This window comes from Blastomyces dermatitidis (genome assembly GCF_000003525.1).
Source record: "Blastomyces dermatitidis ER-3 genomic scaffold supercont1.1, whole genome shotgun sequence".
Taxonomy (NCBI): Eukaryota; Fungi; Ascomycota; class Eurotiomycetes; order Onygenales; family Ajellomycetaceae; genus Blastomyces; species Blastomyces dermatitidis.
Window position 1 is genome coordinate 5,675,332 of NW_025544774.1, and position 72,089 is coordinate 5,747,420.

General features: G+C 30.4%; 2 protein-coding genes across 2 annotated transcripts; both read right to left on the reverse strand.

Annotated features, from left to right (window-relative positions):
* Window positions 1-42,702: 42,702 nt before the first annotated feature.
* On the reverse strand, window positions 42,703-46,279 carry BDCG_00726 (potassium transporter). The gene is made up of 10 exons (XM_045416231.1): window positions 45,711-46,279; window positions 45,516-45,636; window positions 45,283-45,419; window positions 45,097-45,211; window positions 44,880-45,031; window positions 44,452-44,817; window positions 44,275-44,389; window positions 43,499-44,213; window positions 43,336-43,379; window positions 42,703-43,234 (listed from the first exon to the last, which is right to left on the reverse strand). Exons 1-10 carry the CDS (start codon window positions 45,745-45,747, stop codon window positions 42,994-42,996), a joined length of 2,043 nt encoding a protein of 680 aa, XP_045272008.1. The 5' UTR covers window positions 45,748-46,279; the 3' UTR covers window positions 42,703-42,993.
* Window positions 46,280-46,314: 35 nt separating this feature from the next.
* BDCG_00727 (nuclear localization protein NPL6) lies at window positions 46,315-48,936 on the reverse strand. Its single transcript, XM_045416232.1, has 4 exons — window positions 48,810-48,936; window positions 47,682-48,729; window positions 46,549-47,609; window positions 46,315-46,484 (listed from the first exon to the last, which is right to left on the reverse strand). The coding sequence occupies exons 1-3, from the start codon at window positions 48,856-48,858 to the stop codon at window positions 46,979-46,981; spliced, it is 1,728 nt and encodes a 575-aa protein (XP_045272009.1). The 5' UTR covers window positions 48,859-48,936; the 3' UTR covers window positions 46,315-46,484; window positions 46,549-46,978.
* Window positions 48,937-72,089: the final 23,153 nt, after the last annotated feature.

The window sequence follows — 72,089 nt, forward strand, 5'->3', positions numbered from 1 at the left end:
GTTTTATATAACAAAGAGAAAAACACTAAAGAAGGAAAGGAAAGAGAAAGTATAAGAATCAGTGATTGAAGTGAATATTTATACATATATATGATGATGTATATGGTGGAGCTTCAAGACGGAAGAATATACGCGCATTTGTAGTGATCAAGAATTGATGATCAGAACATACATGTTTATAGCAGCTGAGAATCAGTGATCAGAAATGAAGTAATAGAAATCTATGAAGTGTATAAAATAGTCTATATAATTGATCAAGTGCAGCTCATCACATTAGCTTCTCTCTTTCAGAAGCAGTTTTCATCAGTCAAGAACTGCTGTTTTGAATAATATAAAACTCAGAGTTCAGATCAGTTGATTATAGCTGACTCATTTCATAAGATATTATCAGTCACAGTTATGTGATCTCTCATTGAGAATATCTTCAATCTCTCACTCAAGCTTATTATCTTCTTCTATGATCTCTGACGGCTGTCAGTTGAAAGTTAGTTAAGAAGGAAACAGATTAGTGACAGTGTGATAAAGCAAGCTTGTATGAAAGATATTATGAATCTCTGATAATATATTAAGATAATAGTTATAACTATCTAGAACTTCTATCACTTTATACTTAATATAATGATAATTCAGTGTATAAGATGAACATGTGATCTGTATATTCTTAAGATTCAATCACACTAAGTCTTCTATCTTATACTGCTCAGCAGAATCTCAGTGAACATTGATTTGATTCTCTTAGTCTTGTTATACAGCTGTTATGAAGGCTTCTGCTCAGTTACAGATGTCTTAAAGCTTTATTACTATAGTATCAGTGATCTGAGTTGAACTGCAGAGATTAAGTGTGAACTGTATAATCTCTAGAAGATCTAACATCTTTATGTAATAACTATATATAAGAAAGAACAGGCTTATATCTGTTAAAACAGCATCTCAATCATTGATAGTAATCTCTACATGTAGAAGAAGATTATATCAATTATCTTATAAGTAATTGCAGAACTTACAGAGATAATTCTTCATAATCTGAATTGTCTGTTCTGATGTATTATCAGTCTCAGAGTGATAGACAGTTGACAGACAGTGTATAATCTTGAGAACTTGACAGATTCTTATTCAGAGAGTACTCATGAATTGACAGCTCTGATCTGATACTATAGATCTCAGTAATTCATGCATCTGATAAAACAGACTCTGTAGAAAAGCTTCAGTGACTTGTTCAGTATTTATCTTATTACAAGATTTTAATATTATATCTTTGCTTAATCAGTTCATAATAGTCAGAATGTTTCTACAATTCTTACTCTTAGATAGATTAACAGTGAAGTCAATCACTACATCTCATCAGATTCTATCAGAGATATTAAGTAATTTCAATAGATCTTTTATACAGTTCTTTCATAAGATAATAGAAGAACAGTGATTACAGTTTCAGATAAAGCATCTGATACTGTTTAATATCTCAGATCAGTAGAACTCTCAAGAGATCATTCTATACAGTTATTCACATTCTGAATAATCAGTTATATATAAATCATGCATCTCTTGCATTATCTGAGTGTGTAAGAGTTTGAAGTGAGAAACTCAGTGTTATTCACAGAATTGTAGAATATTATTATTATTAATTGAACACTCTGAGATATCAGTTCTTATATATAGTTCTGAAGAAAATCAGAGTGCTTCTTGATATACTGCTTTAGTAAGAATCTGAAGAAGTTTATCAGTCTGAGCTGCTGTATATCACAGTTTATTCAGTGTAGAGAAAGTGAAGATATCAATATCAGTGTTAGTTCAGAGAGAAGATGTTCTAATTGAAGAAGTGTGTATAGTATTATGAGTTATTCTATCTTAGTTAATCAATATCTTCAGATCTAAGAGCTGATGTTCTCAGTTCATTCAGTGCATATCTGTTATATCAGACAGTATATCTTATTCTCATTATAAGAGAGCATCTGTTATCAAGTTCTGACTGCTGAAGTGATAGTGTATTATAAAATAAAAGCAGCTTAGAAATTCAGATCATTGTATCTATCATTCAGTGAGTTTACAGATGATTGTGAAGTACTTGAGATTCTTATAATCTGTGATTATCTTAAATTCAGAGACACTTTAGAGTTCAGAGTCTCATTCTTTTAGATAGTGTATAATTGTGAGAAGTTTCTTATCATAGATCTCATAATTGCATTCAGTGAGACTTAGTTTCTTAAATATGAAGATATGTAATTATAGAATATCTTCATTATTATATTATAATATCACTTCTTCTATTACATAGTCAAAGAAATCAGCTTCAACAACTGTTTTATAATCAGAGTTAAATATCATTAGCAGAGAGATATTAATGAATATCTTCTTTATCTATATGAATACAGCTTCAGCATTCACTGATTACTGAAATACTGAGTTCTTCTTGATAAGTTCTATAAGTGATCTCATAATATCTGACAAGTTTTGTATAAATCACTGATAGAAGTTAGTAAATCTGATAAAGCTTTATATATCTTTCACAGTATACAGAGCTTCTCATTCAAGAATAGCAGAGACTTTCTCAGAATTCATTTGAATTCTCTTGTCAGCTTCTATAATAAAACCCAGATATTTAATACTCTTGACTTTAAAATCATACTTATCAATATCTATCAGTAGTTCTGCTTCTTATAGCTGCTGTAATATCTTTCATACATATTCTTGATATTCTTTTCTGAATTCATCAGTGAAGATGAGAATATCATTAAGATATGTAGATATGAATTTATTAAGAAAATCTTGAAGTGCTCAGTTAATATACTTCTGAAATGTACTGAAAGCATTAGTCAGTTCAAAGAATATAACTATTCATTTAAAGAGATCATATCATGTTCAGAATGCTGTAAGTTACTCATCTTCTTCAGTGATGCAGATCTTATAAAACACAGTGATGACATCTAACTTTGTAAATCATTGAGCTTGTTCAATACAAGCTAGAGTTTCATTGATAAGAGATAAAGAATAATAGTTCTTCTTCATTAATCTATTCAATTCTTGATAATTCATACAGAATCAGAGTTCTTCACCTGATTTCTTTGTAAAGAGAATAGAGACTGTGACAGAAGAGTTACTAACATGTATAAATTCTTTATTCAACAGATTATTGAGTGTCTTTTAAAGAAGAAGAAGTTCATCTCAGAATATGATATAAAGAGAATCACATAATAATTCAGAGTTCTTACTATTCTTCTTTTTTAACTTGATACTGTGATTCACTTCTGAACCTCATAAGAAAGATAGATTTGTAGTATTATTATCTTGTCAGAAGACATCTAGATATTCATGATATTATTAAAAGAGTTTGATACAAGAATCTGTTATTATAATACAGAATAACTTTTCTAGAGTCTTTTTAATATTAGTCAGACTGATGAAATAGATTAATATATGATTTTGCTATCAGTAATTCTTTCAGTGACTTCTTTTTCTGAGTATTTTATAGGTGTTGACAGAGATCTGTGTCAGATTCATAGTCTTATGAATGTCATTCTTGTAGATTCTATTATTGTTAGAGAATATTAAACTTCTATTTTAAGCATTTAATAAGATATCTTATTCAGATAGTCAGATAAGTTCTAATATAAGATTATAATCAAGATTATTAACTTTATATACATAGATATCTTCACACTAATGTTCTCTGATATCTATGTTTAGTTTTATTATGTAATAGATGCAAACATCTTTTGAATCATTGAATTCTGCAAGAAGTCAGAGTTTTAATAAGAAGATATACTGAAGATTTAATCATTGTATAGTAATATAGACTGCTGTCTATTATGACTTTCATATTATATATATTATTAATCACAGTAGATACAAGAATTGCATTCATTATTATTTTCTTTTTAAATTATTATTGTTCAATCTCTTCAAGCTTCTGTTTATAAATTTGAATAGAAGCAAATCTTTTCTCTGTTTCACTGAGATATTCTTATAGTTATCTTCTGAAACTTTCTTCACTGCAATATGATTGATATAAACAGACACTGATTCATTCTTTAAATAAGAAGACACTGATCTTTCTCTTGATTAAGAAGATACATAGGTTAATTGACAGTTGAAAGTGATGTGTTCTGATTAGTTACAGTTAATGCATACTTTATATTGATATTGATTGATAACTTCTTTGAGAGTGATCTCAGAAACTCAGAAGCCTATTCAAACAGTGAAAACTCTTGCTTATATATAGACATTTGAATCTATTCAGTTCATAGCATCTACATCATTACTGTTACTTCTCTTCAGTATAAGTGTATAAGTGACTGAGATATAACATCTTCTGTCACTGTTCTATATACTCTTGAGCTTGATATGATAATCATTCAATATTCAGAGCTGTGTGCAGAAGTCTTTATAAGTTAAGTCTTTGTTTACACTTATGAGAGTCTGTAAGAGTTCAAAAGTTAATATCTTCTTAAGCATGCTAATCTTTATTTAATTCTCTTAAGATTGATTATCTTCTTCTAAGATCTTGATGTCAAAGTTAGAGATAAATGTTATAAGAGAAATATTTCTCTATCAGATACTCTGTAATCAATCTAATACTTTCTATTGCATGACAGTGTCTCAGAACAGAATATCAAGATATTTGATAATATTATCAGATATTCATAACACTGATTTACATGCTTTTATTCATGAATAAAACTTCTGTTTCACATGATTCTTCAATCATTCATTAATATACTAATCTTAATTAATTAATAAACTGATGACATCTTTATCTATACTTAGTTTTATAAGCATTTTTATTCTTCATAATAAGTAGAGAGTGAGATCAGAAGTATTAAAATATATAAAAGTATCTAGGTATTCTTTCAGTGCTTTTATATTTGATTCTGTAGATATTGAAATTACATGAGTTAATTATTGAATCTCTTTATATTGAAGTTATTAAGTTGTGTGTATATCTGCTATCTATTACTGTTGTAATTTCAACATTGCTCAGAGTCACTGTGATATTATCTCTATACTTACACTTAAGAGTTCTCTTATCTTATCATTAGACATGATTATATTATTTTATCAGATATATAATATCTGTGAAATCTGAAGAAGTGTAATTATATTCTTATATATCTGAGTATCAGAACTCTCAGATCTTTCACTGATATTCTCTTATAAGATCTTAGTCTCTTCATAAAATCTTATTACAGAGTCAGAATAACTGATGAGTAAGCTTCTATCTGAGAACTCAGTGTTTACTTAACTGTTTAACTGTTTCTCTATTTCTTATATGTTGTTACATGTTCAGATATCTCTCAATGAATAATTATTTTTAATGAGAAGATAATGCATGAATAATCATTTCTAATAAGAAGACAATGAATGTTTTTCTAATATAAAAGATCTATGCTGAATAGATTGATATAATATATATAGATCTTATATAATAAAGAGAAAAATGTTAAAGAAGAAAAAGAAAGAGAAAGTACAAGAATCAGTGATTGAAGTGAATATTTATACACATATGTAATGGTGTACACAGTGAAGCTTCAGGGTGGAAGAATATACATGTGTTTGTAGCGGCTGAGGATCGGCGATCGGATCATACATGTTGGTGGCGGCCGAGGATCAGCGATCGGGAATGAGGCGGTAGGAATCTATGAAGTGTACGGAATAGTCTATATGATTGATCAGGCGCAGCCCGCCACAACTTAATCTCTTTGACATTCTTTGTCTCAAATCTCTTTGCAATTTCTCTTAATACTCAGTCTAATTACTGTTCTTGAGATTCTGTTATCTGATAATTATTAACATACAATATCAGATAGATCTTATAAACAGAGTGATATAGAAATTCACTGTTATAAGATGATATCTTGAATCTCAATATAGTCAGATACTTTGTTATTAGAAAATACTATACTCTTATACCTTGCTTCATTTCATATAGACTCTGGCAGAGTAGTCTTATTAAGTCTCTTCTGCTGTGCTTAACATCTGTAAGTAGTTGTATATAGATTATCTCATTCTGTGATAGTATATTATTTAAAAACACAGATACATAGTCAATTGATTTAATCTTTCATTCTTTGATAGTTGATATTATCACGCCTCTGGCCGCGCCAAGGCTCTGCTACGGTTTCACACAGCTCATTACTTCTCTGTGAATGATTTTATTCATTCTGCAGACTATTTGAACCAGTTTTCAATCACTCTGTAACATCATTCAGATATATTATAAAAAGATCTGATTGATAAATATAAGAACTCTACTTCTATACAAGATCAGCAGATTACTTCTTCATAGTAGTAAGACACTGCTGAGATATCACTTCAGCTATTCTTACTCATAGAATAGAAGAAGAGTATTCACTCATTATCTATATAAAATAGATAGATGCTGACTTCTGATAAAAGAAGTCAGTAATTCATTTTTTCTTCTACAGAAATATATATATAAGTTACTGTATTTCTTATACAATCTGCTTAGTATACTAAGTATCATATCTGTGATATTCTTATAATAACTCTGTAGCTCACAAGCTCACTATTTAAGTAAGATAGTTAAACTCACTTATACAGCTTCTTAAACAACTATCTCTATATAATACTGCTAACTAGTTACTGCTTCAGTTTTATTATATTATAATTTACATCACTTAATCTGATTATAAGTTTAAATCAGTTGAGCTCTATTAATAGACTGATATAATCTTATATATCTATACTGAGACTGACCTGATCTTATTCTCTGAGAAAAACTTCACATCATCTTCTAGAGTGTGTATATCTTTATCTTAGCAGAAATCTGAGATTTCTGAACTTACTACACACTATAGTATAAGCTCTTTAATTACTCTACTATTATTATGACCTCTATACATCTAGATCTATTATAAAGATAGAGAGATTAAGATCAGAGATTCTTTAAATTATAAGAGAAATATATTATCTGAATTTTACAACTTTATCTATATTCTTGAACAGAAATTTCATCTTAATCTAAGCCAGTTTAATTCTCATAAGATATAAGTAATATATATTATGAACCTTCTTGAAGACAACTCTGTAACTACTTAAGTTATTAAGAAGAAAAAGCTTGAGTGTATTAACACTAAAATATCTTAATACACACGAGTCTCTGTGTGCAAAGACATTGCAGAGCTAAGCTCAAAACAGAAGATCTTACAAGATTGATTTTACAGCTTATTATTAATAATAATAGAAGAGATAAAACTGTAAAAACATGTAGAGATTTATTTTTCAGTGCAAAAGAATTATCTAACTAAGCAAGGAAAAAAACAAAAAATACTCTGCTCTGCTCTGCCCTGCCGGCTCATATGTCATTCTTAAGAACAGTTTGAGTGATCTGAAGAAGGCTTATAATAGTTCTGAATTTAGTCTTCAGAGCTGCATTCTTATTACACAGAGTCTCATTTTCAATACAAAGAGTTAAAATCTTAATATCATAATCATCAACTGACTCAACACTTGCTGTCTGTTTTTTCAAGACTCTAGTCTCTGTATTCTCAGCTGCAGAGTGCTTCTTGAATGAGCTCTTCTTCTTAACTTTCTTTCTCTTATCATTCTTCTGCTTCTTTTCTTTCACTTTATCATTCTTCTTACTGTGATTCAAAGGTTGCTTGAGCCAGCGTACAATTACAGGCGTACGCCGGCTTCTTATATATTATACGCTAAATTAATTGATAGCCGCTATGGCCTCTTTACATTCATAAGCAAGTTCAGAAGCGGCTGCATTATTATCTGATAATTGTACATTCTTCTGAATCACATTCTCTCTCATCAGATTCAGTCACACTTATATAATCATGTCATATATTCTAGCTTCATGCGGATTATCATGTCACTAATTTTCACAATTATGTGATTATTTCTGATTCAGCTAGTATTCTGTGTATGTTCTTATCAAGAAACTTTCACTATATTATACTACTTATTCACTAACTTTTTTCATTCTTCAATTATCTTCTTCATCATCATCATCATGAATATTATTATCTTATTCAAGATTTCTGTCTCTTCTTCTGTTCAATACCTTTTATCTGTTATTTATCTATCATATTATATATATTTCTGATGATGACTTCTCATTCTCATAACAAGTATTCTCATAGTGCTCATATTAGACAGTTTATTAGCAGTAAGTGTAATATGTTGTGAAATGTGATCAGAACTTGTTTATCTTCTAATGATTATCAGAATGTACTATTATGAATAGCATATCTTCTTTATTCTCTTATACACTCTCAATCATTTTTCTTCTCAGTGAGCTTCTGATCATGTCTTCTGACATAATTTTATATAAATGCAGATGCTGATATATTTGTTTTTATTTATATAGAATCTTCATGTGTTGACAGATCTGTATTCACTGATAATAGTGAACTCAATATTGAATCATTGATCAAGAACTTGAAGAATATAATAATAAAGAAATTGTCTGTGCTATATATAATCAGATCTTCTGTGTCTCTCTCTGCCTCTTCTATTGCTGTTTCTCTCTCTGCTGTTCTCTCTTAATCTTCTACTCTTATCTCTGTTTCTGATTCTTCTGCTTCTGCTACCTCTGTTTCTGCAATCTCTACTCTCACTACTTCTGCTCTCACTGCTGCCTTTATTACTAGCTCTTCCTGTTGCAAGAAGATGTTGTATAGACTCAGTGAGTTATATTTCTCAGTATGTACACTTCTACTCATCTTACCAATCTCTAGAATAATTTATTGTATAAAAATAATGTATGACATAACTATCTGAAGCTCAGTTATGAATACTGATTATTATATTTATTTTAAATATTTATGATGAGATAATTATTCATTTATATCAGAGAATTATCTCTTTCTTCAACAGTGTTAAAATTATAAGTCTTTTTCTTTTTCATCTGTTCTTTCTGATACTGATTTTTCTGTTCTTAGAGAAAATTATTATGAGTTTTATTATATATAAAGTCATAGCATTCACAGATATTAAGAAACTTTTTACAACTATAAAGTTCAATATTACAGAAATATTCACTCTGATGAATTTCTTCAGAATAATAGATTTGTATCAGTCTATTCTCTGATATCTATTATCTGACTTTGTGATGCAGGTAAAAGATATTCATATTTTCAGAAACAGAAATATGAATATTGTACTCTTTTACATCTGTAAGTGTGAGACTTATACATCTTATCTGAGATATTATTATGAAAATGAGCTGTTTACACACTGTATTCTGCTTTCTGTATTCTCTTATGTCTCTCTCTCTCTTTCTGAGAAGCCTTGTGCATGTTGTAATTACATGTATAACTCTAAGATCAGTGAGTGTTTATTCAGTAACTATGCTTATCTCTGATTTTGTAGTTTTTATATACTAATAATGATTCTTAGTTGCTTCAGTGTCAGAGATCATTCTAATTGAAGATGATTACACTGCTGAGACTACTCTCTCTTACTCTTAAACTTCTCTTATCACTTTCTCTTTCTTCTCTGTGAAGAAGGTTATGCATATACTGAGTTGTAAGTATTCAGCTCTGAATAACTCTTACTATCATTTATTCAGTTCTATATCTTCTTCTTCTTCTGTTTCTTTCATCTCTGTGTTTTCTGTCTTAGCTTCTAGTTCTGCAGATCTCATACTCTTTTTCAATTTTTCTACATGCATGCATATACATTTCTATATTAATATTCCAGTCAATCTTGTGATAAATGACATTAATGTCATATACAGAGTGGTAGAGAAATCAGAGACATATATAACATTGTTATAAGAGCAGCTTGCAGCTCTTAAATCTCTTACAGATCTTGAGTTTTGAGATTTTCTTTGTTTTTTAGTGTTTTTTCAGGTGGCATGGCATTAGAAATAGATTAAATATGTGATATATGAAAATGAATAAGATATGTATAATAACATTTGTCTTTTACAGTCAATTCTTACAGTTGATAATCAATTCATTATCTCTTTTCTTTTCTTACACTTTTTCTTTATCTGCTAGTCACTATTCTTATGTGATCTCTATATAATACAGTATTCAGTGACTAGATTTAGCAGCTTTCATCTTTCATGATTCTATCTTGTATATTATACTGTCTCTCTTTACCTGCTTAGATTACTACAGTGAACAGCTCATTGAAACTAATCTCATTTGAGCTCTGAGTGTCTTCAGAGATTGAGATGACTTAGTTTCATATATTCATGAATGTTTCAGATGATTCATTCTCTGTAATCTCTGTGATTAAACTGATGTAAACAGTTGAATTCAACTCTGAATCTTTTTTTCTTCTGTGATCTGACTCATATACAAGTCTGCTGCTTTAAAACTACTCTTTACTATATTGCATCTGCTGTCTGTGATATATTATTATATAACTGACTACAGTCTTATCACTTATTAAAGTATGATATTCATCTGATTTCTTCACTTTTTCTCATTCTTTTCTTATAATTGTGAAAAGATCAGAATAAGTGAGATTATCTGATTCATAAGTGTCTATAATTTCTCTTACTTTGTGAGACTTTTCAATTATAAGTTTCTTCTTCTTCAACACTGATAAAAGTGCTGTGAATAATTATAATCTGCTCAGATCTTGTATCTTTATCTTTATAAGATGTGAATTATTTATTAAATTGTATAAGACTTATTCCTCTGATTCTTTCAATGTGTATATTCTCAGAGAATGTGATTTGAGTATTTTCTAGAGTTTAAATCATCTAGATTGAAACTTCTCAGAACTCTCATTTTATATAAGAACTCATATTCTTATCTTGAGACTTGATTTCTTAACTAGTGAGTCTTGTATTCTTTTCAATTGAATTGCTTAATTCAGAAGTAACTTATTAACTTTTGCACATGTGTGACTGATCTCTTTCAATCTTGATTTCATGTCTGCAACTGTTATGTCTGCAACTGTTGTGTCTGTGACTGCTGTGTCTGTAACTGATATATCTACAACTGCTATTCTCTTCCTCATCTTTTCTGAAGCATTCTCCAGGATGTGTGAATGCAATTCATACAACAGATAGAATGATGAATGCTTGAAAACTGCATGCTGTTGAATCTGTGTGACTAATAGCATCTGTCTGAGATATTCATCTCATAATCTCATAGACTTACTCACTAGATATTTTATCAGCATGTTATTCAAGATTTCATTCAAGTGTTTCATCTTTCTATTTGTCTGTGAATGATATAACATTGTTCTACAATATCTTGTTTATAACTGACTTATGAAATGCCTCATCACTTCTTCTATGAGATTCACACTGTTATCAGTTAGAATCTCATATAGTATTTCATAGTTAATATAGATCTTATTATATAGAAACTTCATCATCATCTTCTCTATCATCTCTGAAACTGCTTTCATGACTTATTAGTCAGTAGTGTAATCAATAGCAGTGATTATTCATCAATTTTCATTTGATATTTACAGTAGTATGTCTATGAGATTCATCTCTCATTGTTTAAATAATTTTATCATACACTTTATCTGATATTATAGTTTCTTATGTTCTAACTCTTTCTTAGATTCTTTTACAACCTGATAATTCAGACACTCATGAGTGTATATCTGAATGTTCTCAGTCATACTTGATCAGTATACTCTTGATTTAAGTATATTTATGAGTTCAGAGCTTTCTAAGTGACTGAATTTCTTATGTATATGAGTTATTAAGTTGTATCTAAATAAATGTTCTAGATAGAGAGCTTTTACATATTCTAGATTGCAGTAAAGCATAATATTGTTTTTCAATTTTCTCAGCTTGAAGTTCAGAAGCATCTCTTCTACTACTTTTATAAGATACTTATTATCTGATATCTTATCATTCTTCAAGTGAGAGATCATTGTATTCACTCATTCTGATTTCTTATACTTTCTCAGTATATTTAACATGAACTTCTCTTATATCTGATTTATAGAATTCTTATTCATGAAATCAGATCTGTGACTGATTGTATCAGATATTACAGTATTCAATCTCTTTCAGTATTTAATATAAAGATTATAGACTTAAAACTCTGAGATTCAACATACTAAGTGTTTGAAAGGTTTTATTATTAATTATAGATAGATAAGACTTTTATAATTTATAATCACTGTTATTATATATCTGTTATTAATATATCTATTTTATAACACTAGTACATACTTAATCACTAGCAATTTCTTTTCATACACTGAGTAATTAAGCTCAATATCTGATAGTTTCCTATCATTGTATGTTATCAGATGCAGCTTGTCATTCTTATTCATCTGTAGAAGAGTGTCTCTGATAGCTCATTCAGATATATCTGTCTCAATGTAGAAAGATTTATTATAATCTGATTAAATAAGTACTGAGAATGTTATTACATATTCTCTCAGTGTGAGAAAAGTCTTCTCATACACAGAATTTCAGATAATTGAATGAAACTTCTTCTTTCACAGATTTGTATCTGTTTCTCTTAAGAGATCTGAGAGTGATAAAGATATTTATACAAAATTCTTAATAAATCTGTAGTAATATGTAGACTGGCCGCCAGGATTATGAATTTCACATTTGATCCCATTTGATCTGATTCTATACATTTCTTGGCGTGAATCCCGCTGGGACTGCCTATCAAAAAAACATGTAAAGTGACTATATATCAAATCTTAAAATGAAACCATGACTTGAAAAAAATGAGAAAGTGATCTCATTTGGTCTCATTTAGTCCCATTCTTGGCATAAAGTTACTATTTTTAGACATTTTAAGGTTTTTTTTAGACTATTTTTAATTTTTTAAAAAGTAATGCTTTTTGGTAACACTCAAATGAGATTTAAAGTCATTTAAAGCAATAAAAATAATTTAAATTGAGAAGTGGAAATCATGGTCTCATTTGAAAAATGTGACAAGAGTAGATAGACTGACCGTGTGACCGTGTCTGACACAGGACCAGAATTTTTGGAAGTCTCATTAGCCAATTCGGCTGATCCCCATGACACCGGTCTTAACATTAGATAGTAGTTTCATACTGTCCCAGTGGAACTTACTGTCTACTCTTGTCACATTTTTCAAATGGGACCATGATTTCCACTTCTCAATTTAAATTATTTTTATTGCTTTAAATGACTTTAAATCTCATTTGAGTGTTACCAAAAAGCGTTACTTTTTAAAAAATTAAAAATAGTCTAAAAAAAACCTTAAAATGTCTAAAAATAGTAACTTTATGTCAAGAATGGGACTAAATGGGACCAAATGGGACCACTTTCTCATTTTTTTCAAGTCATGGTTCCATTTTAAGATCTGATATATAGTCACTTTACCTGTTTTTTTGATAGCCAGTCCCAGCGGGATTCACGCCAAGAAATGTATGAGACCAGATCAAATGGGACCAAACGTGAAATTCATGGTCCCGGCGGCCAGTCTAAGAGTAGACAGTAAGTCTCACTGAGACAGTATGAAACTACTATCTAATGTTAAAACCGTGTAATGGGATCAGTCAAATTGATAATGAGACTATCAAAAAATCTGGTCCTGGTTTCAGACACGGTCGCACGGTCAGTCTAGTAATATGAGATTAGCTCAAGAAACAGTTATATATAATATATGTTTCTCAGCTGCAGTTAATTCACTATAATATTCAATTTCTCTGAGATGAGATGTATACAGTCATCACTTACTATATATTCTACAAACTTCAACTCTTCTGTTTTAAACACATACTTTATTAATTTAATATAGAGCTTATATTCTGTCAGAGTTATAAGCACTTTATTAAGATACTTCAGATATTTATTATATGAGTTTGAAAAGACTAGAATGTTATTAAAATATATAAGATATAAGATTTTATTCTGTTTATAAAGAATTATATTTATCATTGTTTAGAAGATAACAGACACATTTATCAGACTGAATAATATTATCAGAAATTCAAACTTTTCTCATTATATATTAAACATAGTTCACAGAACTGATAGTTTATCTACACAGATCTATCAGTATTCTGAGAGAAGATTAATCTTTGATAGATATCAGATATTTATAACTGTATTCAACTGTTATTGAATCTATAACAGTGAATATTCATTCTTGATTATAAGCTTATTAAGTGCTTGATAATTAATACATATTCATCACTTCTCATCTGTCTTTTTCATGAATAGAACTGAAAAGTCTCACATACTTGATAAGAATTATATAAGATCATGTTCTAGAAGATCTGTGATCTGATACTTCTATTCTTTAAAATGTATTTATGACAGAGAGTATGCATTCTGATTGACTGATTTTGTGTCTCTTATATCAATCTCATGTATGAATTCTTGTTTCAGTGATAATTTCAGTGAAAGATCTGTTTAAAAGATCTTTTTATACTTCTTCAGAAGCTTCTTTATATACTTGTTCTTCTGTATATTCTTTATCTTGATTTTCTTCACTTCTGAGTCCTGTATGATATACAGAATACTTTTAAATAAGATCTTATAAATTGTTCTTTTTACTTATTAATGTATAAGCAGATTTAATTCTTCTATATCAGAGATGTAAAATGTTCTTCTTATATTAGTTAATAGAATTGTATGAACTGTTTTCTTTCTATTAATCAACTGTATATAACATGTATATCATTGAATCTGTGAATTGAATCTTTGAAATTAATTAAGTCTGAGAATAAGATTGTATTTTATGTTCTGCAGCTCTCATACTCAAATATAGCAAGATCATTCTTCAAAGTACAAGAGAACTCTTACTCTTACAGATAATATTAAATATTAATTATTAGATAATCTTATATATCAGAGATTCTTCACTCAGCAGATCTCTTTCAGTCTTTGAATTATATAATTATTAATATATTGTGTAGAAGCTTCTATATCTGTTAACACTTTTACAGTCATCTCTCAATTCTTATTCAAGTGCTCTTTATACATTAACATTTCAGATTTTAAAATATTAAGATAAGTATCTGCTTTATTCTCATCTATATCATATTCAGAAGCCTGCTTCCTCTTAATATTTATAAAATTCAGAGAGTTATCTAATACAGACATCTCTTTCACTTTGAAGATTTTTCATAGAATATCAGTGAGTGTCTCTCAGCTCACTGATTCTATTAGTTTTTTAACTCTCTTACTTTTCTTAACTGTATACACTGTGTGTATTTCTTTGTATTATAATTCTGATATTCACAGTTAAAGCAAGCTTGATACTTATAATATTAAGATTTTCACTCAGAGAATTTCTTTTTCAGAGAATTCAGTGCTTTAGTAATAATATTCATATCTAGATTCATTGCATTCAGATGTATAACTTGTGTTATAGAAGTCTGATTATCTATTCTCTACTGAGATATACTTAATTACAGTATTTTCTATTATAATTAACTCACTTATTTCTGTATAATAAGAATATTGTATACTTCTTTCACTGTGTCTGATTATAAGATTAAGTATTTTTATTTCACTCTTAACTCAGATATAAGATCATGAATAAAGATCTATAAATAGAAAGATGTTAAAAGCTCTTCATTTAATATAAGATAGTGTAAACTAAAGTGTGTAAAGTATGATATAAGATTACTTACTTATCTACACTCAGTGAAGTATTTATAACACTTATCTTATACATTCAGTTTCTCAAAGTTGTGCAAGATTCATTTGAAAAACTCATTTTATATTTATAAGAATGAATATTATTCTGAGTCTGTAAGATTTATCTTTTCATCAGTCATTTATAATAACTTCACTTTTTCATGTAGAAATGCAGCAGATTTTAAGACTTGTTAAAATTTCATTAACTATCTGTCTGTAAGTTCATATTCAATCTGATAATATAATTGTATCTGACTTAGCCAGTTGATTACAGCATTATTTTTTCAGTTATTATTAAAACTTAATGATGTTTAATCTCTCACTGCAGGTCTAAGACCTGGTTTTCTCTATTCTTATTGATAGTGATGATTGTATCAGTGAAGCTCTTCATAGTAAATACTTGATTCACAGCAAATGTCAATTATTGTTTGACTTCTACCTCAGCCTGCTACTGTGTATGCAAGGCCTTGATTTCATTTAGAATCCTTGTACATTGTAACGTGGCGGAACCGAAGTGATGACTAGTCAGCGGCGTCACGTAGAGATAGTTGTTTGAGAAGCCGTATGAGTGGGCTTAACTATCTTGCTTGAATAGTGAGCTTGTAGACTACAGAGTTATTGTGAGAATATCACAGATATGATACTTAGTATACTAAGAAGATTGTATGAGAAATGCAGTAACTGTTGTATATATTTCTGTATAAGAAAGACAAATCACTGGCTTCTTTGATGAGAAGCCAGCATCTATCTATTCTATATAGACAATGAGTGAATACTCTTCTCTCATTTCATGAGTGAGAATAGATGAAGTGATACCTCAGCAGCATCTCACTGTTAAGAAAGAGTAATCTGCTGACCTTGTATAGAAGTGAGGTTCTTATATTGATTAATCAGATCTTTCTATGATATATCTGAATGATGTCATAGAGTGATTAGAAACTGGTTCAGATAAGATGGAATCATCCGCATGAAAGTGATGAGCCGTGTGGAACCGCAATGGGGCCTTGGCGCGGCCGGGAGCGTGATATACATGTACAGAGCTTCAATTTCAGTTCAGCAGTCTCAGCTGCTTTTCTTACTGCTTCAAGTAAATCCTCTGTGAGGTTCTGCATACCTTCCAGTTCAGATAGCAGAGAAGAATGTTTGTATTGACTAGAGAAGGTATTCATTTCAGTGATTTCTTGTTAATTGTACAATATCTATTGTTATATCACTTATATTGTTATATTACTGTATTATTATATTACTATATTATTATATGATTTCTGTTATCATTGTACAACTTCAGTGATAATCACTCTGTCTCTTTTTATTCTTCTTTTAAGTAGAAAGCAGAATTCTTTGAATCTGGTTCACTGCTGTGATTCTCTTTCTCACATCTCATCTATTTATATACATGGCATTCATCTGAGTATGAAGTTTTTCTTCAATAAGTGAAGCAGTATCAATCAGATGCTCTTCTGCTCACTGCTTTTCATATACTATCTTTTGAAATGTTCTAGAACCACACTGACATGATAACTATGAATTACTTTATAGATGAAATTATCATACTCTGAAGAAGTCTGTACTTCTCACTGGTTTTTAGACATGCTATCAGATGTTGATTCAAAGGTTGCTTGAATCAGTATATGATTACAGGTGTACACTGACTTCTTATATATTATACACTAAATTAATTGATGGCTGCTATGGCCTCTTTACATTCATAAGCAAGTTCAGAAGCGGCCGTGTTATTATCCGACGGTTGTACATTCTTTCAAACCATATTACTGACATTGACTATGTATAACTATTAGTTAATTGTATTGAAATTGACATATTTCATGTTGAAAAGTGACTCATTTCTATAATAAGAGTAGTAACTTTCAGTGTTATTGTAATAACAACTGATACAAGTTTTATAACACTGATTCAGAGCACTGATACAGATGATAAAAGAGTCTTCTTCTCTAACACAGTGACTGCAGAGAACTGTAAAAACAGTATTACAGAATTGTAGAAGAAGAGCTTTATAATTTGTATTAATTTTTATAATAATCTGACAACTTTTCTGCAAGAGTAACTTCTAAGTACAGAGTAATTTGATGAGAGTCTGTAGCTTCTTTAACAGCTTCTCAAGTATTCTTTCAGTCAAATAAGTCAATGATTGACTTGATAATCTAAAACTGACAGACACAGCAGAGACAGAGACAGGCGCAGGCACAGATGCAGAACTGAGAATAAGATTAGCAGCTGATAGCTCAGCAGGTCAGACAAGGTTATTAAGAACTATACTGACTATCAGAATTGCAATTTTCATCATTTTAAAGAATCTTACTTATAATAAACATGTTTCAAGACATTGTTTTCAGCTATAATAATAGTATTGATGATTTTTTGAACTTCTGATGAACTAATAGAGATAAATAACATGATTTCTGAAAAAAAAAAACAGCTGACAGAGGTAGAAGATGAGAGATAAGATGAATTCTTTAAAGAGAAAAGAAACACTCTGAAATTTATTCACTTCTTCTTATACATGTGTTAATAGCTGCAAGAATTCAATATCTCTTATTATATAATATAACACAGATCTTAATAACACAGGTTTTAGAAGATTCTCAATCTCTCAGATTAAAGATATTATTATATTAAATCTGAGCTGTATAGATTAATATTCAGATTGTTTCAATATCTTCTATAGATTACTAACTACTTATTCTCAGATTCAGTGATTATAATAGAATTGACTGTAATAAATTCATTAAGTTCAATAATTGAATTCAGTGAATCTGTAAGTAGAACAGATGAAAAGAATGATAGAATAGAGAATAAGAAACTTACAGTAATAAAGAATAAGCAAATGAGCAGATTAAATATAAACTATAAAAAAGATGAAATAAAGAGTGAATAAATCTATATAGAATATAGATTAGCAGAGATCTATAAAAAGAAAAGAAATATAACTTAGTTATCTATTAATTTTAATATTTTATATAATCAATCTCATGCATCTACATACTTCTGCTTACTCTGTCATCAGGCTGATGAAATCTGAAATAATTAAAGAGTTACTTAAACAGAAAACCTTAATATATTTTAACCTGTGAAACTATAACATATGTGAGATCAGTCTGAAATTCAGTCTCACAAATATTAAGAACAGTCTGATCAAGTGATAATTCTTGAGATTTATAAACTGTAATAGTATATATAACTGTAATAGAGAACTGCATGCAGCTGCAGACTTAGTTAATATAAGAAAAGTCATAGCAGCTGTAGAAGATAGACACAAGTTTAAGATTCTCTCATTTCAAATAAGCAGAGTCATTATATTTATCAAAATTGATTAACAGTGTAAATGAAGAATCTTGACAGAGATTCTTCATATCTGAACTTTATACAATGTTATGAAGAGTTTCAAGAGCATTATTAATAATATCACAGTCTGTTCAAATATTCTGTAAAAGTATAATTCAGCAGCTGATAAAGAGAGAAAGATTCTGATAATGATTGTCAGTCTTGTGAGAATCTAACTGAGAAGTGTCTATATCAACATTTATAACCTGAATATTAATAACAGATTGTTTACAGCTTTGAATGATATTATCATTATTGTAATATGACGGAACTGAAGCAGTGACTAGTCAGTAATGTTATATAGAGATAGTTGTTTAAGAAGCTGTATAAGTAAGCTTAACTATCTTGCTTAAATAGTGAGCTTGTAGACTACAGAGTTATTATGAGAATATCACAGATATAATACTTAGTATACTAAGAAGATTATATGAGATATACAGTAACTCTTATATATATTTCAGTAGAAGAAAAATGAATCACTGACTTCTTTGATGAGAAGTCAGTATCTAGCTATTTTATATAGATAATGAGTGAATACTTTTCTCTCATTTGATTAGTGAGAATAGTCAGAGTAATATCTCAGCAGCATCTCACTATTAAGAAAGAGTAATCTGCTAATTTTATATAGAAGTAGAGTTCTTATATTTATTAATCAGATCTTTCTATGATATATCTGAATAATATTATAAAGTAATTGAAAATTAGTTTGAATAAGATAAAATCATCTGTATAAAAGTAATGAGCTGTGTGAAACTGTAATAAAGTCTTAACATGACTGAAAGTATAATAATACTCTTCTCTTTAAGAACATAGTTCTGATACTCTTAAAATTACTGAATTAGAAATTATCTTTGTTATATAATAATAATTGTTAACTGATTTGACAGTGTATATACTGTATATAATATAAAGAAATAGATGAGTTTTTCTGCTAACTGTGTAGATCTTTCTTTTCTTATCTTTATTTAAATTAAATACATAATAAATGAGTTTCTTATATATTAATTTGAAATATGAAAAATGTAGTTAATAAGTAACTTACAGATAGACTGACCGTGTGACCGTGTCTGGGACCAGGACCAGAATTTTTGATAGTCTCATTGTCAATTCAACAGATCCCATTACACGGTTCTATCATTAGATAGTAGTCTCATACTGTCCCAGTGAGACTTACTGTCTACTCTTGTCACATTTTCCAAATGAGATCATGATTTCCACTTCTCAATTTAAATTATTTTTATTGCTTTAAATGGCTTTAAATCTCATTTGAGTGTTACCAAAAAGCGTTACTTTTTAAAAAATTAAAAATAGTCTAAAAAAAACCTTAAAATGTCTAAAAATAGTAACTTTATGCCAAGAATGAGACTAAATGGAACCAAATGAGATCACTTTCTCATTTTTTTCAAGTCATGATTTCATTTTGAGATCTGATATATAGTCACTTTACATGTTTATTTAATGATTAGTCCCAGCGGGATTCACGCCAAGAAATGTATGAGACCAGACCAAATGAGACCAAACGTGAAATTCATGGTTCCGGCGGCCAGTCTACTTACAGATCTCTCATTATATTCTATTCTATGTATAAAATTCTCTGTAAAAGTGATATGTTTTAGAGATAAAGCTAATAGTAGTAGTAGAATTTCTTGAAAAGATCTCTCTCTTCTATAATATAATTTTCTCCTCTCTTTTCTATCTTTAATAGTGAGTGTATGAGAGTATTGTTCTTGTAAGATAATAAGAGATGTAGTCTGATGTTCTCTAGTGATCAAATGTCTTTATGATGCAGCTGCGGCCTTCATAACTGTTAAGAAAGCCAGGTTGAAGACAGAGACAGCAGTATTAATGAGCTGTGAGAGTATTACTTTCATTATCACATCTTCTTCTTCTACATCTCTTGCAGCTGCGGCAGTAGTAGTCATGCCTTGTAGTGAGATGTTGTCTCTTCTATCAGTCAGTTTATCTGCATTCAGTTCTTTCTCTGACTCTCTCATCACTGTCATAATACTGTCTCTCTTCTCAGTAAACACAGTGATGTATGACTCTATATAATCATTCAAAGAGAATCTCAGAGAGAGCTTGATTCTGAGAATAGCAGCTCTGAGAAGCTCAATCTATAGTTCTTCTCTCACAGCATGTCTGAGCCCTGCTCAGAATACTGCTAAGTTGAGTCTGTAAAATCCTGCAGTTTCTTTATCTTCTCTCTGTGAAGAGGCTTTAGTGCAGTCTCTAGTCAGTATCATTACTTATCTACACTATACTAAGCAGCTGAAAGAAGAGAAGATTTTATGCATTCACTTCTTCTCTCACTCTCATTGTTTCTATTATATCTGTAACAACAACTTCTGTCTCTCTGTAAGTATTACTTTATAGAAAGATATTGTATCAGCTCTGATAAGATACTCAGATACTTAAGTAGTACAGAGTAAGAGTCTCAAAGCTTTAAATATTAACAGATTCTATTAAGACTAAGAAGATTCTTCTTACTCATCTGTAAAAGAAGATGAAAGTGTGAATCTTTAAGATAAAAAAACATCTTAGAATAACTGACTCTAAGAAGAAGTTAGTTAACACTGTCATTGAAAGTGCTGTGAAGATAAATCACTGATTAGAGAGAATCTTACTTTTATTAAAGCAGATAACTAAAATACTTTATAAATTAATAAGTTAATATTTCATATATTTCTCATACTCTTCTACAGTACTGCAGTACTAACTTCTCAGCAGATAAAGATACTAATACTGAAGACTTTAACAGTAAAGAATAAGTTTGATAAGAATGTAATTATTAGTAAGTAGACTCTGAGATTCTCTCTTTTTACTTTTTCAGCAGGCTGCAGCTTTATTAGAATAGCAGTAGTCTATAAGTTAATAATATTAATTTTTTTATTAATTTCAAATATTTCTTTTCTCTAATCACTTCAGGAATTTTATACTTGTGTAGTCTTATTAAACTTTTAAAAATTCTTTGAGAGAAAATAGAAGAAGAGTGCTATAAAGTTCATAAAATACTGACTTATCACTGTAAGATTATCTTTAAAAAACTCTTTGAGAAAAATGAGAAGTTTTAAGTAGTATTTCTTATTCAATATCTCTGATATATAATAAGACAATCTCTACTAGCTATTTTATAGCTTGTAATCTTTTTCTCAGCATTTTTCAAATACTCAAGCAGTTCTTATAAATTCTCTAATAATGAATAATCTTCTTATTTAATAAGATATTAAAGCTTACTGTAATATATTCACTTATTTAATATTTTCTTTATAAGATATTCAGTATTACTTTCAATCTCAATATTATCTGATTAAGACAGCTCTGCTTCAGAGCATTACTTATAGAGCTTTAAATAGAAAATATGATAAATAGAATGAATTGATTTCAATTCTGAGAGTAATTTTAACTTGTATATCTACTTACTTATCACTCTTATTACTGAGAAAGATTCTAGTCACTATTCACTGAGCTTTTTACACAGTCTCATTATCTTGATATTCTTTATTAAAAGTAGTACTTGATTCTCTATTAAAAACTTTATTAAAAGATGTTTTTAATTATAGTATTCTATCTATTACTTCTGAATGCAGTGAATGCTTTTTACTATCTTCTTATAAATTTTATTTAAAAGTTTCAATCTTACTTTTACTTCTGATACTGAGAGATACTCTGTTCTTTATATCTATTTAATATTCTGACTATTTATTTCTTTATTTAAAATATCATCTGTGATATCACTGAATAATAAAGAATTATATTCATAATAAGTATAGAAAGAAGATACTTTTAAGATTGTATTCTTTACATTATTATATATAAATTCAGTGATTAGAAGATGTTTGAGTCAATCATTCTGATAATATAAATAGAATACTCAAAGATACTATTCTAATATCTGATTCTGATATTCAGTCTGATCATCTATCTGTGAATGAAATACAGTACTGAGAAGATATCTTATTATAAGATAATAGTAAAAGACTGATCAGTACTTACTAATAAAGAGAAATTCTTAATCTATTATTAATAATTTCAGAGTATTATAATTATGAATAATAATATCTAAAAATAGATCAGTTAATTCAGAGACTTTAATCTTTTTATAAGTAGAAATATATTTTATCATCTTTATAAAAGAGTTAATAATAATCAAAATTAAGTTATATTCTTTAACTCTTATCAACTTCAGCAGATTAACTATGAAATTTATCAATAGATTCTATTATAAGCTCTTTGAGATAGACAGTGATATTAACTTACTGTATTACTTATACTGTGAGATCTTTATTCTTTAATAGATATTATAAGTCTTAATATACTCTTTAACATCTGTCTGAAACTTATCTTAAATATATTTATATTTTAGAAGCTTCTCAGTCTTCTCTAATCTGAAGTGCTCTGTATAAGAATTATTATAATGAATTCTTAATCACTTCTGACACACTGCTCTACTATAAGAGATAAAGACTGAATTATTCAGCAGTAGAAGTTCATATTCTTCTAGTTATCAGTGACTTGATTTCTTAACAGTACTGTCTCACTCAGAGTCTGTCTCTTTCAAGTTCAAATCAGATTCTTTCTTCTTTAACTTCTGAATTCAAGCTGCAGTAGAGATATTTCTCTTTTATAACTTATTAATAAATTTCAAAAGTAGTTGAGTTGAAAGATTATAGATTATTTTATTCTTTATCAATTCAATAATAGTAAGATATAATATAAGAAGCTTATAATCTTCAGTGTCAGTTCTCTGTAAGAACTCAGATTTTCTTTCATCTTCTATACTGAGTTATACAGCTGTCTTACTGATGCTGTTTCTGAGCTTCAGAGAATCTTAATTCTCTGCAGTTAGCTTCTTCTGCAGTGATGACAGAGATTCTTTTATAGAATTCTTCTTCATATTAATAATATTATAATTAAGCTGTCTAGACAGTGTGTCAGTGAGATTAAGTTGATCTGAATAGTATCAGATATAGAAATCATATTCTGAAAGCAGCTTTATTCATCTGACTTGATATTCTATCAAGCTCTTTGTTATCAAGAAGTAATATAGATTTGTATAATCAGTAAGAACTTGCACTGAGTACTTACTACTCTGAAGATAATATTATCAGATCTTAAAGAATTCAACAATTGCTAATATTTCTTAATTAGAAGTATTATATTTTCTCTATATAAGGAATAACTTCTTGAAGAAGAAGATTACTAATCTTTATTTATAATATCTTATAAACTCTGTGAAAAAGTCTTCTCTCACAGATATTTCATTATCTGTATTCTCAGAGATGATTATTCTCTGATTCTTTTAATATTGAAAGATCTTCAATATTAACTGTGAAAAGATTTCATAGATTTCATTTCTAAATACATCAGTCTCACACTGACTGAATAAGTCAGAATTAAAGTAATTCAGTATTGTAATATCTGTAAAAGCTTGTTTTAATTCTGTAAATATCTGCACAGTGTTTTAAATAAGAGTAAACAGTCTTATCTTTCTATCTGTCACACTTCTCTTTAATATATCTGTAAGAGAGACAGTAATTCATGAATATGTATAGATAAATTATCTATAGAAATTCACAAATTCTAGAAATATCTGTATTTTATAATACATCTGCAGCACTGATCAGTTCTCAATGATGAAGACTCAGCTTCTGTTCATTGAAATGTTATTTATCTTAATAATATAATCTAAGAAATCAATCTTCTGCATGTAGAATGAGCATTTTTCAGTGTTTATATAGAGTTAATACTGTCTCAAGTGACTCAACACTTCTCAAACATGAGTATCATGTTCTTTCTTCATTTTCAAGAAGATTAGAATGTTATTTAGATATACTATGTAGAAGATGTTGACAAGACTCTACAGTGTCTTATTTATATAAATCTGAAAGATGACTGAAGTATTATAAAGATTAAAAGATAAAACAAGATATTCAAAATTACTGTACTTGATATAAAAAGCTGTTTTTCAAATATTGTCTTCATTAACTCTGATTCTATGATAGATATTCTGTATATCAATCTTTGAGAATATCTTTACTTCAGATAATTGATTGATCATCTCATTAATTAATAGTAATGAATAGTAATTCTTAATCATTATCTTATTAAGACCTCTGTAGTCTACATATAGACATAGTCTACTGTTCTTCTTAAGTACAAAGAGTATTGATATCTCTGTCAGACTCTTTGATAAGTGTATTCAGTTCTTTGATTATGCTTTCTTAAGATATTTGCACAGAACATTCAATTTCTTTACAGACAAGTTATAAAGAGACTCATACAGCATTATTACACTATCTTCAAGATAAATCTTATATTATATCTTGATATCAGAAAACTTCACTACTTCTCTTTTTAAAAAGATATTGTTATAATCTATAAATAGATACTATATTTATTCATCTTTAATAATAGATACTGCTACTAATCTTGCAGTGAGAGTGATAACTTCTTCATCTATCTTCAAGTCTCAGTCATTTACTACACAGTATATTAACTCTATCTTTTTGTCAAGATTCTTCTGATGAAACTCTTCAGATTTCTCTATCACTGTCTCTTCATCAGTGAGATAATATTATCACATCTAAGTGACTCAGTCAATGAGAGAATTATTTTCTCTCAATTATAAAAGATCTAAAATAATATTCTTATCTATGATATTAATTATATGAAGAAGCAGACTGCTCTTCTTAAAGATTTCTTCTAAGTCTGTAATCACATACTTCACTTAAATTATGTTAAAATAGTGATACTTCACTTTATTGATAAATTTCATATGATCTGACAGATCTATCTTCTTTCAACTCTTTATTAAAGAAAAGAAATAGAATATAAAGTTAATAGTCACTCTGAAGTTAAGTAGATATCTCACTGATATCTTCTTATTCAGAGTATGTATCATAATTATAACATAAACTCAGAGATATAACAATTATTAATTCTTTATTTCTTTCTCTTCTTTATCTTCTGTGAATACATTTATTAGAAGAGAAGTTAACTTTAAGAAAATATCTTCTCAGTTTCTTCTCTTCTTTAGCTTCTTATAATTATTAGTATAGTGATTATCAGCTTCACAGTTGAAACAGAGATCTTTATCAAATCTTTTTTAATATTTCTTCACAGTGAGTGAAGAATCAGAATACTTGAAATTCTTTCTTACTTTCTTCACACTGAAGCTGTTACAGTATTATTTAGATTCTGTTATTAATTACTTAGAAGAAGTCTTATTAGTCTTTTTCTCAGAGAATTGATTATTTAAATAGATTTAAGAAGTCAAATTGACAAGCTCAGTGTAATTAATTAATAAACTCTGATACTGTGATATTATTATTCACATCTTATAAGTCAGCTTTGTGAGATAAAGCTGTATTTTTATTTAATTTAAATTATTAGTTAATTCCTCTCAATATTCTTCAAATCTTATATTGAAATTAAAAGAATTCTTATTATCTTATTAATATAATGAGTTGAATCACTGTATTACTGTGAAGCTGTGATTACAGTAATCTTTGATTTGATTTAGTAGAAAGTTCTTAAATTCTTCTCAAGTTATTATAGTATCAGTTAGACTGACCGTGTGACCGTGTCTGAGACCAGAACCAGATTTTTTGATAGTTTCATTACCAATTCGACTGATCCCATTACACAGTTTTAACATTAGATAGTAGTCTCATACTGTCTCAGTGAGACTTACTGTCTACTCTTGTCACATTTTCCAAATGGGACCATGATTTCCACTTCTCAATTTAAATTATTTTTATTGCTTTAAATGACTTTAAATCTCATTTGAGCGTTACCAAAAAGCATTACTTTTTAAAAAATTAAAAATAGTCTAAAAAAAACCTTAAAATGTCTAAAAATAGTAACTTTATGCCAAGAATGGTGTAAGAATAAGTGCTCGCAGGCGATTATTCGGGTGTTTGCAGCTTGGTGTGATATGTACTGTTAACTACTAGAAGTGTTCATGGTAGGAAGATAAAATGTAGAGATCAAATGTATAATAGTATTCAAGCTGAGTTGTGAATAGTATTCGCGAACTCCAGTCTATATAGTTGTGTGTAGCCAAGGGCCGCTAGCTCTATTAATTACGCGAGAGATAGGAATAGAGATAAAGAATTCACAAGAAGTGAGATTTCTTACATATCCCTCTCTCTCTAAGACTTCATCCATGAAGCCTTTCACTGAGTGACTTCATAGTCAGCTCAGCACTGCAGTGATACTCACTAAAAACCCTTCATATCTATAAAAAATCTTAGTGAGGAAAAATTCCTTGTTATTATGAAGAGAAAAGAGTCTGTCACTCAGTTTCTTATTCTATGAGATTCTTTATAATTTACAGATTCTTCTCTAACTATTACACAGATTCATCTCACATCTTTCATATAGAAGAGTTTCAGTTAACTCTCAATCATTTTCACAAGATTCTTGTATAATTATCATACAGATTCATCTTACAGATGAATCACTCTCTGTGAGATCACTCTCATCAAAGAGAAATATTTGTAAGTTAATCTTTTATTCATTCTCACAAATCATTGCTCTTTGACACTGTAGAATTGTGAGGAATTTTTCATTCTTTCATTAACTCTATAGAATTGTAGAATCAAGATGTCTGCAGTCTGTAATCACTTTTTATAGTCATATAGAAAGATTCAGGTCTGTAATTCACAATTACTCTTATTTACTAGAGTGATCTGACTATTTCACAGAATCACTCACAGTGTAAGCAAACCTCTCTAGAGTAGTATAAATATCTCAGATCTGTTCACAGAATCTCATCTTCTTTTCTCTTTTTCTGTAACAGCTTTCATTCTCATAAACTGTGAGTATTCTCATTCATCTGTGAAGTGTTTTCACTCAGATAATAGAGAGAGAGTGTTTCTGACAGTGTCTACATGTTAATTCAAGAACTTCTCAAGAATAAAAAAAATTTTTTCAATTTCAATCTCTTTACAAACAATGTCTGATTGCTGCTGAGCTTCTTGTGAGTGTCTCTACAACTTCTCTGATTACTTTTTGCTGACTGATGAAGCAGGGACACTGCTGCTCATAATCACATCTTCATCTCTCTCAGCTCTGTCACTGCACCTGATCTTCAGGCCAGCAGTCAATCCCCTGTCTCTCTCAGGCCAGTTCCTGACTTTAAGCAGTGTAGTCTTCTTCTTTGCTGTAAGTCTTCTTATAAGTAATTCCTTACAGATTCTAGCTGACAGTTCTTACAAAGCTCTCAGTGTTGTCAGTGTCTTCTGCAGCCCCGCGGGCCTACAATCACCCTCTTCCTGTTCACACAATCTCTGATCAGATATATGCAAATATGTCTAGGTTCTCTATTAATGATTCTCGCACCACAGTGCATTTCTGCAATCTCATTGTCAATGAGAGATGAGTCTCTGAGTATCTGCAAAATCTGAGTAATTAAGGCAATGCAAATACTATGAATTCATGACAGAAGTTAATCTGAGCAGATGAGCTCTCTCTCTATATTCTCATTATTTCTAGGCTGAATACTTCAGTATAACTGAGAGAGTGAACACAGCTTTATAAAAGATATCTGATTACATGTGCAGATGATCAGTCTTCAAGACTCTGCTGTAACTGTACATACTCTGATATTCAGCTTCTCTGAAGTCTGTGCATTTCTGATGATCTTCATATCAAATGTAATAATTGTCTGTATCATAGATATAATGCTCTCTGCTCCTTTGAAGAGAAAAATTAATAATTGTAAAGAGATTGAGTGTCACAGATATTAATAATATAAGTGTGAGTTTTCTTTGTTTTTTCTTTATTAATCTCTAAATTGCTTTCACAGTTCTATTTATTTTCTTGTTTTTTAACTTTAATAAAAATATGTTTTCTTCTTCTCTTACATACACTGCAGACTGTTTATCTCAGTAGAAATTCATTATCTTATAGACTAGAGTTTATAAATGACAGTATTAATGTCTTTATTACAATCAGGTTTTTAGTGAAGATCACATTATTCTGACTTATTAGAATTCACAGTATGAAAGTCATGTCTCAGCTTCTACAGATGTCTTATCTGTCTGAATGATTCTCAAGTGAACTCATTCATCTTGTCAGAATACTCTTATCACTGAACCTTGAATCAGAGCTTATAATCTCACTTCTCTGAGTCAATAATCTCTTTGACCTGATATTCTCTTTCACTCTCTAGTACTTCATGAACAGAGTGATGAGTTACAGAGTTCTCTTCTGAGAATTCCTTATATTCACAGAGTAAAGAGACATGAAAAACATTGTATATCTGTAACTCAGATAGCAGTTTCAATCTATAGAGCTATAAGCTAACTTTCTTCACAATCTTATAAGATTCTATCTACAAGAGATTCAGCTTCTTACTAGATCTCTGTATAATAATGTTTTCTAGACTCAGTCAGACTCTATCATCTTTCTTAAAACTCTTCATAATGTACTTGAAGTCATAGTATCTCTTCTGATACTCTTGAGTCTTTCTCAAGAATTCACAGGCTTTCTTCTGAATCTTCTGAATTCTCTCAGTCTGTTCATAAGTATTATCACACTCTATAGTATACTCTTACAGATTTATCAAGATTATCTGTGAATAAGTCTCAGTGAGCATCTCAAAGAGGATTTTATCTATGCTGACATACTTTGAGTTATTGTATATAAACTCTGTGAGTGATAATCAATGTACTTAGTCATTCTGATTGTAATTGACAAAGCATCACAGATACTGTTTCAATATACTTATCAGATATTCTGTCTAATCATCTGTCTGTTGATGAAAAGCTGTGCTTAGATCTTATAAGATCTTCAGTATAGTTATCAGATCAGATCAGAACTCTTCTACAAAGATTAATTCTCTATCTGAGACAATGTTTGCAGATAACTCATACAATCAGATCACATTGTGAATAAAGATGTGAGTTAAATTCTTCAACTTCAAGTTCTTGCAGATGAGTATAAAGTGTGTCATCTTGATAAAGTGATTCACTATCATCAGCACACTGTCAAAGCAGGCATTATATATGTTCTTACTTTCAGAGAGACTTATAAGAGCATTTATTTCTAGCTGTTTTTAAGGTTTCTGTAAGATGAGTAGAGAAGTAAGTTCTTTATATAATCTGAATCACACTATCTGTGAATTCTGATAAACAGTATAAGAATTCACTATCTTCTTCACAAGTTCTTGCATCTTCAGTCAGAAGTATTTTCTTATAAGCAACTTATGAGTTCTAGTATCTGTAAAATAATCTGTTAGAGAAGAGTTATGATATCTTTTAATAAGTTCTACACATAGAAACTCATTCACAGGCATATAAATTCAGTTCTCTTTTTACAAGAGATTATTTAAGTCTCTTTAACTCTTTATTTCTGCAGAGTTGATCCCTGCTGTGAGCAGTTTTTAAATATACTGAGTATATTCATTCTTCAGTTATAGTTCAGACAATCTGAATAGAAGATCTTACAAAGACTTATACTCTGTTTTCTCTTACATCAGGTCTTTCACAGCACTTCTCAAAGCCTGCAAATTCTTCAGATTATAGATACTCTCTTCAAGAATTCTCATAAAGATTTTCAGAGTGTTAACTCTCAGTGTTATAGAGAGTAGTTGTACAGACTTCTTCTCTCTCTTCTCTCTCTTCTCTTACAGAGAATTGAGAGACTCTTCAGTCAATCTCTTTATAACACTCAGTCTAAGTATTCTGTGAAGCTTTTCTGTCTTCTCTAGTCTCTCTGTGTCTGTTGTTCTGATCTTCTTAACATAGTCTGATCTGTGAGAGAGTTCATCTGCTGAGTTCTTAGTTCTCTTGATATGTTCTATCTTGAATCAGAACTCACTCAGTCTCTGAGCTCAGTGAATCTGCTACTGTGAGAGTTTCTTGATTGAAGCAAACTATTGTAAGCTGTTATAATCAGTTCTAACAGTAATCACTATTATAAGGCTCTCAAAGTAGTGATATCAGTGACAGAAGAATTTCACTATTATGAGAAGCTTCTGATTATAAATGTCATAGTTGATCTTCATGAGTTGCATCTTCTGTAAGAAAAAGATCACTGAAACTCAGTTCTCATTTAACTGTAGTTATAAGACTATTTCTGAAATTATAAAGAAGAAGACATCTGTCTTCAATCTAATTAAGAGTAAGAGATTAAAGTGAAACAGTATCACTGTATTCATGAATATCTATTTCAATCTTACAAAGACTCTGTAAGCTTCTGAGATAAGAAAGTTCTCACAGTTCTCTCTTCTTAACAATCTTTTCATTCTCTGTTCACAGAATGACTTCTTCTTATTTTCACTCTTCAGTATATCTGTAAGAGTCAAGAAGATTCTTATGAATACAAAGATAAACTATCTATAGAAATTCACAAAGCTCAGAAAAATCTAAATCTCATGAATACTAGTTAGCTTCAGTTATAATAGAATAGTCTCAATCTGTAAAGATTTCATCTGAATATTATTCACAGTGATTATATATTCTAGAAAATTAATCTGATGAGTACTGAAGTTGTACTTTATAAGCTTAATATACAGTTCTGTCTTATCTAAGACCTTCAACATGCTTTGCACATGCTCAGTGTGTTCTTTCTTCTTCATAAAGTACATCATCACATTATTCAGATATATTATTATAAAGATATTCAGATATGCATGAAGTGTTTTATTGATAAAAGACTGAAATGCTGCAGGGACATTAGTCAGACTAAAAGATATCACTAGATATTCAAACAATCTCAGTGCAGTTCTAAAGACAGTCTTTCATTCATTCTCAGACTGTATTCACAGCTGTGTATATATATTGATTATATTCAGTTGTATGAATATGACAGCTCTCATGAGACAGTTGATCACATTCTCAATCAGAGATAGAAGATAGTGACTCTTTGTTATCTTGAAGTTTAGGTTATAATAGTCTATATATAATCTGAGATCTTCATTCTTCTTCTTCACAAATATCACAGAGACTTCTGCAGAGGCCTGTGAAGATCAGATAAAGTCATTCTTCAGATTCTTCTTTATATAGATCTGCAAGACCTCTGTCTTATGATGAGAGAGCTTATAGATTGATTCTCAGAAGGATTTCTACTCTTCTATCAAATCTATTATCAGATTCTTCTTACAGTGAGAAGAAAGCTCAGCTGCCTTAGCTGAGCTGAATATCTCTGCAAGATCTCAGTATTTCTCTAATATCTGAAGCTCAGTTTCTATGACTGCAAGATTCTCAGACACTTACAAAGTCATTATATAGATGAGCTTATCTTCTCTAATTAACTCTGCAGCATCAACTGCTTCTATCTCTGTAAGTGAGTCTGTTAACACTGATCAGAAGTATAATCCTGACTTACAGATAATTATATGTGAATTATGTCTTTAAAGTTATATAAGTCTCAAATATATATTATCTGTAATATCTGTGATAATCACAGTTTCTGCAAATCTTCTTCAGATTTCAGAGAGATCTTGCAATTCAAAGATAACTCTTGTGAGTCTTTCAGCTCTCAGATCTGAGTTCTCACATTCTGCTTATTATAAGAGCAGGTTCTCAGTCTTCATCTTTCAGCTCATTCACTCTATGAGCTTTAGAAATATCACAGTGATCTGGAATTCTAAGTTCATTAATGCTTTTCATACTTATAGAGCAGCAGTACTGTGACACAGTCTCTCTCTGTGAGTAAGCATTTTCATTGAGAGAGCAACAGATTCAGGTGTCAGCTTCAAGACTCTTAAGAAGGCTGTTGCTGACTCTGTCTGTGACTTCTCAAATTCCTATTTTAATTTGTTCAGATAGTTTGCATGAAGATGTTCTGATTTAGAATAGATGAAGCAGAGTTTCTTTTTCTTAATCTCTCTGTTATACACTCTGTTCATAAGAGCTTATGAAGCTCTTTCTCTCTGCTCAGCAGTCAGACATGAATCTCTCTATATCTTATCATCTTTTTCTGACAAATCTGTTCTCTGTTATTCTGACTCTCACAGAGCTGATTGATAATTCACTCTCTACAGATCTGTGACTCTCACAGTGATTTGTAAGTGATGAATAAGAGTCATCAGTTTCTTCAGAGTCAAGAGCTTAGAGTCTTACTCAATGAGCTTATTCTACATGTCTTTATTCAGTCTCTTTATAAATATCATCATTCAGGTCTTGTTTCAGAGCTCTGTTTTCACAGATCTTAATTCATATTATAATTCTATGAAGTGCTGTGAGTAGTCTTCATCAGATTTCTCATCTCTTTTTCTAATATTGATAATTACAGTTCAGATGTTCTCTGTCTGATTCATGAAGTCTCTCAACTTGTTCTCTAGATAGATCTTGAGAACAGATTATCAGAATCTCTTATAATTATTTTCTAGATAATTCAGCCAGTTCTTAACTTCAGTGTAATAGAGATCTGTCATTGTATAGATGACAGCTTCTTCATCTTTTATATCACATAGCTGAGCTTGTAAGTCAATTTCAAATACAAACTTGTAAAAGCTTTTATAGATTGTGATTTGATAGATAACCTTAAGTGATTGTAGCTTAAGAAAGTTTCTTTTCAGTTTGTAAGTGTCTCTGAAGATTATATCTAGAGACTCAGTTTAAGAGTGTTTGCAGACAGTAAGTATTTCTTGTAGAAAAATAGCTTGATTCTGTGAGAGATGCTCAAGAATGTTCTTCACTGAGATTGATTTATTTATAAGTTCAGAGAGTTTCTCTGTCACAGATGCAGAGAATAATGTTCTGTAAGTGATTAATAAGTTCTCTGAGACTTCTTTCACAGAGATTATTCATGATTCAGATGACTGCTCCTGAGTGTCTGCAGTAGAATTCACAGGGGTTGAAGTATGTAAGTTTCTAGTTCTTTCAGTTATAACAGACAGTTGCTGACTGACTGAGCTTGAAATGTAAGAATAAGTGCTTACAGGTGATTATTCAGGTGTTTGCAGCTTAGCATGATATGTACTGTTAACTACTAGAAGTGTTCACAGTAGAAAGATAAAATGTAGAAGTCAAATGTATAATAGTATTCAAGCTGAGTTACAAATAGTATTCGCGAACTCCAGTCTATATAGTTGTTTGTAGCCAAGAGCCGCTAGCCCTATTGATTACGCGAGAGATAGGAATAGAGGTAAAGAATCCGCGAGGAGCGGGATTTCTTACAAATGGGACTAAATGGAATCAAATGAAATCACTTTCTCATTTTTTTCAAGTCATGGTTCCATTTTAAGATCTGATATATAGTCACTTTACCTGTTTTTTTGATAGCCAGTCCCAGCGGGATTCACGCCAAGAAATGTATGGGACCAGACTAAATGAAATCAAATGTGAAATTCATGATCCCAGCGGCCAGTCTAGTATCAGTACACTCAAGCTGTCTCTTCTTAATAGCTTAAGTAGTTGCAGAGATGTCTTCAAAAAGATTAACAGTATATATTACTCATATCTCATAAGTATTAAACTGGCTCAGATTAAGATGAAATTTCTGTTCAAGAATATAGATAAAGCTGTGAAATTCAGATAATATGTTTTTCTTATATTTCAGAGAATCTCTGATCTTAATCTCTCTATCTTTATAATAAATGTAGATGTGTAGAGGCTGCAGTGATGACAGAGTAATTGAAGAGCTTATATTAAAATATACAGTGAGTTCAGAAATCTTGAATTTCTGTCAGAATAGAAATGTATATACTCTAGAAGATAATGTAGAATTTCTCTCAGAGAGTGAAGTTGAATCAGTCTTAGTATAGATCTATAAAGTTATATTAATCTGTTAAAGCTTAACTGATTTAAACTTATAATCAGATTATATAATTTAAATTGAAATATAATAGAACTGAAGCAGTGATTAGTCAGTAGTATTATATAGAGATAGTTATTTAAAAAGCTGTATAAGTGAGCTTGACTATCTTACTTGAATAGCAAGCTTATAGACTACAGAGTTATTACAAGAATATCACAGATATAATACTTAGTATACTAAGAAGATTGTATAAGATATGCAGTAACTTTTATATATATTTCAGTAGAAGAAAAACAAATTACTGACTTCTTTAATAAGAAGTCAGCATCTAGCTATTCTATATAGACAATGAGTGAATACTCTTCTCTCATTTCATAAGTAAGAATAGTCAGAGTGATATCTCAGTGATATCTTACTATTAAGAAAGAGTAATCTGCTGATCTTATATAGAAGTGAGGTTCTTATATTCATCAATCAGATCTTTCTATGATATATCTGAATGATGTCATAGAGTGTTTGAAAACCAGTTCAGATAGAATGAAATCATCCGCATGAAAGTGATGAGCCGTGCGGAACCGCAACAGGGCCTTGGCGCGGCCGAGAGCGTGATAATTATAGACATGAATATGACACTTCTTGACATAAATGTGAATTGCATTCTCAAAGACCAGGGCTTCATGAGGGATAAGAGCCTGCACATGCTTTGAAAGAAACTCTCAATCACTCAGAGTTAACTGATCAAGCTGAAGATTTTTCAAGATCTTATGAAACTGGCAGCTGATGACATCTTCACTCACTTGTCATTGAATCACAGTAAGTTGAATAATTTTATTAAAAGCTAAGTAGATTTAACAGCTCTGAATGTCTTCTTTATAATTAATACACTTGTTATAATAGAGTGAGATTTGAAAAACAGATAAGAGCTAATAGAAATCTTCACTGAGAATGACACTGAGATCATTAAAATAAGTATTCTTATGAGAGAATATGTAACAACAGGCCTGATCAATTCATGAAAGTTATCATAAATTAATCATTGACTTTTCATCAATTAACAGATAGTAAACATTCTTAAAAAGACTCTACAAAGATTGAAGATTTTGAGAATTGAGTAGTTCATATAACATGTTCTTGTATATAAGAAGCTGAAATAACATATGCAAGGTTCAAGTATTAATGAAGTGAGCAGCTACACTAGTTGACATGACTCAAATAATTGAGATTGAGAGATCTTGAGCCTCTGCAAGATTTTAAAGAGTTGTGAATAAAATCATAATTAGATAAGTTTTATCAGTGTTATCTTCATCATCTAGATTAATTAGTGAAGAATTCAGAGACTTATTATTAAGAATCTCAGTGTAATGATAGAAAATAGTGTTATGAAGAAGATGTTAATCAGAGTCTAGAGTCTTGAGTAAGTCATGTTTATAAAGAGTAGTGTCTGCAGAGAAGTCAGTCTTCATATTATTCTAAAATTCTATGTCAAGATTAATATAAGTGTCAACATGAGAGCTTCAATCATAGTTGAAATCTAAGAACTGATGATCAAGCTGTTCACAGTTTCAGATATCAATGAGGTTATCATTATCACACTATGAGTTTTGACAGATGAGTAATATCTAAGAGAGATTAAGCTTCTCTTCATTATTCTGATTATCTTCAAACTCAGGTTCTGATTCTGACATCTCTTCATCATAGACATCAACTGAGTGATTATGAGAAAGACAGCAATAATTAAAGATCTCTATAAAAGAGAACTAAGAAGTAAAGAGATTAACAATCTTAAGATCTTCAATTTGATAAAAAGAGTGATGAAGAAGAAGTTTAATATAAGCATAGTTCTCTGAATCAGTTTCAAACTGATAAACAGAAAAGTAGATCAATACTCAGAGTTTTATACAGAGACATCTCTTAATTTAATAACTGTGAGAAAAGATTCACAGAAATTCAAAAAATAAAAGATCTTTCAATTCAGTTAACTGCTACTTATATTTTTTCAAAAAGAATGAATCACATTGTAATTCATTAGATTCAAGAATATAGCTATAACAATGTTAAAATTCAGATCAATAATTAACTGTAATTGACTTACAAAAACTCATTTGTAAAGAAAGATTTAAAAGAAGATAATAAATCTTCTAAGCAGATCAATCATACTCATCAATGAGTCAATTCATAAGTTTAACAATCATAGAGAGTAGTGAGTGACTTGAACTAACTCTTGAAATCACTTATTGAACAATCTGATGATAGGATTCTGTGTCTGTTTCAGTCTTGACAATATACTTAAACAGATAATCAAGAACAGCACAGGCTCACAGCTGTCAGTGCAGAGAACAATGTCAGTATTCACTAGTCAGCTAACTGTAATCAATCTGTTATAGTTATTAAGAATTGAGTCATTATAACAGAGATGCAGCTGATAATATCTACTACTCAAAGATTTGAGAATAACACAGTCAGTTCAGTATTTATTAGACTGACTGCGTGACCGTGTCTGAGATCAGGATCGGATTTTTTGATAGTCTCATTATCAATTTGACTGATCTCATTACACGGTTTTAACATTAGATAGTAGTCTTATACTGTCTCAGTGAAACTTACTGTCTACTCTTATCATATTTTTCAAATGAGACCATGATTTTCACTTCTCAATTTAAATTATTTTTATTACTTTAAATGACTTTAAATCTTATTTAAGTGTTATCAAAAAGTGTTACTTTTTAAAAAATTAAAAATAGTCTAAAAAAAACCTTAAAATGTCTAAAAATAGTAACTTTATACTAAGAATGAAACTAAATGAAATCAAATAAGATCACTTTCTTATTTTTTTCAAGTCATGATTCTATTTTAAGATCTGATATATAGTCACTTTACATGTTTTTTTGATAGCCAGTCCCAGCGGGATTCACGCCAAGAAATGTATAGAACCAGATCAAATGAAATCAAACGTGAAATTCATGATCTCAGCGGCCAGTCTAGTATTCATGCAGAAAGTGAAATTGATAATATATATTATCAGTGACTCAGTGTTTATAAATACAGTACTTTTCACTACAGTGATAACATTGAACACAGTTGAGAACTGTAGATAAATATTCAATGATATTCATCTGATTAGAATAACTGAGAGAAAGAAGTGACTGTGCATCTTCAGACTGAGTGCAATTAGGCTCAGAATTCTCAGTCATAATAATGAGGTCTCAGTAGTCAGTAAAGACTTGATAGAAGTCTTCATTCATATTAAGTTCAGAATTCAGTATATTCTTACACTAAAATACACTATGTGAGTGCACTAATTCACAGTCTTATCACTTGTTACAAGTTCAGTGATCTAGAATTTTGAATTTCAGATCTAGAATCTTTTTCTTGAAGATTGTAAGTTGTAGATGAAAGTAATATGCAACTATAGTAGTAGAATCGTTATAAATACTATCTCTTACAAACTTCAATCTCTCAAGATCAGTGCCGTGCTTTCAAATAATATAGTCAGAGAAGTGATACATTAGATCATTTCAGTGATGATCTGCAGCTGAGAGAGTAAGAATTAGATGTGAAGATCTGATATTTTGAATATAAACTTATAACTGACAATATTTTACACCTTAAAAAGAACAGATTTTATGAAGACTGTCTATAAACTGTGTAAGTGAATTCAAAATTGTAGCAGATTATAAAGTATCAGTAGTAAAAGTAGTCTACAGCTTCTCTAGAGTGAGATTCTTAATAAGGGAGTCAGTTTAATTATAGAAAAAGCAGCTCTGACTATTAATCTATCTGCAGAATAGAGAATTGAAAAGAATATATTAAAAACAGCTATAACAGGCAAAGCAGTTATCATGATATTTAAGAAGCAACTATGTATAATCTGTAAGACTAATTATTCTTTATCTAAAAAGAATGAATTCAGCTTCATCTTATGAAAAAAGTATTGAATAGATCTAAGAAAAGAGTAAGTGAGTGTTATTAAACTCACTAAGTAATGTATTACAAACTGAAGACAGAGTGAGATAATCAATCTGTTCTCACTGTGACATTTCAAGTTCATAACAGAGTTACTTAACTTCAGACTGTGAGATTAAAAGATCTGAAATATCAGAGTATTCAGATAAGATATTCAAGTTATCAAGGTTTAAATAATTCTTATTCTCAATAACTGTCAATTTTTGCTTATCAAGCTTATAACAGTGATAAAGTAGTTAAAGAGCTTATACTAAAGTATGCAGTGAGTTCAGAAATCTCGGATTTCTATCAGAATAGAGATGTATATACTTTAGAGAATAATACGAAGTTTCTCTCAGAGAGTGAAATCAGATCAGTCTCAGCACAGATATATAAGATTATATTAGTTTATTAATAGAGCTCAACTCATTGAAACTTATAATCAGGTTCAGTAATTTAAATTGTAATATAATAAAATCAAAGTAGTGACTAGTTAGTAGTATCATATAGAGACAGTTGTTTAAAAAGCTGTAGAAGTGAGCATGATTATTTTACTTGAATAGTGAGCTCATAAGCTACAGAGTTATTACAAAGATATTTTAGATATAGTACTTACTATACTAAGAAGATTGTATGAGAAATGCAGTAACTTTTATATATATTATCAGTAGAAAATGAATCACTGACTTTTTTAATGAGAAGTTAGCATCTAGCTATTCTATATAGATAATAAGTGAATATCTCTCTTCTATTCTATGAGTAAGAATAGTCAGAGTAATATCTCAGCAGTGTCTCACTATTATGAAGAAGTAATCTGCTAATCTTATATAAAAGTAAGATTCTTATATTTATCAATCAGATCTTTCTATATTACATCTGAATACTATCATAAAGTGATTAAAAACCGGTTTAAACAGTCTGTAAGATGAATGAAATCATCCGCAGAGAAGTAATAAGCTGTGTGAAACCGCAACAAGATCTTAACAAAGCTGAGAACGTGACAATTACACTGCATATCTATTCAAGAATAGAGAGATGAAAATGATGAGATCTTTAAGTTATATAGATGATATTGATCTAGTCTACAGTTTAAAAACAATTAAAGAGAATTTAGAAGTAATTGAAAAAGCAGTACAGAAAATCTTTGTTAGAGCAGGTATTAATCTAATTCAATTGGAAATGAACTGAATTGGAATAGATTTCTTGATTGAAATGAAAATAATTCTTCAAAGAAAATGCCTTCTCAACTGTACAGACTATGCTCTCTGATTAAAAATCAATTTTCTTCTTTAAATGTTGAAAAAGTGAATCATGAGAAGTTATCTCTCTGAAGAGAAAAGCTTGAATCTCTTATAGACTTACAAATAAGTGAACTATCAAAAGAGAAAGAATATGAACAGTATTTGAAGAGAATTTCTACAATCAATATAAAAGACTCTATTCTGATTTATTCAGATGACTCAAAAAATGAGAACCTGAATAGATTAGACACAGACATTGCTTATACTGAAGATAATATCAATTTTATCTCAGATTTCTGAAATCTAGGCTGTGAATCTGAAGTCTTTGATGCTGAACTATTTGCAATAGTGAAAGCTTTCAAACTCATAGAAATAAAATCTCATAAAAGAGGAAATAGTTTGAAAGAGACATGAATATTCTCTGATAGTCAAGCTGCTTTAAAAAGACTTAGAAATAGTCAGATTTATAATGATCAAATAAATCTTAAACTGATCTTAAACTCTGTTTTGAAAATTCAAAAGAGAAGAATATCAAAGCTGATAATTCATTTACACTGAGTTCCTGCTCATATGAATATTCATGGCAGTGAATTGACTGATTCAGCTGTAAAAAAGAGTGTAGAATTAAGCAGATCTATTCAAAAGATTATGTCCTGATCTTTTATAAAGAGAAAAATAAAGAAATCTTGTTTAGACAAGTGAAATGAAAGCTGGCAGAAACAAAAGAAGAGTATACATTATTCAAGATTTGAAATAAAACCCAAGTGGAAATCTTGTTCAATTAAATGTAAAAAGAAAATATTCTCATCTATAATACAGCTGAAACTAGAACATGGCTATTTTAAATCTTATATACAAAGATTTAATGATAGATTTGACTCAATAAAATGCTCATTCTGCAATGCAAATGAGAATTCTGAGCATATTATAATACACTGTGTGTTATACAATAGTCTCAGAGTCAGATTGAAAGAGAAGTATAATCTAAATCAATTAAATATGAGATTCTTATTCTCAACTGAGACAGGAATTAAATACTTAATAGACTTTCTATCAGAAACTCAAGCAGCTACAAGAAAATGGCTAAATTCAGAATTATCTGAATATGAAGAGGAGGAAATTAACCAGATATAGTCTGTTAAAACAGCTATATACTATCTTTTAATAATTTGTTTTATTACAGTCTCTCTTTACTTTATCTTTTCTCTTCAATTTCTTTCTATCTATCTATTTAATGTGTCTATCTTTAAGACTGTGTTCTATTTCTCTTTTCCTTTGTCATGATATTGTCAAATGATTTCAAAGTATCAGAAGATGTTAAAACACTGCAATTTGTAAACAGTTTTTGTATTCTGAGCTGAAATTTTCTGATTTTGCATATCTGAAATTGATGAATGTATAATAGTTAACTTTACAGATATAGGAAAAACCCTGAGAACTAAAATTTCTCAGGTAGATGTCATAGTCTCTGACTGCATACATCTATAATTGAAGAATAATAATAATAATAATCTAATTCAATTTAATATGAATAAAACTGAGTTAATTCACTTTTTTCTCAGATTCAATGAGAAAAAAGTAAGTCTAACTCTTTTGAATAAAGAGATTAAACTCAGTTTGAATGTTAAATAACTAGAAGTATAATTAAACTTCAAGTTGAATTTTAAATATTATATTTAACAAAGAATTATCAAGACAGAGAGACTACTGAATAGTATAATTAAACTATTAAATACAGAGAGAGATCTATTCTTTCAGACTATAAGATAGTTATACATAGTTTGTATCATCTTAGTTGCTAATTATAAAGTTTAAGTTTGATGAAATAATTAAGAAAATTTCACTGAACTCTTTTAAAGTCTGTAAAACAGAGCTTTAAGAAGAATTCTGAGAGTATTTAAATCATCTTTTATTAAAGTAATGAAAATTAAAGCTTCAATTTCTTCTTCTACTATTTAATTTGAAAAGATCTGTATGAACTATGCTCTGAGAGTCATGAAGATAAGCTTAAATTATATAATTAAAAAAAAGTCTCTTTTTCATTTTCATTAATTAACTTAGAAAATGAACTGAATTGAAATAGATTTCTTAATTAAAATGAGAATAATTCTTCAAAGAAAATGCTCTCTTAACTATACAGACTATATTCACTGATTAAAAATTAATTTTCTTTATTAAATATTAAGAAAATTGATTATGAGAAGATATCTCTCTGAAGAAAAAAGCTGAAATCTTTTATAGACTTATAAATAACTGAATTATCTAAAGACAGAGAATATAAGCAGTATTTAAAGAAGATCTTTATAATTAATATAAATGACTCTATTCTGGTTTACTCAGATGACTTAAAAAATAAGAGTTTAAACAGATTAGATACAGACATTATTTATACTGAAGATAATATCAATTTCATCACAGATTTCTGAAATTTAGACTGTGAATCTGAAGTCTTTGATACTGAACTATTTATAAAAGTAAAAGCTTTCAAACTTATTAAGATAAAATCTTATAAAAGAGAAAAGAGCTTGAAAGATATATAAATATTTTTTAATAGTTAAGCTACTTTGAAAAGACTTAGAAATAGTCAGATTTATAATAATTAAATAAATCTTGAACTGATTTTAAATTCTGTTATAAAGATTTAAAAGAGAAGAATATTAAAACTAATAATTTATCTATACTAAGTTCCTGCTTATATGAATATTCATGATAATGAATTGACTGATTCAGTGATAAAAAACAGTTCAGAACTAAGCAGATCTATTCAAAAATCAGTGTTCTGATCTTTTATAAAGAGAAAGATAAAAGAATCTTATTTAAATAAGTGAAATGAAAGCTGATAGAAGTAAAAGAAGAGCATACATTATTCAAGAATTGAGATAAAACTCAAGTGAAAATCTTGTTCAATTAAATGTAAAATGAAAATATTCTCATCTATAATTCAGCTGAAACTAGAACATGATTATTTCAAATCTTATATACAAAGATTTGATAATAGATTTGATTCAATAGAATGCTTATTCTGCAATACAAATGAAAATCCTGAGTATATTGTAATGCATTGTGCATTATACAATAGTCTCAGAGCCAGATTGAAGAAGAAGTATGATGTAAATCAATTAAATATGAGGTTCTTATTCTCAACTGAGACAGGAATTAAATACTTAATATCCCCGACCCCTGGCACTAGGTCTGAGTTCCATGTGACCCTATTCCACATTTTCATCAATGGGTGTGATAGCGCTTGATCTTTGTTGAGTACTTGGTCTCAATGGTTTCAACCTTATCATCGTCATCGACAAGGCGGTCGCTAGGAAGCATGACAGCGCGATCCAGTTGGGATGGTAAACCGCGATGGCGGCCGCGTAGCATCATAGCGCAGACCACTAATTTGCTAAAGACGCTGAACTGTCCGGATAGAGAGGTGTTGACGCTGGGATGACCTAAACTGAGGCCGACATTTCCACTTGAGAGGAATGTTAGTGGGAGAAACGGGGAATATACGTGGTGTTTTTCTCGAGAAGGGAGAATGATGAGAGAAGGGGGAGGGGTGGGGAATATACTTACTAGCCAGACGTCACTTCGAAAAAGATCGCGAAAACAGAGAATGCCTGTCATAGATTAGCTTGGAGCCGTTTCAAAGGAAGGAGGTCAATATGGGAAATGAGATATTGAGAAAGATTAAGGAGAAATTGAGAACTAGACAGGGGAAAAGCAAAATATATCTCACCGGCTCATTAGGATCCATGATCTTCTTCGATTCAGAAGCGCAGATGCAAAAGACACCAAGGAAAATATACCACAAATCAAACGTCAGTTGGTTCTTTATATGAGCCAAGATGTAAGTTTTGCCGTTATATTCGTCTAAGTCGCGATCCTGTGGGTATATCCCTAGCGCCCGCTGTTCATACGTATTGGACGCCCGTATTGAGAGTGCGATGGGAAGGATGGCGACATACATCATCACTAATATACTGACTTGAACAGCGGGGTTCACCTTCGCCAAGTTGAATGGCGAGGTTCCAGTATGTCGAGTGGATGCGGCTTGGAATAGTGAAGCCAGAATTCGCTTTCCAATTGGTAAATCGTTCACAGCTGGATTGTCGAGGTCCAGAGTAATGATCAGAACTATGTCCACGAAGTTAAGTACAAAAAGACCCGAAAAAAGAGCCCAGGTCGTCCCACTCGGGAAAAGGAGGGTGTAACATCTACGTGGATGCTTTAAAAGGAAATTGAGCGGCTCCTTCAGTGATGATGTTTTCGGGACTATTAATGACATCGTCCAGATAATAAAGCGGAGAAAACAGGGGTAAAATGTGTTTCCGACATAAGCAAGGAAGCTCATGAGTATCATAGGCCATTCCGCGTCCCGAAAGGAGACCATCGAGTCTGGAGTGAGTGTGAATCCAAGATTACTTATCATCGTCTGCGAGGAATAAAACGCCCTGGAATTATGTTAGGGGATCTGTTGAAATTTTGCACTTTCAATTGAGGAAGAGCACTCACCACCACACAGGGGACTGTCCACACTCTCTTAGATACTCCCGATATTTCGGGTCTGAATGTAGGATCCAGCCAAGCAGACATATCGCGCCAAAGAGGTGAAGGCCGAAAAAGTAAGCTTTGTTTTGGTCAGGTCGTTTCCTTAGCCAAGAAGAAGAGCGAGGATGGTTTGAGATTTACCAGTGACAATTTTGAGCAATAGTTTCAGGCTACGATACTCGATCCCGCCCAACTTTTCTCGGTCCTCAGCCGTTAAGTTGCGAAACTGAGAATTGCGCCCAAGGGTTGCATGAGAGGACAACGGTAGATCCAAATGCTGAGAAAGGGAAGGTTGAAGCGGAGGTTGTTTATTACTAGTACTTGGCCTCCCCTCCAGCACGAAGATGGATGAAGCGACCTTCTCAAGAGTGCTAGTACTGGCAATGCGAGAGCTACCCATTATCCGGCGACGAGCTGAGAGCGACCTTCTTCTGGCATTTGAATCGTTCGTCTTGGCGATTTCGTCGTCATCACTGAATATTTCATCGACTTCTACCATTGGTCTCCCTATTTTGACATGTCAGTACGTACTTTCTCATTCTTTCGACATTTCTGACGAATTGTCTTACCTCTGTCACGCTCCTGAGGAGGTGGCACATATAAAGCCTTCGATTTATCATAGCCTCTCACATCAGCTGCAAATGATATGCTCGCACCAGTAGGTTTGGTAGGCTGAGCCTGAGATTCATCTGTCTCGTTCGCATTGCCAGGAGTGCTTGTCCTAGATGGAACCGAGTTAACTTGGAACTGACAACAGCACATGCGATCACACGCGTTTTAACTTACGCAGTCGGAGTAGTAGTATCTGGGTTCGCATTGCTGCTAGTATATTTCCTCACATCTTTAGGGGTTTTGAATGCCTTGGCTTCTACATCGTCTCGATGTTGAACCTGAGAAGGAGCTATTCCCAGTTCAGCATTCCTGACAGGTTTTGACTCGGAAAACACCCAAAGTAACAATGGGTCACATTACCGAATTCGTTCAGCCGTTTTTTGAACCAATGTAAACGCACAAGGACTACTGCAATGTTTACGAATCCGAGGTGGGATATAATGGGAATGACATAAATGAACAGTTGCTGATAGGTTTTCAAATCCTTGACATCGTAGCTAGACATGCACATGCACAGTTAGTACTGTACATCAAACCGGGGCTAAATATTCCCGCTAATGACCAGGACAATGGGAGAAGGAGCCTTGTCTCACGTATTAAGTCCGGATTCTGTGCAACCGGAGGCTCCAAAGAAGTATGCGTCGATTGCTTTCAGATTCCCATAAGGATAAAGAACGATCAACGAGGAAATACTGAGGCTGATAATATAAGCGTCTAATCGCTCATCGACATTAGTCCATAAGTTCAGGTTATTTTCCAGTCCCAGGAAATAGGGTCAGTTAACAAACAATGTATGGTGATGAAGTTCAGCGGCGGTTTCCACATGGTGTCTAGGGATGGACGTTGTTCGTCCTCTCTATGCTTTTGGCTGGAGGAAATCGAAGAGAAGAATGGCTAAGACAACAAGGTACGGACGCAGACACAGGCAACGAGTGAAAGAGAGAGGATCCATCCTGGTAATCAGTGATTTATGTCCGCCATGATGGTTGCCCCCCTTGAGGCAGTGCTCTCATTGTATGAGGGATTTTTGGACGAATCGAAGAAAAGGCTAAAGATGATCAGGGGCTTTTTGAGCCGTATCAAATACACAAGGGGAGAGTCATCATAGAGAGCAGTCGAGACTGTGGAGCGCTCGCCTCCATTGACGACATAAGCTGCCCTGGTGTACAGGTGGTTATACCATTTCAAGCATCGCAGTTGATAGTGGCTGAAGGATGCACTGACTTTGCCCATAGCTTGCTACTCTAGTTTGGCAGCTACGTGGCTGCTAATTTTTCCTGTTTCAATATTAGTGGTTCCTGATCAGCACTGTTTTGAGAAGCATTCCTAAACCCATTACGTGGTGGTTCTCTTCACATGGGGTGTGGTAGACTTGTGTGTGTGGATAGGGGGATAAAATGCGACAGCTCCAGCCCTACTAGTGAGTTTTTGCGGGGTTTGAAGTTCGGGTTGAAGTTCTTAGTGGCGGCGAGCAGCAGCAGGATAGTTAGGCGTGGTTGGCGGGCACGGTGCACCATGTGGTGTGGTAGCCACAGGATTCCTACCACCTTGCCCTGGTGTGGCTGAGCCATATATCAATCTTAGAAAATACTCCCCTGAAATGGTCAAAATGGGTCGTGAACTTGCAGATTCAGCAGTGCGTGCAATTGCGTTTCCCCAAGTACCGAAATCGGAGGATAGCAAAAATAATGTATATATATTAAAATTAGCACAGAGTATGAAGCATAAAAGTAAAATACAAAAAAAGAAAGAGAAAATGTCATTATTGCGCTTGCTCCCTCACCGAAACAAAATGGCCTTCTTGAGACGCCATTGCATATGAAACGAGAAAATGACAAGCTAAACCATCCACTCCACCCAGTCCGCCGAACTCCATATGCGAAGGAGGAAAAAAAAAACAAGCAAAGCCAGTCCCCACATCCCCCATTCTGATTTTGAAATATGGCGCTGCTCTCTTGTAATGGTCCAAATGACCTTAACCCAAGCAGCCTAGTGGTGACAAACGGTATCTGAAAAAAGAATGTCCAATTAATTTTCATCTGTGACCCATTTTTTGTCATGGGTTCCACGAATAATTCAATTTCAACGGTGCTCTCAGCCCATCCTCCTTTTCGCTTCTCCACCGGCTTTTCCATTCCCACTCCCGGATGGCTGCTTCGCGGTATGCAACCTGGCATTCACGTGGCAGTTCTGCTAGTATATCAGGGCTGGTGCGAAATATGGGATTGTTCCTGCCAAGCGAAATACTAATTAACCCATTCGAGCCTATATCTTGTACGTCTCCATCTGGGCCAGGGAGACCCAACGATGATTCTGGTGGTGATTCATAGTGTATGTCTTGAATTTCAAAGGTGCGGCTGAAGACGGCAGGGACGGAAGGGAATATTGTGTTTGTGACTTTTGTGGATTCGTCTATTTTAGCCTGTATAGAGAGGTCGTTACGCGGTCGTTCTCTTCCATTGTCAGCTGGGCTTGCTGTTGTGCCATTCGCGACACCAAGGGCAGCTGTTGATGCGCTACTGATGAGCTGTGATCTGTCCGCCCGTGTCGATTCTGGGGGTGGGATGGTTTCCCATCGAACGTGGGTGGGTTGCATGATCTTGGGATACTGCATGGTGTTTGTGTGGATGTCGTATTGACCGTCAAGATTTTCGCGGCGTGCTGCGAGGATAGTAGAATTGAACCGGCTGTGAATGTATTGGTTAGAATCAATTTTGTAGAAGAACGAAATGGATAAATATGGAAGGGCAGCAATTCACCTTGCTTCTCTAGCATGTTCGATCATCCAATTATCCCCCGTTACTAGTACCTTTCGTTTCTTCTGATCTACGCTCTTCCCCATTGGCATGGGTACCGAAGGAGCGCCAGAATGATAAACACTACTTGCTCCATGCCAAGCCACATATCGATTCTTGTCATATGTCTCTCCGGGGCCCGGTAGTCTGTCCTCTGGCACAGCCAGTTCGCCCTCCACGTCGCCTCGTTCCCTGGCAGCTTGCGCCGAATAATCATCAATAACCTTGCGCCCCCCAATAATGATCTTGGCCCCAAACTCGCGGAACACTGATCGCGCCGTAACCACGCCGATCGCGCGCCCTTTGTAAGAATGCGGTATAAGCTCTCTCTCAATCAAATCCCGCTTCGCATCGTCATCAATGATGATCTTAAAAAGAAGCTTATGCTTCTGAAAAAACAGGTAAGAATCGCGAAACCCAATGCAACGCGCCGGCTCCGTCGACAACATGTAGAGTCTCTCCCCTTTATTAAGAATCGTAAACGTCCGCACGCGATATTCGCGACCACCCAGTAGATTGCCCAGCTTATCAACCTTCGTCTCCCCCTCGGGGTCTTCAGGGAGGTCAACCTCGTCGTTGATAACGTCCATCATGTTTCCTTCTTTATCAATTGGGACCTGGGTGACATGGGAGGGGCCTCCTTTGGCTCGTCCCCATCGCCCACCAGCAGACGGGCGACCACGTCCCCTTCGCCGTACGGGAGTGCTAACTTCCGACCGTGCTTCACCAGTTCCGTCATCTGGGGGTCTTATTTTGGGCGGGCGACCAACTCGACCGCGCTTTCTAGGAATAGCAGATACTCGACCTGGGCGGATGGGTGTATCTGGAGTGGTAGGCGAAGGGCGTTCTGATTCTTCTGCTGGTCGCTCTGAGTTGCATTCCGCCTCCTGTACTTCCGTAACGGGAGTTTCATCCTTCTTCTTAGGGGTATCTCCATCGTCATCGCGAGGACTGGGTGCGTTGGACGGGGCATCTGGCATCTCTTCGTCGACTTGTTGCGGCGCGGCGGCTTCTGTAAAATATTGCAGTTGTGAGATGGCCATCATTCACAATCGATTTTTTTCTGTAAACTTTTGGGAAGGGGTAACTGACTCAGCGATTGTGCAGCTGCTTGGGCAGCTGCTCTCTGTTTTCGCGCCATAGTGTTGTTGAGCGCAAGGAGGTATGCTCAACTGTTCGATGTTCGTCCAGGGAGCTCTAATTATTTGCGCGACTGGACTGGAATCTCCGTAGCTTGTTCTTCGTCTCAATGTTGGTGCTTCGGAGCTACCATTTCGCCGAGATAATAATAATCACGTGATCTATACATACAAGGAGTCAACCTCGCATTATCTCAGCATGCTCAGCCTCTCTTCTCAATATTTTCAGATTAGTGTGACCAACTAAACTTCTTTAGACTTCTGCCAAGTCCTGCTAACTTCTGAATCAATAAGAGACTTCACATATACTCATAATCTAATATCTTATAGAGAGTCTGAGAAGAAACAGTTTTATTATATATAAAAAATCAACTTCACTTATATAAAATATTTAATTAATTTTGAAATTATATATCTACTCTAAATATCTATCTAATCATTATTAAACTGATATTTTTTAAATTCTCAGTTATTCTATTATTATTTCTGTTATTTTATAACTTACTATTTCTTCTTATTATATTATAATCATTGATAAAAAACAGTATATCTTTTGAATCTTAAGATACTTAATATCAGATACACTTCAGCTAATATTCTTTATCACTTGAAAATGAATTCTCTCTACAATCACTACAGTCTCTCAATAATATAGATGATAAATATAATATATCAGATATTAACTTAATAGAGCTTGAATCTATTAATACTTCTTCAGAATTCAAGATCACTGATACTAATACTAATACTCTATAAGCTTATTTATAATTGAACTGCTGTGACTTACAGTATCTGTCTATAATATTTTATAACTGATAGAAAAGACAGTCAAAATTATCTTATATTATCAGAATATTATAGTAAAATAGTTAAGAAATGAAGATTTTTATAGAGACTTAAATTCAGAGTTCTAATATCTTGACTTATCAATAATACAGTACTTTTATAAAGTAGTGAAATACACTATATTCAGTATTTTTTAAAATAGAGATATTTAATAATAATTAATATTATACTGTTTTACTTAAATAGAAGCTGAAATATCTTATTAATACTTTCTTTTTTATAAAATTCAATTATAATTCTGATCTGAATATTATTAACTTTCAGACTATTTTTAAGATTATTCAGACTAATATATCAATCTGATTTAATCTACTTACTTCTGTTTTAAAAAATAAATGTATTAATTAAAAGAGCTATAAATAAGACTTAGATAAAATAATAGCTATTAAATAACTATTTATTATTATAAGTATTATATATTACTCTTATTTTTTAAAAAACTTGAACTTCTTTAGCTCTATTCTCTCTGTATATTTTCATAACTCAGAAGTAAAATAATAAGTGATAGAAATTATTTCTGACTTTAAACTCTGTTATAGCTATATAATAAGAAATAGATTGATAATGAAAATTACTAAATAAGAGAAGATATAACTTAATATTCTTAACTTATTAATATTTCTATTTAATATTTCAAACTTCTAGTAATCTCTGATAATATCTGTTATTTTCTAGTATATTCTTTGAACTTCTATTAACTTCTGAGTTAATTATTTGATTAATTCTTACTATTAGATTAAACTTCAACAGCTTGTTAAAGATTCTTAAGTTATTATAGTCTATAATAATATAAACTTTAAGAAGACTATATATAGACTGACTGTGTGACCGTGTCTGGGACCAGGACCAGATTTTTTGATAGTTTCATTACCAATTCAACTGATCTCATTACACAGTTTTAACATTATATAGTAGTTCCATACTGTCCCAGTGAGACTTACTGTCTACTCTTGTCACATTTTCCAAATGGGACCATGATTTCCACTTCTCATTTTAAATTATTTTTATTGCTTTAAATGACTTTAAATCTCATTTGAGCGTTACCAAAAAGCGTTACTTTTTAAAAAATTAAAAATAGTCTAAAAAAAACCTTAAAATGTCTAAAAATAGTAACTTTATGCTAAGAATGGGACTAAATGGGACCAAATGGGACCACTTTCTCATTTTTTTCAAGTCATGGTTTCATTTTAAGATCTGATATATAGTCACTTTACATGTTTTTTTGATAGCCAGTCCCAGCGGGATTCACGCCAAGAAATGTATGGGACCAGACCAAATGGGACCAAACATGAAATTCATGGTCCCAGCGGCCAGTCTAACTATATAAGATAAAATAATCAGATATAATAATTTCATAACTGCTATAATTACTACTGCTATGATTATTTCTCTCAATATTTCAGAAACTAATCTAACTTAAATTATATATAATTTTATAAAACTATTAACACTATAAGAAATTATTGATATATCTGATATAATAGATAATAATAATAAGCTTCAGAAGTAAATAATATTATATCTTATTTTAAATACTATTTAAAAGATTTATAATAATAAGATTAAAAGTGTTTTCAGTACTGTAAATAATTTATTATCTTAAATATCTATTATTAATATACTTTCTGTGCATAGAATGCATTTTCAGCAGTTAAATACTATTTTTAAAAATAAGAACACTATTGTAAGAACTATGAGAGTTTATAAGAAGATATTTAATAATTTTCTTAATTTATTAAGAGATTATACAGTATTTTCAACTTATCTCTTTTCAGTGTATAAAGATACTTTAACTATAAAACTTATTCAGTCAGTTAAGATGAAACAGTTAAAATCTACAGATATTTTTAAATAGTATAACTAACTTTATTCTATTTCTGAATAATTTTATATTTAAATACATCTACTCTTTATTATTATTTATACTTATTTTAAAGCTGAAGTCTCTGAGAAGACTTATTACTGTATTCAGTTTAATCTTACTTATTAAAACTGAAATTCTATAACTATCACTAATTTAAAATATTATCTTCTTAAGTTAGTGATTTCTCAGAGTTTTATATCTCAAAGTCTTACTCTATTTTATACTATTATATAATATTAAGATTATTCAGTTAGTAATCTTAAACACTTAGAAGATATTAATTCTATTATATAACAGCTTAGTTCTTCACAGTATCTTCAGCTTATTAAAGATATATATATTAAAGTATTTACTCTTAATATCTGAAATAAAATTAACTCTCAAATCTCTCAGCTTATTTAAGATATTGAATTTTATATCATATATTATCTTCTTCAAGAATGTGAATTATTTATTTAAATATACTATACTGTTAAGTATAATAATATTGAACTTCTTAAGTACTTTATTTTATCTCTGATTATCTTCTTTCTTAATACTGATTAATATAATTATATTACTGAGATACTTTATTATTTTTAAATACTTTAATCTATTAAAATCTCTTCTCTATATTAAGTAATTATAACTGTGAGTCTTATTAACTGATCTGAAAAACTCAGCTTCTTCAAAGTAATTAATCTAGATATGAAACATCTTAATAGTAGCTATAAGCTAAAGATGAAATGCTATAAAAATTCAATAAAGAATATCTATCTTATATTTAATTAAGTCTATCTATTAAATATATAAGTTCATCAGTTACAGTGAATTTTAAAGTCTATCTTTAAGTGTTCACTTACTGAGAAATATATAAGTACTGTTACTAAGCTTGAGATATTCTCTACTATTAAAAGTCTATTGAAGAATAATTATATCTCATCTTAAGATTTACTTTTACTATCAAAGAAATATATATTTGACTTCTTAAATATACTTTTAATTAAAATGAAAGATCTGAAGAAGAAGATTGAGTATTTTAATCAAGTATGAATTCAGCAGCAGTTGATTGCAATGAACTTAAATTTAAATGATATAATTATTAATACTGAAGTTAAGTCTTATTCTAAGAAATTCAATGATAATATAGAGTAAGATTCTATTTTTATTAAAAATATACTATCTTTATCTACTGTAAATAATCTATCTGATACTTTGAAAATAATTCTGAAGAAGAATAACTAAAATTAATAAATATACTGAAGCTTTACTTACTTTATCTTTCTTTAATATACAATGTTATATTTTCACTGATAAATATATTAATAATAGAACTTCTGCATTATTCTGTCAACTTATAAGTCAATTAAATATCAAGATTTAAAATAAATATAATTAATATCTGATAAATTTTATTTTTAAGATATTATTTTTCAATATTAACTAATTTATATTTATAACTGATATTTATAAAGAATGTCTGTATAGAATCTTTAATATATTCATTTATATAAATTACTTATTTATTAGAGTTCTACTTGAAATCTTCTTTATAAAGTAGAGCAGTATAAATAAAATAAGAATCTAAATTATCAGAGTATTACTTCTCAGTGAAGAAGAAGATAATCTCTTTAATAGTAACTGATATAACTATGTCAGTGAGAATGTATCAGAATTCTTAAGCTTATATTTAAAGATACTATATCTATTCTTATATATAATAATTTAGTAGTGAGAATAAGAATTTCTGAACTTAACTATCTGAGCTCTTCTCTTCTCAGAGTATATTCAACATTTCTTATTATTCTTTTAATAGACAGTATATCTATTCTTTCTCAGCAGCTGCTCACTTAACTCTATCTTCATTATCTAACTAATATAGTTTTACATTCTCTGCTTCTGCAGAGAGAAGCACTGAAACTTCTTATAAAAGACTAATTATCATTTCTCTGATTTCTGAGACTGATAGAATGATAAGCTCTTACTCATTATTCAATTTCAATCTTATCTTGACTGACTTGTCAGCTATATCTGCTCTCAACAGACATAACTGACAGATGAAGTGTTAAGAGAGAGAGAGATGTTATATAATATTATTAATAATAGCAGTAACAGTAGAGAAGAGAGAGTATTTAACACAGAGAACAGCTGAGAGAGTAAGAGAGATAAGCTTATTAGTACAGAGAGCAGAGAAGATTATAATAACTCTGAGAAGAGAGAGAGAAAGCTAATATAATATATCAATGATTGATTCTTTCTCTATTATATATATCTTATTCATATTTATATTATTTACTTAATTGATTCTGATAAAACTTCTTTCTCTGCAAAGAATAGAGAAGAGAAGAAGTCTGAGAAAGAGAGAGAGAAATAAGAGTAAGAACTGCTATATAATAGTATTATCTTCTTATTCTCTTATTATATTATGCTTATTTAAAGAGAGCTTTTTATATCTATCTGAACAAGTTCAGCTCATCATCTTCATTCTTCAAAGAAGAGAAAGAAGTCTCAGACACTTTCTCACTCTCATTCTTACAGATGAGAGTGAGAATAAGAGTGAGAGTAGAGAGATGAGAGCAGATACAGATATAAACATAGATGCAGAGAGAAGAGTTAATTATTAGAGTTAGTATTTTATTTCATTCTCATTATACTTTTCATGCTGAATAGATATATACAGTGAGTAATAAACTTTATTAGAGCAGAGTTATTTATACAGAATAGCTGTGACAGTAGTAAGTATATTCTTTTCACTGATGAGAAAGCAGAGTGAGTGTATTCATATCAATGTTATGAGAAAAAGAAACATTATATTGATTTTTTTGAATTATGAAGAAAAAGAAAAGAAGAAGAGAAGAAGAGAAGAAGAGAAAGAAAGAAAAAAAAGATTTAAAAATATCAGTATAGTATTATTCATTTCTTCTTTAATATAGTGAATTTATCTTCTCACTTATTAACTAATTTAATAGGCTCAGAAGTTCATACAACTTTAAAGAAATTCACAGATGTTTATAAAAGATCAGTGAAGTTAAAAAAAGATTAAAGATCTTATCATTTTACAGCATTGTCTTACAGTATTAATTCTCTTGAAGATCTCATCATCTTGCAGTATTAATTTCCTTGAAGATCTCATTGTCTTACAGTATCAATTCTCTTAAAGATTTTATTATCTTGCAGTATCAATTCTCTCAAAGATCTCATTGTCTTACAGTATCATCTTGCAGTATCAATTCTCTCTAGACTGGCCGCCAGGACCATGAATTTCACATTTGGTCCCATTTGGTCTGATCTCATACATTTCTTAGCGTGAATCCCGCTGGAACTGGCTATCAAAAAAACAGGTAAAGTGACTATATATCAGATCTTAAAATGAAACCATGACTTGAAAAAAATGAGAAAGTGGTCCCATTTGATTCCATTTAGTCCCATTCTTGGCATAAAGTTACTATTTTTAGACATTTTAAGGTTTTTTTTAGACTATTTTTAATTTTTTAAAAAGTAACGCTTTTTGGTAACGCTCAAATGAGATTTAAAGTCATTTAAAGCAATAAAAATAATTTAAATTGAGAAGTGGAAATCATGGTCCCATTTGGAAAATGTGACAAGAGTAGACAGTAAGTCCCACTGGGACAGTATGGGACTACTATCTAATGTTAGAACTGTTTAATGGGATCTGTCGAATTGGCAATGAGACTATCAAAAATTCTGGTCCTGGTCCCAGACACGGTCACACGGTCAGTCTAATTCTCTCAAAGATCTCATCATCTTACAGTATCAATTCTCTTGAAGATCTCATTGCCTTGCAACTGTGTGATGATCAGCATTTCCTCATTCTTATTCTTTACTAGTAATTAGAAGCTTTACATACTCTTCAAGCTATATGCTGTTTTTCTCAATCTCATTGATTTGAAAGTTCACAAGAGACAAAGAGTATGACAATTGTGAAATTTAATAATGCTTTTTTAATTAATTCTATATTATCTATGAATACTATACTTCTTCTCTCATTTAATACAGTTATACTTGAACTGATTTCAGACTGTAGTATTAAGTATGTGAACTGCTAGAGTAAGATGCTATTTAAAGCTCATTAAGCTTAGAAGAAAATCTTTGACAGTTATTAAGTCAGTTATATAAGCTATATTCACTTTTTAAAGTGAAGTTCATATCTTTAAGATATCAAGATTCAAGTGAGAAAATAATCTCATCATTCTACAGTATCTGAGTTCATATATTGATTATCTTCAAAAGATAGTTTCAGATTAGAAAGAAGCTGAGCTTTCATAATTATTATAGACTCAGAAATCTTGAAGTCATAGTTATTGAAAACTTTGTCAGTTGTATGAGTAAGATTGAGTTTTAACTCTTTAACTGCTTTGTAATGTTCAATCAGATATATAACAGCAAATTTAATCATTAACACAGTTTACAGCTTATTAAGCTTAAAAGAAAATCTTTGATGATCACACAGTAGAATTGAAATAATAGTATCTCATTGATCATTTAAAATAAAGAAAAAAAGAAAAAGAAAAAGAAAGAAGATATTAAGAGAAAAAAAAAATAAAAATAAAAATAAAAATAAAAGTAAAAGTAAAAGTAAAAACAGTAATAGTAATAGAATACAAAACTACTTCTTAATAATCTTCTCATCAATCTTACAGTCAACAAAATTCACTGAGTATAAAGAAAAACTCATTAACAACTTCTTATTGAAAAAATGACTTGTATTATACAAGTCAACATTGTGATCTGCACTAATAACAATCTGAGAATCTTCTTTAACAAATGATTTCAGTATATAATCATGATAGAACCTGATCAATCAGTTATTTATCATCAGTATACTCTGCAACTTCTTCATAACATGATAATAATTATTATCATCTTCTTACTTATAATACATCATCTTCTGCAATCTTCTAATATAATATTTCACAATAATATAAGACTCTCTGAAGATCTATAATGATATTTATTAATATCTAAGCTTTCTCTAGAAATATAGTGAATATACAGTATAGCATATTAAATCATGAAAATGATAATTATCACATGTCTTTCTAACATCAGAAATAATACATTTATGTAACAGCTTAAATTTAGTCACACAGAGACAGTATACACAGATCTTCTCAGGCTTTATTATATAGTGAGTGTTATAATGAGCTTTGAGAACAGTGAACTCAAGCTCATGAATAGACATTATTATTTAACTAAACTGTTTAGTTAGAGATTGATTTATACATCATCTATGATTAAGATTTAACTTACTTTCATTCAATTGAAGAACAGATAGATGAATGAAGCAGCAGAGACAGCAGCAGAGACAGCAGCAGGTGATGTGACAGAGGGATTTTCACATTGATAAGTAAGTAGATTATTGCTGATTGAAAGAAAGATGAAGAAAATAAAGTAAGAAGTTCATATTTATACTTATAATATGAGTAAACAACACATGAGTAAGTTAATAATGTCTAGATAAGTATATTTCTATTCACTTCTATAACTCTATAATTCATGATTAATTCAGAAGTTAGCAGAAGTTATTAGAAATTGCAAGAAGTTTACAGAAGATTTATTATAGAAGATATCTAACTACTTGATAGTGTCATTTTCTATAGAGAAGTTGTCTCTTTCTCTGTAAGAAGAAGTTTGAATACAGTCAAAATAAGATATCTTTGTGAATACAATATCTGTGTTTACATTTCATTCATCAAATAATGTTCATTTGCAGAGAATTTGAATATTAATACTATTATTATTACTTCACTACTTGAATGAAGTGTGAACTTGAGTAGTTGTAGATACATGAACTCATGAACTTAAAGAAGAATGAACTCAGAGACTTGAAGAAGAAGTGAACTGTAGAGTAGTGAAAGCACTGATAATAGATATGACTAGAGCAGTAGAGTCTTTAGTAGCAGTAACAGCAGCTGAAAGAGCTGTAGAGATCTCAGTGAAGATTTCATTAAGTTACTGTGCTCTTTTTACTGTGTGTTAAGCAGTCATCTGAGCCAGATTATTGTCTTTCATATGTCATACAGCTGTGAGCTGCTGAGCTGCTGTCATTTCACTGATTAAATCACTACTTGATATTTCAATAGATACTGCTATCTCTGCTGCTCTCTCTCTATTTCTGATTGTCTGATATTGATGTCTTTCTATAAGAATAGCTTCATACACTTTATTTACAGCTGCAATTTAACTTGACAGAAAGCTGTGAAGCTGATCTTCAAATTCATCTCAATAGCTTCAAGTCTGAAGAAGATTGACAGCATCACACAATTCATTTCAATTAAATTCAAAGATAGATATCTTCTGATGAAAAAGAGCAGCTATCTGTCACTGACATTGAGTAGACATAAATTATGAAGCTGACACTGAAAAGTCTTAATCATAATAATACTATTTCTCTGTATATTTAATACATCAGTTCTTAAGTTCTGACAGCAGAATGACACTATGACTATTATCTTGAGATGTCTTGATAATGTTTGTAGTGAGTGACTGTTTGAATACAGATATATGACTTGAATTGCACCTGCTGCAGCATTTCTTCACAGAAGTGTTCATTTTATTCATATTAAATGAGAGTTGATTCTTCTCAAGATAGATCAGAAGAGCTTTTCAGTGATATGAGTCATTGATAATTCTCTTTCAGTTAATGAAGAGATTGACTTATCTTTATATTTCATTCTCTGTTCATGTCTTCACAGTAATTATTCTACATTGACTTTGACTCTGACTTATTATATTTGATGCAATACTTTCAGCATCAGATATATTCTTTAAGTATATGAACTGTAATAGCTGACTGATCTGATATTGAGTTCTTTGCTGAGATCTTTGTTTTACTGATAGTTGAGAAGATTGAACAGCTTTCTTATCATAATCTTCAGAGTCAAATGCTCAGTAGAGAAGAAGAATCAAGACATGGCTTTTTCAACCTGGTTCACAATCCCCTCACTCACATCATTACTAAACATTCACAATATCATCTTCCTCAATAGAAAATTCTCATACAACAGTACACTTGACATCTGGAATATTTATACTCATACTCAGTGAGATTGTTACCACTATGATTTGTATTTTCAATGTTGATTTCATGAACTTCTCAAAGCAAATATTCTGATTCACTTCAGACACTTGAGATATGAAATACTGAATGATGTCATTGATAAAAGAGATGTCAGTATTATTAACATTCTGTCTGTTATTTTGATAGATCTGAAGAAGTATTGATCAGAAATATTACACTGCTTATTAAATCTTGATATAACTGTTAATAAAGACAATGATCTTTAAAATGTGTTGAGATATAATCTTTTCATTCATATCAATGACCTCATTCAATAAAAAATATAATATATCATAGAATACAAGTTTACTGTGTGAAATCAAATATACACTGATAAAGATATCAGAATGATTAATGAAAGTTCAAATAATCTAAGTCTGTTATGAATAGACTGGCCGGCGGGACCATGAATTTCACATTTGATCTCATTTGATCTGGTCTCATACATTTCTTAGCGTGAGTCCCACCAGGACCAAGCCTCAAAAAAATCTGAAAATGGACCATTTCTGAGAGAAATGGTGTGAAAAATGACCAGATTTAATTCAAGAACAGTGAAATGAAAGTAATTTTCCAGAATAAACTATGAAAGATGATCATTCTTTCAAAATCAGAATGAGATTGAAACTGAAGATCAAAATCAGTCTCATTTGATTCATTCAGTGATTGCTTATATAATCAGAATTTGATAACAATTATTGATAACACTCATGAAATAACTAAATACATTCTTGTGTAAGTTTATTCTTCACTTTCTCATGAAAACTACACTTCTCTGATATACTGTGATCAGAGGTATTAAACTGTCTGATAATTTCATGTTTTACAATCATGAGTTTCTTGATTGTTTCTTCTTATAATTGTCTCTGATGATAGTGATAAATATCTTGACTTGAGTTGAACTTTCACTCCATTTTCACCTCTGTCAATGGAATTGTCAGAATATCATGCATCATCAGTGCAACAGGTGAATATGTACTCTCAACAATTTTTCATAACTCTAGAATTGATTTGATGTGTAAATTCATTGAATCATCTTGAAGATAGCAGTTAAATTCAGTTTTATAAGCATGTAGTTTTGCCTGATTTTCAGTTGCAATCAATGTATACAAGTTCTGTTTCAAAGTGAGTATTATAGTTCTATGTAATATGAAGCATTATCAAAGATCATTACTTACTAGAGAATTGTATTTCACTATCTTCACATCTTAAACATCTGCTCATTCAAATCTCTGATAGTTGACATTGTAGTAGTCTCAGACTAATTTGATATATGAGTCTCATTCCTCCTCTGTTCAATCTTGAGAAGTGTAGATATTAACTCAATGAGAGAAATCTAGTAGAGCTGTTATAGCATAGTACTCTGCAAAAGATTGTTTTATTTTGCTGTAGTAATATACCAGTTTATTTCTTACAGTAACAATAGCCTGCACTATAGCATCATCTCAGACTGAATTTCTTTTTGAGTGATTCAACTGCTTCTCAAGATAAGTAAATAAACTGTTATACATTCACCAGGCTGACTGCAGCATTGATATACAAGTGATTGAGACTGTCTTTATTGTCTTATAAAACTGAAACAGTAAATCAATCACATATTTCAACTGAGTTCACTTTATATTAGAAAGTTTCAATATCTGAATCTTTTTCTGATCAGAGTATTGCATTCAATGATCAATTATCTGACACAATCAAAGAGTCTGAACAGTTATCTTATATATTGAACTTCATCATATTCTAACATTCTGTATCATATTCAGTGATGTGACTGATTTATTTATTTATTAAATATCATGAAATCATTGTTATTATTTAGAAGAGGTACAAATCACATTAACAATGTTTCAAATCTATGATATTTAAATTATTAGTCAATCTATTCAAAATTAACAGTAGCATTATTAAAAAGTGTTATCAAAAAGCAATATCAAAAAGTGTTGTCAAAAAACATTATCTTTTACAAAGTGAATACAAAAGTTACTTGAGTAATCACTTTCATCTCATTCTCATCTCAAGAATCAGCTATCTCATTATTCTTCATCTCAATGTTAAGATTCTTTATCAGTGTTTGCATCACAAGTTGAATCACATGAGCAATGCAGAGAATATGACCTTGTTTATCATTTCAGAAATACAAAGTCAATTTTTGCTCTAAGCTCTTCATCATAGTATAGTTATTCACAGTATTATCAGTTATAATTATAAGAAGACTAGGACTAATATCTCAATAGTCATTTTTAATCACAGTCATTAATATCTCTATTATATAATTCTCAGTATAACTACTGATCAATGATTCAAATTCAATTAATATCTCTTAATAAGTTCAGTTCTCATCAATGTAATAACATGTAACTCTCATAAATGCAAGATTGTTTGTACTAGTTCATGCATTCACTGTGAGAGACACTCTTCAATGATTCTTCAACTCTGATTCTAGATATTATATATTAACTTTGTAGTGTGTCTTAAGATTGAACTGAAGACAGAATTGATGTGAAATATGAAGATTTGAATTAAGCATTTGAAGAAGTGTTCAGAATTCAGTATTTTCAATTGATTGAAGAGAAAGATTCAGAGATATACACATGTGAAGTAATTATTCTCAGAAGTTATCAGATGAGAGTTATAAAATCAGAGTACTGATACAGAGTCATTTTCACATAATTTCCTTCAAATTAGAAAGTTAGTGTTATTAAAAATCATTACCTAGTAGAGTAACTTATCAGCTCAGTAGTAATTTTCTGATTATTTTCCTTTTATTGTCTGCATTCTGATGACTTCAGATGTCAGAAAATTTCTTCAGAGTCATAATCAGTTTATAATGAATGTTTCTGAATGAAGTTACAGTGATTGCAGTAAAGAGATAACTCTTCAGTAATCTATAATATAATCTGTTGATAATTATTTCATAGTTCATCTCAATATTTATGTTGAGTTTTTCATAAATTTTGTGACCTGAAATCAGATGTGAAGAATGAAGTGATTATTCATTATAATTGAAAGAAAGTATTCTGTGTTGAATTGTAAACAATGTAGACTTTGTGATTCACAGTAATTTCTTGAAGAGTTTATGAATCTTTAATAGAAGTAAACAAAGTGAAAGAAGTGAATTCAGAAGATATGATAATAATTTAAGAAAGATAATAATTTATTTTCAATAACTGATCACTGATATGTGTAAGAAGAATTAATATAAGAGAAAATAATCTTGTTTCTTAGCTTAGTTATAATTTTAGTACTAACTCAGATTGAATATCATTGATATATAAAAGTAAATAAACAATCTTGATTAATCTCTGTCATATTTCTTGAAATATATTAATATTGTAAAAGAGAGTGTTATCAAATTACATTATCAGATAATATCATTAAAAATATATTAATATTATAAATATCAATGTTGAAAAAATGTTGATACTTATATATTATAGTGATTTGTGAATCATGATAGTTAAATATATATATATATATATATCATTCCTGACTTGATTACAACTTGTACAATAATTTTTGAAAACTCAAAATCAATTTTAATTATTAATAATTAAAAACTTAAACTTATAACTAACTAATATAAAAAGAAAAAAATCTACTTCTTCTCTTTCTCATTCTTCTTATCATTTTTCATAATTCACTTCTCATTCTTCTTCTTCTTCTTCTTCTTCTTCTTCTTCTTCTTCTTCTTATCTGAGATGATAATCATCTCAAAATCTCTCTTCACTGCCTTCTCAGAGAAGGGTTCTCACTGCTTCTTCTCAGCCAGGTTAACCTGTGTCTTAAAATCCTGCATTTTCTGATCTGCTGTCTCAGGTTTCACCTCAGCAGTAAGCAGATTGACATACTCAGAGAGCAGGGCTGTCTTCTCAATGTTCTGAATCATGAAGCACATTCAAGACCTGAACAAGGCCTTAATTCTCTTCTTCTCTGCTAGCTTCTGCTAATCAATTAGAGAACAGAAGCATTATCAAAAATTGTTATCTTTTAATAAAAAACTTATCAGTTTTGACTTCTTTGTCTTTCACTTCAATATCTTCTCAATCTTCTTCTATTATCACTTATTTACAGTAACACTCTTCTTCTCTCTCTCTCTCTTCATCTTAATCTCAAATTATTCTCAGAACTTCTTCTGATCTTATCACTGCTGTATGAGACTCTTCACTGTCTTCTTTTTCAATCTCTCACAGGCAGTGTCATTCACATTATTTCTATACTTAGTTCAGTCTAAATCTATCAGAAGTGTTACTTAAAATCATTATCATTCTACTCTCTTACAGAGCCTCTTCAAGGCATTATAACATGTCTTGCAATCTGTCTCTCTGTACTTGAACACCTTCTTCTCCTCTCTCTTCAATCTGTGACAGCGCTCACGCGCCTTGGTAGTCCGCAGAACCACAGAATATTTGAAGAGAAATGACATGATTGATTTTAATAAGTGTTGAGAGAGAGATGAAGACAGGTAATAATATGATAATAATAGTGATAATGATGATGATGATGATAATGATGATAATAATGATAATGATGATAATGATAATAATGATGATGATAATAATGAAAGAGAGAGTGTATTGAAATATATTATTGACTTATCAAATATAAAGAGACAAAGAAACTATTAACAGCTTTCAGAGATGTACAGAAACAGCTACAGTGTTACATAGCAATATTATCTTCATTCAATGCATACACTATTGATATTCTTTATATGTATTTATCATATAATCTATATCAGAGATACATGCAGAAAACAGATCTTTGTTACTATGAAGAATGATTGCAGTGATTCTCTGTTTTTATATTATAAAGATAAGTTATTCTCATTTCTTTCTTCTCTCTTTTCTCTTCTTCTTCAATTCATCACTAAGTTCAAGCTGATATGAAAACTATTAAAACACTCACAGAAACTCTCAAATTGAAGAGTATAAACTAATCAAATTTTAAATACAGATGAACTAAATTAATTCAATAATACTAATTATTCATTTCTCTCTTAATAAAACAACAGTCACATCTTTCTCTCCTCCTTCTCAAACAAAACATGACTTGTGAAAAGTGAGTATCACATCAGATTATAATGACCAATACAGTCTCAGCACATAGAGCTGCATACACACAGTGCATGCTGAACTGAGAGACTGCATAAGTTACAAACTGACAGCAGCATCTCAGATAGAGTCATGCAGTGTGAGAAAGCTGTAACTCTCAGTCACATGCATAGAGAGTGAATTACTGCAGTAAGTGCATATGCATTGCATGAAAGTAACACTTTTTAATAACACTCAGTCTCTGATATCATGAAAATAGAGTCTCTCTGTGAGATCTGTTTTTATCAGAAGTCAGAGAATCTTATATTCTTCAAGATCATCTTCGCGCGCCTTGTTCATGAAATTGATGAGAAAAATCATTAATTCCAGCATTCTGCTCTTGATGTCATTCAAGTGGCAGCAGAGTTCACTCTGATCACACTTTTTAAGTGTATGTTTTCTAATTATTCACATTTATACAGATATATACTGATTATTTATTAGATGATATTAAGACAATGACTCATCACAGCTGTGTTACTCTCACTGTGAGAGATACACAGTTGATGATGAATATTGTAAAGACTCTGAGAAGTGAGTATTTTGAGAGTACTGCAGCCCTGTAATCTTGATTTTTTTTGTTTTTATTTTTTGTTTTTTTCTTTTTCTTTTCTTTTTTTTTTAATGTGATTTTTTCTTGTATTTGTTTTGTTTTTTGTTTTTTGTTTTTTTTTGTATTTTATGTTTTTTTTATAATTAAAATTATATGAATTATGATCTGTGTTCAGAAAAGTAATGATATTTAATAATACTCTCTATTGAATTTTCAACAAATGAGCACTATGTTATGATATTATATAAGTGAGAAGTGATTTCATGATCTCATTTAATGTCATTCTCAATAATGAGATCAGAATGAAAATGTGACTAAGAATTCAAACATATTCTTTATTCAGAACTAGATTTTTATTTAAAAAGTGAATCTGAAACCTTTAATATTTGAAATAATGTGATTTGAGATCAATGTAATGAACACAAACCATGATCAGAAGTAATGCTTTTAGATAATATAATAACTGTAAAGTTTGATCCTGATCTCAGACACGGTCACACAGTCAGTCTAGTCATGAATTTACATCAATAGAATGAAATTCAGTCTCTTGAAGAATAATATTCTCAGCTTTACTACTGAGAATTGCAGAACAGTCAAATCAAACAATATTCTCATAAAGAAGCAATCTCAGATATCTCAGTCTAATAAACTGACTACAGAATTGACTTCACTGTGTGATAAGATAACACTCATTGATAGCTACAAGCTCAATCTTTTCTTATAAAGTAGAGTCTTGAAGAACATGCTGAAATCACTTATAAAGAGCTTACTCTGAACTGAGTAGTATATGTGTATACTCACTTTATTGAATGTATTTAAGTAAGTCTTCTTATCTCTGAAGATTATCAGTACTGATCAGATAAGAATTAACACTGAGAAACTATACTATATCTCTTATTTACTGATCATCAAGCTTGTTTAGAGAAATCAGTTGAATAATTATCTTTTCTATCAGAATTGTATAGAATTGAAGAATAAGACTCTTTTCATAGTCAGTTCTAACAATGAATAAAGTGTCACTATATTCATATATTATATACTGAAGTATACAGACTTATTCTATACATGACTGAAGAGTATACTCAGAATCTGAACACAGGTCTTGAAGTATTCATTGAAGATAATACTGAATAATATTCTATTACTTATTAATACTATCTGATCTGATATAGCTTATAATAAGTTATAATATATCTTCAATATTCATTGAAAGTATTTATTTTAATAATGACTTTTGAAGCTGCTGTTATAACTGATTTACATGTTTTCTTCAATTTCTCTTAGTTATATTTAATGCAGTTGATGAGATATTGTTCAACTCAGCTGTTAAAAAGCAACTCAGCTATTAAAAAGAAGTGTTATATAATTGATTCAGAAGTTATCAGAAGATTTCAGAAGTTGTTAGAAGTTATTATAAGTTAATATACTGTATAAGATTATTAAGAGATCAGAAGTTGTCAGAAGTTGTTAGAAATTACTGAAAAATACACTCAGTGCTTTGACTATAGTCTCTGATAATTGAATAGATGTTTTAATAGTAAGATCAAGATATTGAATAACTAGATATAATTATAATTGAAAAATTAGCAAATTATTCCTGTATTTAAAATCATAGTAGCAGTTTTCAATATAACACTTCATACTCAGAATATATATATTTTCAGATAAAAATTATATCAATCAATAGAAAATTGAAAAATTAATTTCTTAAAATAATAGAGAAATAATCTATAAGTGATATTACACAGTGATTCTATCTTAAATATTATAATTAAAGTAAATTATTTCTGTATTACTAATAAATAGAAACTGTTTTTTCTCAGATGCTTTATGAAGAGTTTACTGAGAATATCTTATTTAGGTTTAGTATAAGCTCTGTAACAGTTAATTAACTCAGATGTTAGCAGGACTTGATAGAAAGTAACAGTAGTTTGAATTGAGTTAGCTCAGAGTGAAGTGGCTGAGTTTACTGAGATAAATCTCACAGAGTCTCTTCTTCTATGCCTTCACATCTCTAAGCAGGCATACGAAATAATATGTGCATTCATAGATCTAGTTGATAAAAGTCATCTACATTTCAACTAAACTAATTCTCAATTCATGAAATGTTGTAAAAGTTAGATCATTCAGTAAAACAGTTCAGTGACACTGAAATTACCTGTAAATTTATCTCAGTAAACTCAGTCACTTCACTCTGAGCTAACTCAATTCAAACTACTGCTACTTTCTGTCAAGTCCTGCTAATATCTGAGTCAATCAACTATCACAGAGCTTACACTAAACTTAAATAAGATATTTCTAGCAAACTCTTTACAGAGTGTCTGAGAAAAAATGATTTCTGTTTATTAGTAATATAAGAATAATTTACTTCAATTATAATATTTAAGATAGAATCACTGTATAATATCACTTATAGATTATTTCTCTATCATCTTAAGAAATTAATTTTTCAATTTTCTGTTAATTAATGTAATTTTTATCTGAAAATATATATATTCTGAGTATGAAGTATTATATTGAAAACTGCTACTATGATTTTAAATACAGAAATAATTTACTAATTTTTCAATTATAATTATATCTAGTTATTCAACATTTTAATCTTACTATTAAAATATCTATTTAATCATTAGAGACTATAGTCAAAGCATTGAGTGTATTTTTCAGTAACTTCTGACAACTTCTGATAACTTCTGATCTCTTGATAATCTCATATAGTATATTAACTTATGACAACTTCTAATAACTTCTGAGATCTTTTGATAACTTCTGAATTAATTATATAACACTTCTTTTTGACAGCTGAGTTACTTTTTAACAGCTGAGTCAGACAATATCTCATCAACTGCATCAAATATAATCAAGAGAGATTGAAGAAAATATACAAGTTAGCTATAACAGTGACTTTAAAAGTCATTATTAAAGTAAATATTTTCAATGAATATTGAAGATATACTACAACTTGTTATAAGTTATACTGAATTAGATAGTATTAATAAATAACAGAATGTTATTCAGTATTATCTTCAATGAATACTTCAAGATCTGTATTCAGATTCTGAGTGTACTCTTCAGTTATATATAGAACAAGTCTGTATACTTTGACATATAATATATGAATATAGTGACACTTTATTCATTATCAGAACTAACTATGAAAAGAGTCTTATTCTTCAATTCTATACAATTCTGACAGAAAAGATAATCATTCAACTGATTTCTCTAAACAAGCTTGATAATCAGTATATAAGAGATATAACATGATTTCTCAGTGTCAATTCTTGTCTGATCAGTGCTGATAATCTTCAGAGATAAGAAGACTTACTTAAACATATTTAACAGAGTGAGTATACACATATACTGCTCAGTTCAGAGTAAGCTCTTTATAAGTGATTTCAGCATGTTCTTCAAGACTCTACTTTACAAGAAAAGATTGAGCTTGTAGCTATCAATGAGTGTTATCTTATCACACAGTGAAGTCAATTCTATAGTCAGTTTGTCAGACTGAGACATCTGAGATTACTTCTTTATAAGAATATTATCTGATTTAACTGTTCTGTAATTCTCAGTAGTAAAGCTGAGAATATCATTCTTTAAGAGACTGAATTTCATTCTATTGATATAAACTCATAACAGACTTAGATTATTTGAACTTTCATTAATTATTCTGATATCTTTATCAGTGTATATCTGATTTCACACAGTAAACTTGTATTCTATGATATATTATATTTTTTATTAAATTAGATCATTAATATGAATGAAAAGATTATATCTCAACATATTTTAAAGATTATTATCTTTATTAACAGTCATGTCAAGATTTAATAAGCAGTGTAATATTTTCAATCAATACTTCTTCAGATCTGTCAGAATAATAGACAGAATATCAATAATACTGATATCTCTTTCATCAATGATATCATTCAGCATTTCATATCTTAAGTGTCTGAAGTGAATCAGAATATTCACTTTAAGAAGTTCATAAAATTAATATTAAAAATACAAATCATGATGACAACAACCTCACTGAGTATGAGTATAATATTCCAGATGTTAAGTGTACTGTTGTATGAGGATTTTCTATTGAGAAAGATAATATCATGAATATTTAACAATGATGTGAGTGAGAGAGTCACAGATCAGATTGAAAAAGTCATATCTTAATTCTTCTTCTCTACTGAGCATTTGACTCTGAAGATTATAATAAGAAAGCTGTTCAATCTTCTCAACTATCAGTAAAACAAAGATCTTAGCAAAGAACTTGATATCAGATCAGTCAGCTATTACAGTTCATGAACTTAAAGAATATATCTGATGCTGAAAGTATTGCATCAAATATGATAAGTCAGAGTCAAAGTCAATGTAGAATAATCACTGTGAAGACATGAATAGAGAATGAAATACAAAGATGAGTCAATCTCTTCACTAACTGAAAGAGAATCATTAATAACTCATATCACTGAAAAGCTCTTCTGATCTATCTTGAAGAGAATTGACTCTCATTTAATATGAATAGAATGAACACTTCTGTGAAGAAATGCTGCAGCAGGTGTAATTCAAGCTGTATATCTGTATTTAAACAGTCATTCATTATAAACATCATCAAGGCATCTCAAGATAATAGTCACAGTGTCATTCTACTGTCAGAACTTAAGAACTGATGTATTAAATATACAGAGAAACAGTATCATCATAATTGAGACTTTTCAGTATTAGCTTCATAATTTATGTCTACTCAATATCAGTGATAGATAGCTGCTCTTTTTCATCAGAAGACATCTATCTTTGAATTCAATTGAAATGAATTATGTGATACTGTCAATCTTCTTCAGACTTGAAGCTATTAAGATGAATTTAAAGATCAGCTTCACAGCTTTCTGTCAAGTTAAATTGCAGTTATAAATAAAGTGTATGAAGCTATTCTCATAGAAAGATATCAACATCAGATAATCAGAAACAGAGAGAGAGTAGCAGAAATAGCAGTACCTACTGAAATATCAAGTAGTGATTCAATTAGTGAAATGATAGCAGCTCAGCAGCTCACAGCTGCATGACATGTGAAAGACAATAATCTGGCCTGAATAACTGCTCAACATGCAGTAAAAAGAGCATAGTAACTTAATGAGATCTTCACTGAGATCTCTACAGCTCTTTCAGCTGCTGTTGCTGCTGCTGAAGTCTCTACTACTCTAGTCATATCTATTATCAGTGCTTTCACTACTCTGCAGTTCACTTCTTCTTTAAGTTTTCAAGTTCATTCTTCTTTAAGTTCATGAGTTCATGTATCTACAACTACTCAAGTTCATACTTCATTCAAGTGACAAAGTAATAACAATAGTATTGATATTCAAATCCCTTATAAATAAACATCATTTAATAAATGAAATGCAAACACAGATATTATATTTACAAAGATATCTTATTTTAACTATATTCAAACTTCTTCTTACAGAGAAAGAGACAACTTCTCTATAGAAAATGATACTATTAAGTAGTTAGATATCTTCTATAATAAATCTTCTGTAAACTTCTTGTAATTTCTAATAACTTCTACTAACTTCTGAATTAATCATGAATTATAGAGTTATAGAAGTGAATAGAAATATACTTATCTAGATATTATTAACTTACTCATATGTTATTTACTTATATTATAAGTATAAATATGAGCTTCTTACTTTATTTTCTTTATCTTTCTTTCAATCAGCAATAATCTACTTACTTATCAATGTGAAAATTTCTCTGTTACATCATCTGTCACTGTCTCTGCTGCTGTCTCTGCTGCTTCACTCATCTGTCTGTTCTTCAATTGAATGAAAGTAAGTTAAATCTTAATTATAGATAATGTATAAATCAATCTCTAACTAAATAGTTTAGTCAAACAATAATATCTATTCACAAGCTCAAGTTCATCATTCTCAAAGCTTATTATAATACTTACTATATAACAAAGTCTGAGAAGATCTGTGCATGCTATCTCTGTATAACTGAATTTGAGCTGTTATATAAATGTATTGTTTCTGATGTTAGAAAGATATATAATAATTATTATTTTCATAGTTTAATATGCTGTGCTGTATATTCACTATATTTCTAGAGAAAACTTAGATATTAACAGATATTATTATAGATTCTCAGAGAGTCTTATATCATTGTGAAATATTATATTAGAAGATCACAGAAGATGATGTATTATAAGCAAGAAGATGATAATAATTATTATTATATTATGAAGAAGCTACAGAGCATGCTAATGATAAATAACTGATTAATCAGATTCTATCATGATTATACACTGAAGTCATTTATTGAAGAAGATTTTCAGATTATTATCAGTGCAGATCACAATGTTAACTTGTATAATACAAGTTATTTTTTCAATGAGAAGTTATTAATAGATTTTTCTTTATATCTGATGAATTCTGTTGACTGTAAGATTGATGAAGAGATTATTAAGAAATAACTTTGTATTCTGTTACTATTGCTGTTTTTACTTTTACTTTTACTTTTATTTTTATTTTTATTTTTATTTTTATTTTTCTCTTAATATCTTCTTTCTTTTCCTTTTTCTTTTTTTCTGTATTTTAAATGATTAATGAGATACTATTATTTAAATTCTGCTATGTAATTATCAAAGATTTTCTTTTAAGCTTAATAAGCTGCAAACTGTGTCAATGTGTAACGTGGCGGAACCGAAGCGGTGGCTAGTCAGCGGTGACATGTAGAGATAGTTGTTCAAGAAGCTGTATGAGTGAGCTTGACTATCTTGCTTAAATAGTGAGCTCATATGCTACAGGATTATTGCAAGGATATCACAGATATGGTACTTAGTATACTAAGAAGATTGTATGAGACACACAGTAACTCTTGTGTATATTTCTATCAGAGTAAAAGATGAATCACTGACTTCTTTCATGAGAAGCCAGCATCTAGCTATTCTATATAGACAATGAGTGAATACCTCCTCTCATTTCTTGAGTGAGAATAGCCAGAGTGATATCTCAGTGATGTCTCACTATCAAGAAAAAGTAATCTGCTGACCTTGTATAGAAGTGAGGTTCTCATATTTATCAATCAGATCTTTCTATGATATATCTGAATGATATTATAGAGTGATTTGAAATCAGTTTAAATAGTCTGTGAGATGAATGAAATCATCTGCATGAAAGTAATGAGCTGTGTGAAATCACAGCAGAGTCTTGACACAGCTGAAAGTGTGATAATACTCTTCTCTTTAAGAGTATAGTCTCTATGCTCTCAAGATTACTGAATTAGAAAGTATCTTTGTTGTATAGCAACAGTTATCAACTGATTGACAGTGCATGTACTGCACATGATACAAAGAAATAGATGAGTTTTTCTGCTGACTGTGTAGATCTTTCTTTTCTCATCTTCATTCAAATTAAATGCATGATAAGTGAGTTTCTTATATATCAATTTGAAATGTGAAAAAATGTAGTTAACAAGTGACTTGCAGATCTTTCAATATATTTCATTCTATATATAAAATTCTCTGCAAAAGTGATGTGTTTTAGAGACAAAGCTAACAGTAGTGACAGGATTTTTTTTGAAAAGATCTCTTTTCTTTATAACACATTTTTCTCCCTTCCTCTCTCATCTGTAATAGTGAGTGCATGAGAGTATCATTCTTGAAGAACAGTAGAGGGCTTATTCTGATGTTTTCTAGTGAGTAAACATCTTTGTAGTGCGGCAGCAGTCTCTGTGACCACTAAGAAAGCCAGATTGAAGGCAGAGGCAGCGGTGTCAATGAGCTGTGAAAGCACTGCTCTCATTATTACATCTTCTTCTTCTTCTGCTTCTTT

Excerpts from the sequence above, each read along its gene's own strand:
- BDCG_00726 (XM_045416231.1), bottom strand. The coding sequence starts at position 45,747 with ATGTGGAAACCGCCGCTGAACTTCATCACCATACATT. Across the intron at positions 45,637-45,710 it reads GAACTTCATCACCATACATT|ACGCTTATATTATCAGCCTC; the intron begins GTTTGTTAACTG and ends ATGAGCGATTAG. Across the intron at positions 44,214-44,274 it reads GGACAGTCCCCTGTGTGGTG|GGCGTTTTATTCCTCGCAGA; the intron begins GTGAGTGCTCTT and ends ACATAATTCCAG.
- BDCG_00727 (XM_045416232.1), bottom strand. The coding sequence starts at position 48,858 with ATGGCGCGAAAACAGAGAGCAGCTGCCCAAGCAGCTGCACAATCGCTG. Across the intron at positions 48,730-48,809 it reads AGCAGCTGCACAATCGCTGA|AAGCCGCCGCGCCGCAACAA; the intron begins GTCAGTTACCCC and ends AATATTTTACAG. Across the intron at positions 47,610-47,681 it reads GAACATGCTAGAGAAGCAAG|CCGGTTCAATTCTACTATCC; the intron begins GTGAATTGCTGC and ends ATACATTCACAG.